Genomic DNA, 60,480 nt, shown 5'->3' with positions numbered 1-60,480 from the left:
TTTACTCAGCCATGGTTCTGACTGTTAGTTCACAGTTTAAGATTATTGTATCATATGAAACATGTTAAAAAGGCCCAAAACTTTAATTCTCCAGTTATTTGAAAGTATTAAGGAGGACCTCCTTAATACTTTCAAATAACTGGAGAATTAAAATGTAGTTAATAGCAGAGTATAAAAGTATGAAATGTAAACACGCAAGTAAATATTTAGGACTGGATTAAAAAGATAAAAAATGAATCAAGCTGGAGGAAGATAAACAGCTAAATGGATTTTTATGAAATTTTTGAAAAGATTGTTCTTGGAAATATTTATTGATCATTCATTTCTTAAAAAATTATAAAAACCTTTGTAAAGGGAATCCCATTATAAATGTTACTTTTTGGTAACACTTTAAAATCCCTTCTTAGCATTTCTAAACATTTAATACATGTTTTATAACACAGTTTAACATAAGTATATAACGATAATTGTCAAGATAAGCCTCTATAAATAAATGAATCGACAACTCTACCTCCTTATGTGGACAGCCTGCTGTACAAACAGATAATGCTCGACAGTGTAGTAAATATCTGTCTTTATAAAATAAGTTGACAAATGTTTACATTGTGAAACACTGTTCTGTCAAGGCTCTTACAACTGTGCACAACTATTAACTATCAAGACTACTAAATGTTAGAAGATTACTAACTAAAAAGGTGGAGTTAAAGTAAATTCATAATATAAACTTTGTTTTACAATTTTTCTTCATGAATATTTTCCTATTTATCTTTTTTGGACATTATATGGTACATGACAAATAAGTGGACACAGCTTGTTGTTTGTTCACACGTATATTCTAACTACATTGTATGTATATTCATATGTGTGTGTGTGTGTGTGTGCGTGCCTGTCCCTGTGCATGTACGTGTGCATGTGCAGTCTTGATGACTCCCACCTCACGCTCGCTGCTTTAAAAGTCCATTTGGACTCCTGCCTACAATCACCTTCTCGTCATCGCTGTGGTAACGGAGCCAGGCCTAATTAGTATGCATTATCAATTAACAAACTTAATAGCCGGCAGATTGATTAGATCCTCAGTTATAGGGGCAGAACTCAGGCGAAACATGAAATGAAAAATAATCATACACACAGGCTTTCCTGCTCGCTCTCGTTCACCAGCACACAACACCCCCCCCCCCCCCCCCCCACACACACACACACAATCCCACACACACACACTCTCACCAGCAGCAGTAGCAGCTCACTAACCTTCTCCTCCTCCTCACTTGTGTAATTACTGTATGCATATGGCGGTGAGTGGATTGGGAATGAGGCAGTGTGAGGTTTTAAATAAACCTTCAGCTTATAATGAGTCAGGCCGCCATGGCTAGTTTAGCTCTGATTGTGCTCCAGTCTAATGAATGACAAACCTCCACAACTCATGTATGCATGTACACACACACACACAGACACACACACACACACACACACACAAGTACGGAAACTGTTCAACTGTGCCTCAGTACAATAAAGACACGTGCAATGTGTGGAGAAATGTACAGGGTGCATCTTTCACTCCCACGCACACAGACATAAACGCACAAACGGACACACACACACCGACACACACTGAGAATGTAATCAGGCGTTAGCTTTACCCTCCTATCAGTCTAATGGAGGTTAATGAATGATTAGGTCTAATAATTTTAGAGTGGAGCTCTGGCTTAGCAGCACGGTGCATCAAACGCTAAACAGAGGAAGATCAACAACAGAGTCAGAGCGTCAGCAACAAGAAACAATCAGCGGTGTTGTGACGGTGACATGAATGCAAAGGAGCAAATGTCGAGAAATGTGAGGAAAACAACATCATTGAATTAAATGATCATGTCGTCTTGTAGAGTTTCAGTTTTAGGTCTTGGTTGCTGCTTGTGCTGTCCGTGGTGCTGAAACTATTCAGTTCAAAGCTGGAGCTATACACTGATAATACTCTGCAGGTAAAATAAGAAACATGATAGTTAACATATTCACACTATGTCTGTCTACACTACATGTTCAGAGAAACAAATGTTTCGAAATAAAAAAAAGGGAAATATAAAATATTAATTCATTTTCTTTGTTTGGGTAAAATACAACGAAACTTAAATTTACCCTGAATCACATCCTGATGTTTTCAAATTTTGGATGTGTACATTTAAAGAAGGAGTCAAATTTAAAAAAACAAAAAGATAAACAACCTTAAATAAACCTTAATTAACCTAAAAATAAATTCTACTTCTACGTTACTGAAACTGGATCTGGTCAGTCGAGCTGCAGGCTTCAAATTGTCATATACTGTTAACGGGAAACTGACTAATTTTCACAGGTCTATAAAAGCGATATACCATCAGGTAGAATCCTGGTAAAACAAGTGGTATTTTAAAAGAGCAATAACTCAATTTGTTTTGCAATATTGATGCTTTGCTGAGTGTTTACTCTCGGCACTTGGAGACGATAGTGAGGCAAGATTCAATCTGTCATTTAAATAAATGCACTTCCTTCCTAAGCCCAGACTACTGAACGCAGGTCTATAGCACAGACCCTATATAGAACCAGTGACCTACCACATCAGTGAAAGGCCAATTCATGGGCATTAAAATGCAAACGCGCGCATATTTCACAGTGTTAAATTTTATGAAGCATTTAAAGCACCATCCCTCCAGTAGTAAATCCTAATGGTCTTATTTCCTATTCATACCATTCGTACTCGCCACCTCCAGGCAGTGACATTAAAAATGTTTGCATCGCCACCAACTTAGAGGTTGGAATTAAACCGAGTTTGGCAGCAGAGATGTATACACATTTACGCATAATCCCACATGCACAGACACACAACACGCACACACACACACCGTGTGACTTTAGTGCAGATGTGCGTCTGGTTGCCTCTGCTGCATTGTGGCCCAGTTTGCAGCCATCTCCCTCTGATGTATAACTCGTTGTCCAGGCCTTAATGTTGATTTATTATCCATCCATAAATTAGAAAAATATGTTTGAGAATTCCGCGGCGCAGCCAGGCTCTGCGGACCGTCTGGGGATTGGCTGACGTGTCAGAGGCGCATATTGGCTCGCCAGGCAGCCTTTTGTTTCCCTGCACCAGCAGGCATTTAATGAGTGCTGATGGCTTAAGGTAAATGTGTTAGGACAGACAGCAACAACAGCCACAAAAACAGCCTGCTACATGGGAGAGATGTAGAGCAAGTCAACAACAGAAACGCACTCCTTTGCTTTTAAAAGGCTTCTGTACGTGTTCAACATCAACACCATTCTCATTATAAATCAACTGACCCTTTGAATTAGGAGTCAGATAAAGTTTCATAAGCAGTTCAGCCTTGTGAAGTTCACACTGTTTTAACACAACCTTAAAGACTGTGTGGAAAGCTTCAGCACTTCAGTAAAATGCCCGTCTAGAGACAAGTCATCACATTAGCTCCAGTTTCAGCTGCATTCAGGCCTATTTCTCTCTTATCCTGCTATTATCGAATAAGGTTGATTATTACTGGCGATGATTCTCCAGCTGCTCCTGGCTGACTTGTGTACCGACATACATACTAATTTCTAATAAAGCCTCAGACATCTCTGGGGGTAATGTGTTGCAGCACAAACCAGACTGTGCCACGGTTCCATCAGAAATGTTTCTTTTTGTGCGGTTCGTATTAATCCCAGAAGCAATCACGGGTCAAGGTTTAATTCTGTGACATAAAAAGCTGCCATGGTTTTTACGCCGGCGCTTCATTCCCTATTTATCCAGAACAGCCTCCGGCTCCATGAGACACACTGTGTACGGTGCATAATCAACACACTGAGACAGAAACATCATTGTCATCTTGTCTTGAGCTGACACTGTCACTTCATTGTCATGGCAGTTATGGTCTGCTGTGCTGATGTCCTGCTCTACTGTTTGTGTTACAGATGTTGCAGTAATCAGAGCAGCAGCGTGTGAAGGACTCCGCCTGCAACCCCGACCGACATCACGCCTGCAAAAGGTCAATGTGGAAATGCTGGGTGATGGTGATGCTGATGGCTGGGAGCCGATGAGACGTGGTTCCACTGAGATAAACCATTTTCCTCACGTCGATACCTTCGACCATCAGCGGATCTGAAAACTCTTTAGATGCTCACGTTTCTCCCTGAAAACCTTTAACAGACTAAAAACTGTTGACGGTTGCTGACAAATTGATTCAACTTGTTAAAAAAAACAAATATGTTTAAATATTTATTAATATTTAGAACTATCCTTGATGTTAAGTGTATTTTCTTGATGTCTGGTCCAATTAGTTTGTTAATTGCACCAACAATAATAGTGACAGTAAGGCACTTGTGTGCTCAGTGTTTGTTCATAGTCCATATTAATACATATTTTAATCATCTTGTTTGAATTCTGAACCAATTACAGCGCTTGTCACAACATTAGCGGGCCAGTTTACTCTCAAAATGGCTTTACCCATTAGCTGGGAGTTTGAGTGCCTTTTCTCATCTGGAAAACATTGAATCTCTCCCAGAGAAATCCATATCAGTCAAGACTGAATTGCTGTTTTGATGCCAGCCTGGAGCCGAGGAAACAACTGGTGTAGTTTCGAAAGGGGGGGGGGGGGGGGGGGGGGGGTAAATGGTGCCCGTGAGGCACACTTATAGTCCGTCAGCTGGGCTAGCTATGTTTCAGTCTGAGCATTTATCCCGCGCCATAATGGGGTGCTGAGTTGCCGGTGGCGGCCATTGTTTAATGATCTCCTTCGGCTCTGGGAGTAAACTACTGCGGTAATCAGAAGGGTAAACTCAGCTATATTTCAATTTGGAGAGTCGCTCTTCCGTTCAGAGAGGCCGCTCGGAGACAATAAATAATAGGACTATTTAGCCTATCCCACTGGCTGCCTCTCTGACACCTACCCAAACACACACACACACACACACACACACACAAGACCGCCTATAACAATTCATGTCCCTTCCATAAATCAGCCCCACTAAAAGCTGGTGATTAGCGACATCATTTAGCCCCTAAAACCCAAACAGCGACAACTGTTTCCTTCCCCGTTTTAGGGAGAAGATGGAGAGATGCACAGATGGTGAATTGGTTGGAGGGGAATGAACTGTAGCTGGATGACTGGACTTGTGAACGTAGAGTAAATTCAATGCAGGTTTCAGTTCAGGAGTCGAGATTATTTGGGTTATTTATCGCGACCGCTGACGCTTCTGACCTTATAGATTATGACACGGTCACTGAGGAGGTGGCGGCGTCCTCTGTGAGGCACTTTTGTTGTTTCTAAGGTCAACAACAGATGTAGGATGTGTTATGTTAATGTTTTTATGAATATGAACTATAAAAAATTTAATAAATGATCTGCTTTAATGAAGAAAGGATTGGATTTTATAACAGAAATAGATTAAATGTATAATTTTTTTAGCAAAACTAGAGTACATAACTAGGGAAAATTATGCAAATGTCATGTTGTGGGTAACTTCCGAACTTTTTACTTTTCCACAGATGTTATCATCTTACCCCTCAGTTCATCAAGGTGCAAATTGACAATATTCAATTGCACAGCAGCCAACTTTGCTCACCCTCTGAAACATCTACCAGACCCACGGGTGACAAACAAGCAGTTGACACGAATTATCGTTTTGTTACGCGCTCTCGTTTTCCATCCAAATCCTGGTCATCGTATCGTTTACGCTTCCTGCTGTGCCTTCAATTCCACCAGGCACAATTCCATAGTTATATTCCCGCAGTTATTTTCTTATCAGGAGCTCAGTTAGCCCATATGAGGATTTTTGATTTTGGTTTGACACAAGCGCAGAGTAAAACACTCCTGTGGTTTATTTGCTTTGGAGGATGTCATGTTGAGAAGCAGAGGACTAAGCTCAAACTCAAAAATAAAATAAAAATGTCGATGGCACGACACTGTGTTTTATGACTGCAATATACTTTGCATTGTAGCTGGGCAGAGTTGTCATCGTCTTTACTCCAAACAAAAGGAGAGTTTACATCTTAACTTTCTTTTTATTTCTTGTAAGGTTTGTAAATTGCACTCAAATAAAAAAGGACCTTGCAACACCTTCTGCTTTTACTGCTGGCGTCGTATTTTCATTGATTAACAACGAGGAAAGAAGAGTAATGATCACAATAAACTGGCAAACAAATAAAAGTTGGATTTGTGACAACAATAAGTTCTTTAAGATAGACTATTCAACGTGCAGCTTGCATTAAGCATCACATTTATTTAATTACACACATTAAATTCTAATTCATCAAAGCACAAGATGCAGTTGGTTACTAAGCTGGAGAGAAATAAAAATATTTTCCAGACAATACTAACCTCACTCTTTTTTCTTTTTTTTTTAATCACTCTGATTTACAAGTGCCAATAAAACCAAACACATTAAGCTTCCTAACCTAACAATTTCCTCTCCCTCCATCCTGTGATACTGTTCTGCTGGTTCTCAGTGCGGAGGATCAGACGTGTGTCTGATGATGGCTTCCTAAAGAGCTTCAATTAATGGCCTGTCACTTATCATTAGAGCGGCTGAAAGGCGGGACGCCAGGGAGCACGATGCAAACAAAGGCCCGTTTTAGAATGTCAATTCTCAAAGCATCCATCGACTGTGTGCTAGCGGCCGTCCTCCGAGCCCCTTGTCCCCGCTGGCCCCGGGGCCCTGCTGTCTCTCGTGGGGGATTAAGGGGGGATCTGCAGAAATTAGCTGTTTGGATGACAAGCAGAGGCCAAAGGACGAGCGGGTGTTAATGTCCCCTTTTACAGGAACAAAAGCAGTGGGGATTTTAAATAACACGTCTTCTCTGCCGCCTGCGGCCACTCCAGTCGCGGGGGGTGTGTGTGGTAGGTTACGCAGCAGTGCTAATTGACTGAAGCCGTGCAGTGGCAGGAGGAATCAGCGTGTCTGATAGCCTACACCACGTTGCATCTGAGGCTCGCAAATGGTTAGAAGTAAAAGCTGTAGTGTTCACTTGAATTGTGGGATGTGTAAAAATGTGATTTACCACCCGGGAGCCAATTTAAAACAAATGTTGCCTTATACATTGTCACGATGAAAATAATTTCACTCAACAATTTCTAAAAAACCTGTGAGTTGGATTTAAAAAATGTTCCCATTAGGGGCTAAAGGTGCAGGATGTCAACATTCAACTGAGACTCATACGATTCTTAATGCGGCCCAACTATCTTTGGTCTGGCAGTGGCCGGGTTGTTTACTCTTCATTACAGTTTCAGACAGAGGCAGGGAGATCCTCAAAGAGAACATCCACAACAACATCCTCTTGACTGGGGCTCTGCAGAGCTGCTTTTGTCCATTACGCTTGGCCTCCTCATTGACAGCCAATAAATCATTCATTTAGAGGCAAAGCAGGGAGAGAATCAAACAGCCATTTCAGAGCCTGAGGCCTTTCAGTGTAGTGGCTGCAGCAGGCCACAGATCTAATGTAGAGTGGCTCGGCGGCCGGCGGGTGGAAGGGCTCTTAAGAGACAGGGGCGCATTGTTTGGAGAGACGGGAAACGCTGCTCTCATTAGACCTGGAGCTGAAAACCAACCTGAAAGACCTGCTTCAATTTACCTGCCCTGTGCTTGGAATAAATCACCCCAGTGTGTGTGTGTGTGTGTGTGTCTGATGCACACATAAACACACATGTACATCTGCTAACGATCACACACACACACACACACACACACTCCTAAGCAGACACTTACAAAGAGCTTTATGCATGTCTTTCAGAGCACACCTCTCTAGGTTCAGAGTTGTTTTAGCGCAGCGCTTGTTAAAGGTAAAACCTTTTACCTCTCTGCCTCCGAAGACCCTTTTATCAAGGTGCTTTCTCATTCAAATCCCAATTAAGCCTGTCCCGACTCCCGGTTCTTTATGTATTTATACTTCCTGGAGATGCGAGTACGTCCTTGCACAAAGCAGCAATGAGTAGTTCATGCACGAACAAAACTACTGTCAGGAGCATCCGGCTGCTCTAACAAGGGCCGCTTCTGATGTGTGTGTAAGAATACAAAGATGTAGCCGTTATTATAGTTCCATGGAATATTGCCAGAAAGATTCAAGTTAAGATTTAGCCTTTGGCTTGTCTCCATGCTGAATTTCACGAGAGCCAAAAACTCACTCAGCACAGCCAAAGTAAAGAGAATCCAATACTTTACACCAGGTAGTCAGGCACAGCAGGTAACACTCTGTGACAAATCCCAGCACACACTGAAAAGAAAGGGAATACATTTCACAGTCTCTGATATTAAGTCCAGTAAAAGAGGAATTGACAGAGCATGAGAGCGGCCTGGTGGAAGATGAGGGAGGGAAGGGAAGCAGAAGGGCAGAGGAATAACGGGAGAGGAGACAAGCTGGACAAGTGGGAGTAGAGGAGGACACCCCAGAAGAAATGTGGTGGCATAGATGTCAGTCCATTTAAATACTGATGAGGCCCTCTGTCCCTGCTCGTCTCTGGAAAGGACATGCTTGTTCGGAGCCAAACAAAAGAACCTGCAGGCTGCTCCACTACGCCTGCCACAACACACACACACACACACACACCAGGGTGTGTGTGTGTGTGTGTGTGTGTTTGTGTGTGTGTGTCTGGGGAATTCTCACATTCCCGTTCAGTCAGGATGTGTAGGTACCACAGAGAGGTGATAAATCTCCTCTTCCTCGTCAGGGAGTGCTGGCACTGCATTCGCACGCACGCACACAAACACACAACAACACGCACACACACAGACACACAGACTCTTACTCGTACTTTCATCTTAGTGACGACACTCATTAGCATAATGCATTCTCTATCCCCTCCTTCTCCATCAAACTAAATGCAAAACCCTAACCCTAACCCAAAAAGTTTTAACCCCCAAACACTCCATTGTAAAAGTGAGGACCGGTCAAAATGTAATGTAACTCTGTAGGTCTATGCTTAAAATGGTCCTCACAAGGTTCAGGTACACAGACACACACACTCCCGACAACAAACTAACAAAACCTGGACTTTTGCTCCATTTAGATCTTAGACTTCACTCTCTCTTCATCTCCTTCTTCCGATCGCTCTCGTCCAATCACTCTTTCGGCCTGCTGTGTCTCCCCCAGCACTCGGGATTGAGGTGTCACACCGGAGCAGATGGATTACACACAGACACCGAGTCACACGTACAACTCAGAAACGAGGCGAAATGGAAACAGACTTATTGAATACCTGCTTGAAAAAACTGTGCGGTGTCCACGAGGACTACACTCGGTTTTCAACACGGATCGATTCCCTGCATGTTATTTGTTTAGATGTGAACGGCGCGCATGTGTTTGGAGTAACTACCGAGTCTTTGTCTCTCCGGCTGCTGACAGGAAACAGCAGGCGCCGGAGGATGAACCTGAAAGGAGCAGCCTCTGCTATAAAACAGCAAATAAGTGCGACGGAGATGAGTGTCTCACAAAAACACATAAGTCTGTTTGATACATGAACACAGAGTCCTGTCAGACAATAAAGTGCCCATGCCACAGACACTCAAATGGACAAGGTGGAAATATATTTGTTTGGTTTTCACTATGCGACTACATATCCGATTGTTATTGCAGCCGGAAACAAAACTTTTGCACTAAATTGGCTTTAAAAAGACGTCATAAAACTGTCCCTCCGTCTTTCATCGCCTCTCCTCCTCGTCGTCTTCCTCTCCCGTCTCCTCTTTGTGACTTTAGCTCTAAAGCAGAGGAGAGTGTCAGTGAGTGTTCTGTTTGATTCAGTGCTATCTAACCTTGCTTTATGAAAGCATTAAATTGATGGTTCCAGACCAGCCCAGAGAAAATGCACATAAAACTGAGACTAACTGAGAGATAATAGTCCTCGTAAATTGGCCTAAGAGCTCTATAACTCACAACGTCCTCAACTTCTTCTGTCTTACCCAGCACGAGCTGCCGCCTCCAAAACACTGATGGCCCGGGGGCACGAGTGTAAAAGCAAACAAAAGGGAAAACACGACAAAAAGACTGAAACCTGCCAACCCTCCCACTCCTCACCTCTTGATCAGTGTTTAGAAACACAAAACAACACGTTATTTACATACAGGAGACACATATTGTGCAAGACTGTCAATTTGAGAACAAACTAAAATGTGTATTCAACTCAAACTTTCCAAGGAATTGTTGGAAATCCAAATAACATTTAGCTTTCTGTTGGAAAGTGATACGAGGAGCTCCATACCAGTCTATCAGAAAATATGAACGGCAGCCAGTTAGCTTGGTTCAGCATAAAGACAGGTAACCAGCGGAAACACCAGCCAAGAAATACTCAAACAAAACGCACTTGTGTAACTGTTACATGAATAATTCTTCAAAGGCCCGTTCAGAATCTTGAACCTGTTTTTTTGACGCCCTAACAACTGGCTATCGGCCAAAAACTGGTTTGTCTCTGGCACCTAAACTCCACAAGAAAAATCTGCTTACATCAGGGGGCTGGGGCGGGAATATTGTGACCAACAAGGCCAACAAAAACATTGTGACCAATCTTTATCAAAAAACAAGATCTTGTGTCGTTTGCAGTCGGAAGCAGCAGTGGTCCGTGGAGGAGAAGCGTGGAATAGATATCAAACAGACTTAAAGATGCTTAAAAAGGAAAAGAGCGACCACAGACAGGATAAAGCAGCAATGGAAAATGATAGATATGTAAAGTGACTTAAATAGTGATGTATTGGATGTGGCTCTATTGTGGAAAAGTAGACTAAAAGGTCTAAAGTTGATTGAACTAAAAACCAGCTTCAGCACTAGCACCAGGTTCACCTTAGACAGGGCCAGGCCAGATGTTTGAACCTGTATAAGCATCTGGATCCTGCAGATGTTAATGTAGGCATGACAGTGGCATGGATCCTTTTAACTCACTGTCTGCTGGGAAATTAATACAGCCTCTATTTCCTAATATGTGAAATTATGACAAGTATAAACATATTACTGTCATTGCCCAGTAGCTTTTCATCAGATATGGGTTTTTTCTTATATTCTTTTGATAGAACCTTCTCTGTTGGATCATTATAATTCATCAATAATCTACATATCCAATAATAGATATTTATATCTGCACATTTATGACAGTTTGAGCTTTGTTGTTGATTAACGTGATAAACAGAACAATTTAAGTCTATGTGCAGCAGCTGCTGTCAGCTGGATGAGTGATGAGGCTTGTGAGGGCAGCGTTAACTGAGTGTGTGTGTGTGTGTGTGTGTGTGTGTGTGTGTGTGTGTGTGTGTGTGTGTGTGTGCGTGTGTGGTTAGTGAGAAAAGATAAAGACATTTTCCCCTCCAACACTCAAAACCTTCAAGGTCTGCTCAGCTCCCATAAACCAACTCTGCCTCTGGACGCTGGGCCTCCTGTGTCTTAAATCTATCTGTTCCTCCACCTCCCACGCTCTGCCTCATTCTGCCTTTACAGAACAGCACAAATCACACAAGCCGTGAGAGAGGAAGCAGGATTCCTCCCAGAGAAAAGAAGAAATGGAGCAGGACAAACAGTGCCAGTGAATATGCAGACTCCAGGTATGGTGCACAGGGAGAGCACGAAATCTGTGACTCCATCATATATGTGTGTGCAGGTTGCACAGGCTGGTAATGGATGGCCGGCGGGCGGCCGCTGACGTGTTATTCTTTTATAAAACATTGCCTCCGCGTACCAGAGCGCAGGGGAGAGCGTGTCGTGCTTGTGATGAATGACCAGAGGGTAACATCTTCACTCCTGACCCCTAACACAGGAGAGCATGCTCATACATAGACACAGACACATAAACACAAACACACACAAACACACACACACACACACAGACGTAAATAAACGCAAACGTGCACTCGTGCGCATTGAAGTTAGTAAACAGATTTTTTTTCCCTCCACAGTGGAAGCACACAAAACAGAGTGATTCCACTCAGCAGATGGTGATCCAGATGCAGGCTGGTGACCTTTCGTGTGCCTTTGCTCGGAGTGTGTGTTGAATACAGAAAGATGCTCGGTCTTTATATTCCTTTCAGACCTTTCACTCGCATCAGATTCATTTCTTTATTATTTTTTTATTCGAGCACAGATCCATCATTAAAAAGACTTTTCCTTACTTCCTCCTCATTAATCACACAGGCTGACTAACAAGGCCTGTCGTCTTCAAAAGGTATCTTCAGCTATGTCGCCGCACAAAGCATGAAAGACCAACATCAAACGCAGCTCCTATTATCACTGAGAGCCAGAGCTGCTGGACGATGTTGAGGAGCTGGAGAGGTGAGTAACAAGCAGTGACCTTCTGCTTTTAAATGCGCCACGCCGACAATATAATAAGAACGCTCAAACATCACACAACACGGCTACAAGGGAGGAAGTGCTGTGGCAGGAAGAGGAAAGAGAAAGAGAGACAGAAAAAGAGATGGGAAGAGAAGGAGGTATGATAGGGAGGAAAGCGAGACAGAGGGGATGAGGTGGGAGACAATGAGACAAGGAGACAGAGACGGAGAGGGTGAAGGCGGTGGAGGTATGGTGAGGCGGCTGGGGAAGGGGGAACATGCAGCCAGTCTATTATCAGGGGTCTATAGAGAAGCATTTAGGGACAAATAGGACACCACCCCCCCTGTCACCCCACACCATTCAGCCCCTGTCAGGCCAGACCATTCAGCCAAACCCCAAGGGGGAAGTGGCAGAGGGGGGACAGAGGGGAGGAAGCAGCATTGGGGTGGTGGTGCGCGGGGGAGGGGGGGGGGGGCGAAGATGGAGTACCCCGGTACCACCCCTCCATGATGCTGTATCCTAGCAACGGCACTCAGGGTGTGACCTGAAGTCATATGGCTCCATTCAGTTTCACACATCTTGAACACACACACACACACACTCAGACACACACGCGCATCCAGGGGCCAGAACAGGCTCTCATGTCCAATAATTAGCACGGATCATGCCCCCACCCCCCCCCCCCCCGCCCCCCCCACCCCCAAACCTGGCTACACCAGCAACTCCACAGGGAGCAAACTTAATTACCATCAACAGACAGAGGGGAGTTTATCTTTAAACACTTAAGATGATCCACTTTGCACACACACACACAGACACACACACACACACACCGAGGCCATGCCATCCCGTACAAAGACCCTCTATTTCAGCAAGCTGTCAATCACATGCTAATTAAAGCGGCGTATTGACGGCACTCTTCTCTCCCCTGATTTTCATATGGAATTAGTAGTTAATGAATTGTGTGCAGATTAATTACAACATAATGATATTTAATTGTTAGCAACTAATTGTTGTGGCACTCTTCTGCAGTTGCTGTGAACTTTGTTTGGTTTTAGTTCAGGAAGGGAACAGGTGGCAGCAGAGCACTTCACTGAGCACCGTTCAAACTTCAAACGTCTCAGGGAGAAGAGCCTTTTAATCAAAGTCACATTTTCTGCTTTCCTGTGAAAGATGAGCGTGTGATATTTCAACATAAGTGATATTAAAGACAGAGGGTTGGAAGGCCTGATGTGGGTGAGAGACGGATTGGATTAGATATCATTTAAACTCACTTTTGAAATCATATGTGTGTGTGTGGTTCTGTGGTTTATCGCTGCTGTCAACTTTGTACTGACACACACACACACACACACACACACACACACTAATAACTTCAGAGGACACTACATTGACTTACATGGATTTCCTGCATAAATTAATAGGAGACTCACTTTTGGTCCCCATAAGGAAGATGAGTCCCTAAAATGTGAGTGTGTAAACACATTAAAGTCCTCACAGCATAATAATTACCTGGACCACACACACACACAGTTTGGTTAGCCCTCTTTCAGGGGGATACATCTTGTTCTAATAGATTTGTATACAGAGTCTATTATTTATCCAAAGATTATCTCTGTTGCCTAAAGCTAGGGATGTTCAATATTTACTCTGACCTTGGGACACACACACACACACACAGTTATTCTTACAGCACATTCGATTTGGCTTGAAATTGGTGAGCGATAATAAACAGGGATGCAATAATTGTCCCAAAGTCACTTTGTTCTTTTTCAACCCCGAGGAACCTTGCAAGCCAATCCTGGGGCCTACTGAATAAGATTGTCTACGGAGTCTTTATGACTACTCATTAAAACACACTTTTATCATTTGTTATAATATAGTACACTCCTCTCCAAATGACATCATTAAACATAATTCAATCTTTACCTCTTCTTCATTTGCGCTGGTTTTCCTGATTTATCCCCACTTTTATTTCAATTTCTCTGCAGTGCAGCTGCAAACTGCTGCACTGCCCCTTTGTGGACGGCCGCGGTGCTGCACGGTTGACAACACAAGATAATGGAGGAAAAAGGGGGGGGGGAGAAAGAGAGACAAATATCACTTGGGAAACTTAACTCAAATTGATCCAGAAGATCACTGAAATACGAGAGAGATGGGAGCATCAGGTTGGTACAAATGTGCCCAACCACAGACATCAGGCACACACACACACACACACACACACTCAGATGCATTGTTCTGAGTGTGTGTATATATAAACACACACACACACACACACACAAACCCACAGAGAGACACATTGGGCACGCATAGGGCAATTTAGTAAATGTCATCAAGTCTGCAGAAAGAGAGGGAAATCGGCCTGCCTCCCATCTTTGTATCGGGAACACAGGTGAGATTGATGAGTAGCGTCTGTTTATGATATCGGTTATTCAAGATGAAAGATGAGGGTTTGTAGAGGGGTTCCTCCCATTCACTGTCATTGATTTACACACACACACGTGCAAACACACACACACGCATGAGAACATACCCACAGTCCAGTGTCCTTGCTTTGTCAATAGTCAAGGTTATTTCATATGCACTGGAACATTTGACTAATAAGCTGAGATTGAACGCAGCAAATAAAATTAACTTTTGGTTATGAGGGACAGGGCGAAGACGGACTCCTTAAAGAGCGTATAGTTTCACCGGACAAGTGAGTGAGTGTTGAGTGAACATCCATCAGTGAAGAACGCACATAAAAGTGGGTTTAAAAGTAATAAAAGACGGCGAGGGGGAAGTTGTGAAAGAAGGAAAACGAAGCACTCAAGCTGGAGCCTATTCTGCGCCGGTGAAACCTCGCTCTCATCCACGGAGGAACAGGGCCACTGCGGCAAGCCGGCAATGTGTCGCCTGCGCTTGTGTCAAAAGCCTGTTTTTCTCCCTCGTCCAATTAGGGCGACTACGGCACAAAAGCCGGCTAATTTTGTCAAGTTCCTGTAAATGGCATGATGGATGCTGACGTTTGGTTCGGTGAGAGGAAGGGAGGGGGGGGGGGGGGCGGGTTTCATAGTTGCCCAGCATGGCCTCCTGCTTCATTAAAGCACCTTCCAGGGAAACGCATACAAACAGACACAGAGAGAGAGAGAGAGAGAGAGAGAGAGAGAGAGAGAGAGAGAGAGAGAGAGATGCACAAACACTTCCCATTCAGGATGAATTAAAAACCTACAACACACTACTTTTCAGGAGAGAGAGCATTCATTATGTAGCCCTAATGTAATGGCATAAAGCACGGGAGCAACAGCCTATCAAGTGCAGCGATTTGGCTTTTTTCACTTGCGCTGTTTCGTTTGCTATAGGGTAATTTGTAGCACTCAGCAGGGCAGGGCAAAGTGAATCAAGATTAATTTACATGCGGGCGAACACTTAGGCAAGGCAGAGCGGTAAGCAAATGCACCGCGTCTCTGTGGCTGAGAGGAGGAGAAAGGCAGCAAGGCAGAAGAGGGTGGGGGGGGGGGGCAGTGTCGGGTAATTAAGGAGCGTCAAACGTGATTGCTGGAGGCAGTTAAAAGGCCACAACATGCCGACTGCGGTTGCTCTCAGAATGCAGCCCTTCGCGGTTTAGCCGAGCCGCATTGACGGAAGCTCGGGTTCTAATGGGAACAACGGCCTCACATCCGAGCAGCCACTTCAGATCCAGTCTTCATTAATTGTACTTTAGTGTGTCTCTCCTCGGCGCATGTTATTCCAATACACAAGTTTGTCTTCATCTATAGGTAGGAGAGTGCCACACTTGGGAACCGCAGCCTAGTCTCGGAGTCGGGGAAGCTCCCTATGAACCTGAAAGTAGAGTTTATTCAATTGAAACGCTTTGATTTGAATAAAAAAACGTCGCCGCATATCACGGTGACACAAAGACAAAGAGTCCCCGAAGATGTGAGGCTGAAGTGACAAGGCTAATGTGGACAAACCGCCGCAAAAGGTCCACATACAAATGCAACTACAAGAGCTTGGAGGAGAGGTGGAGTGAAAACGCTAAATAAGCTGTTTGAGCTGGACACACATTTCAGACCAGCGATGGAAGCTAAATCCTTGCCCCACTGAACAGACTTAACACATCAGAGAAAGAGATCACTGGGATGGGATAAAAAAAAAAGAAAAAAAGAAAAGAGAGAATAGCTGGTACACTTTCTCCCCCTTCTATCGCTCACTGGTAATGGACCCTGGACCAGGCCTGTGGCAGGGGACTCTGATCAAGCATGCTGCCATCCTGGAGACACACGCACACACACTGCACGTGCACACACACACACAGTCATTCTTTCGAATCTGAATAAACACAAACACACACCGGTTGGATTGCGGAGTGCAGCTTGGGGATTTGGGCCGAGCGTCTGGCATATTTGGCCATCTCAGATCTCCTGTCAGGCCGTGAATGCAGGATGACAGCGAGAGAGAGCCCACAGCGTCTGGAGACCTGTCTCCATCTATGCATCTCTCACATAAACAAATTCTCCCATCGCTGTATTCAGACTAGGCTCTCTGCTCTATTACACACAACACACAGCTGCCACAAGCACTCAGACACCCAATCAACAACCACAGAGAGAAAAGGAAAGAGAGAGGGAAGGGGAAAAGGAAGAGCAGAAGGAGAAGAAAGAGGAAAAGCAAAGTGTGTGTGTGTGTGTGTGTGTGTGTTTGGGGAGGTGGGGGGGCTCGGTGGAGGTGAGATGGAGGAGAGGAGAAAGCGAGACAGGAGCAGCGCCGGGGGAGATGCTGAGATGTGAATGTTGAGAGCAGGGCCAGTGCTCCGGAACTGTGCTCAGCGTTCTGTCTGGCCAAGCAGGAACCTCCTCAAGGCAGGAGCGACTACGGCCGGCGAGGATGAAAGAGAAATGGGCTCCAGTGGGATCAGGATCAGAGGCGGGAGGGTCGCAAACACACTGAACGCATGAAATCCTGGGACCACCTGCTTTCTCCATGAAATAGGATGAGCAGGAGAAAGCTGAGGCCAAATGTTGAGAGAGTGATCCCAGTGCTTTGGGGGATCTGAGAGTCCAGTCGTCACTGTCAGCTTTGTCCCCTCATGGTGTTTGATTACTGATCCCAATAACTTCTGGGTTTTATTAAGTTTACATGTTTTTTGTGAGAAGTCAAAAGGGACAATTCGGGGTTACAATGAAATTCTGTTTATAATTCATGTTAGCATGGTTTTTATTATTTTCTGCTGGACACTTTGGTTTCTTTGGGCATATTAGTAAAAAAAGGTGAAATGGATAATTCCAGGTCAAAAGGGAATACAAATTTTACAATATCAATAATACAGAGCTCAGCTTTAATCTGTGAATTTATCTAGCTCTCGTTGCAAAGCAGATAAACTATATGTCAGACAAACCGAGCCATGATACCTCTGCCAAGGAGTTTATGTTTCATCTGCATTTTTGTATGTAATTTGTAGGATTACGCAAAAACTGAACCAATTTCTATGACACTTGGAGGAAGGATGCAGAATGGGTTAGGGAAAAATCCATTAAATTTCAGTGTGGATCCCGGGATTTTATGTTCACTTGCCTTCTAGAGAATAATACACATATCTTGATGAGGTCATATTTAGGAAACTGATATTTATGAATGTGTGTAATTAGATGCAGATCCAAGTAAAAATGAGGATCTGGTAAATAGAAATGGTTTCATATAATGGGACTGTTGTTGTTTTGTTGTTTCATATTTATTTATTGTTAGAAATTAACCCTTTTTATTATTATTGAAGTGAATTTAACCGTTAATGAAGAAAAAGGGAAATCACTCACATTACTGGTGTTGACAAGTAAATCAATTGATGATAAAAATAGTTACATAACAGTTTATAGGTGTATATATAATCTATATCACCAAAAATTACAAATTTGCATTAGTGTGCTTTACTATCTGTTTAAAATACTGTTGTTTTCTCCTATATACACACTCAATATCAGTTCATCTCCTGGTTTTTAAATATTGTTCAACTTGGTAATTTTCTATCATTCTGTGTTTAAACTTCACTGTTAACTTGACGAAGGCTTTTCTGTGCATTCTGTGCCAGGTGTGTTTCTCATGTGAGACTGTGGGAATCTGTAAAGATCGTAAGACTAGGAGAAGATAGGTCGCAGGTGGTGGAGCACAACCCCTGAGCAAAAAATGTAAATGGGCTTCACTGAAGTGTTTGGCCGGATTGATCTGCCACATTACAAAGCATCCCTCCTCCTTCCTCCGCATCCCTATTGTCTGCCCCCACCTCTTCTGATCAGGTTATCGATCCTCGGACCAGTCAATCGTTTGCTACCCTGTGATCTGGGCCGGGCCAATTACTTCAGTGAGTAATAGTGATTAGTTTGTGTCCAGATCAATCCATGCTGATACAGGTAGAGAGGCTGTGGACGGGGCAGGGGAACCACTGACTATACACAATTACAGCACATTTGTGAAACAACAACGTCGATGCAGGCCCTGTGCTTGGTATCCAGATTACAATTGTTTCATCACACCATCAAACCTCCACCGAGTAAATATCTGTGGACTCGCAGGTAATTTCAAAGCCTTCAGTGGGTAGCAGTGATTGTGAAAAGTAAAAAGAATATCAGGAATCTTCTTCAAAGAAAATGTACAGCAGCATGGCATCAATCTTTTATCACACACACACACACACACACACACACACACACACACACACACACACACACACACACACACACACACACACACACACACACACACACACACACACACACACACACACACACACACACACACACACACAGAGTTAGTGCTTGAATCTCAGCCAGTGGCATTGGGTTGACATTGTGCAGGTCATTAAAGGAAAACTAGTACTAATGTCGAAGGCAAATCTATTTATGCTGATAGTATTCATGGGCAATCTTTCTATAACATTGATCAACACAGTTTGTCTAATAGGAAAATAATAAACAATTACTCCTGCAGACGAGAAAGGGTAATTGATTTTCTTCTGTAAATTACCACCACCATCAGCCCTGCGTACACAGAAAGGTGATCATCTGCATAAAATCAATGGGATATGATCCTATCTGTATGATAATCATGGACTGTAGCCGAGGAGCCTTCATCAGCTCCAGGGAGAGGAAGGGAACGTGCAGGGTGAAACAAAAGAGACGGCAAGTGAGCGGTGAGACTCCGGACAGATGTTAAGACAGCTGTCCTCCTGGTGAATCAAGACTTCTGCATGTCACCGCTGGTGGACACATCTTCACAGTTAAAGCTGCTTAGCTCTAGAATCACATGCAATAGATTGTACATGACATCTATGCTGACGCTGAGTGTGATCATCATTGTGCCCCAATTTCCACTGATTTCTTTCCAGACTGCAGTCGCACTGAAGATGAGGAATATGAAGCTGTGCAGTATGAATAATGTGGGAACTGTGCAAACTCCTAAAATAGCAGAGGCTCTGATTAATCTCTGATGGGTGCTCACACCACCCCCGGTGTTCCCTGCCAGACACTGACTTACTGTGATAGGTAAGCCCACCACCGGACAGCTGTATGTATGACTGGGTGCAGGCCTCCAAATCAATACCACCACCGATATTAATATGACCACATACATCAACAAGGAACGAATGGAATGGATACGACTGACGCTAGTACTGTAGATACTTAAGTCACAATGAGACTAAGACAACAATCTTACATGTGTTGTACTCTTCATAGTCTCAGAAGAATAAATCATCGGGCATGTGTTAAAAATCGTAAAGTGACAGATGCTTATGTTCCTGACAAGCCACTGGTTTGTGGGAATCATAGCCACTGGTTTGTGTGATTCATGACTGCTCTCTGGTGTGAGGCCGACAACAGTGAATTGATACACGCTCATAATTTCCTACCACATATCAACAAACCATGGGTAATGTTGAAAAACAGTGAAAAAAAAGATTCTGTGATCCTTTTTTTGTAATTCGCTTATAAACGAACGAACAAACAACAAAGACAGGAGTGAAAACAGAACAACCTGGGTTGAGGTACAATTACAGCAATTTATACCTTTTAGATTTTTGGTCCAGAAATGTATTGTTTGGGTGCTTTGTGTGAACTCTTCTGAAATCACTGTACAAAGAGTAAAATATCTTTTAATCATTACCGCATTATCTCTCTCAACATAGCCAAGTAGTTCTGGTTACAGGTAAATTCACCCACATCTTTATCACACAGGTTACTAATGTAGCAACACTTTTTCTGAAAGAAATTATACTTAATTTCCTCATATGTAAATGACTGGACAGACTTGGAATCTACTGCTTTTCGGGCACATTTGATTGTCTGTTCCTTCTCCTCCCTTTGTCTTGGGTTGAGCAACTATATATATGCATTATATACTGTTTTACATAGACACCCTGTAAACAACTTCGACCTGTAGTTCTAGCAAAGTTGGCGATTGAAATATATAAAAATCATTGACTGTTATGAGTCTTCTAGCATTTCTGTTGCTGTAGAAGTGCATTTGATTTATAAATTATTAATTTAACAACTAAAAACTAAAAGACACAGTGAACCTGGTTGGTCATCCAGCCTTAACAACAATGCTGAAACAATTTGAAGAAAGTCCGAAACACCAGTAACAATACGGTAAGTGGAACACCGAGCTTTTAGTGAGATAACGTCACCTCCACGTCTCTATGAACCACATTCTGTCTTCTTCCTGTGTGTTTGGAAGCCATACGCACACTCTACCGTATAACATATACTATATAATGAATCTATTTTAAGAGGTGACAGCACTCAAACCCTTTTCATTCTATGTTCACCGGGGGGAAAAATGTGGTGCACAATTTTGTTCAGCCCTAAAACCCAAACAGAGGCCTTTCCAGTAATAAAGGCTTTGGGCTTTAAAAGCTGAGAGAATGAGGAGTTGCAGACAAAAAGCCAGGAGGCTTTTAGTATATTAGCTTCTCAAATCAAATCACCATGAAGGGAAGACAGAACCAGCATTTAACACAGTGAGGAGCCCTGAACACAGATGAATAAAGTGAATGCTCTGTTTGAATCTGTCCTCCTTTCATAGATTTTAATGGCCTATGGTAAAGGGAAGTGCGTTAACACTTGATAACTACATTAGCCTGGGAGTACAAAGAGGGTTTAGCACATTTACCATTTCCATTTCCATTACTGCTATAAATTGCACAGAATGAAATCAAAACCTCCGCCACACTCTGCCCTTAGACTGTTATCAAATTATATAGATTTATTAAAACTACTTAATTTGAGACACTAAGTGCAATTAAGATGCCCAGAAGGATTTGTATTGCTGCTATGCGCAGCCAACATATCACCACACACTGAAGTCAAGTTTGTAGGTTTGAATGTAGTGGCTGTACAGCAGAATTATAGTTGTTGAAGAGGTAGCTTTGTCCAGATTGATGTCCTGGGTCCGTCATGACCGGCTGGAAGGCTGAGATCACTCAATACTAATCAACAGGCTGGACACGAGCTGGTCTTTATCACTTTGTCCCCTTTATATGACTCCCAACCTTGGCTGCGCAACCAGTTGCCTGATTTCTCATTTTGTTGCACTGCGACTGACAGTGAGCGGCACTGATTGAGGGGATCCATTAGGGATCAGCCTGAGGAAAGCCTGTTTGATGGATGAGACCAGCAGTCACCTTCAGAGCTTGCTAACAACACCTGTATCCTCTCTGTCACACACACACACACACACTTTTGCTGACATATAACAATTCACACATATTGCAGCGTGTGTAGACAGTTAAAAAAAAAAATCAGCAAAGTCTTATTAACATTGACGGCCCAGTCCATTATGCAGCCAAAATTGTGAACTAGTTAAAATACACTTTTAAAATGAAGGGGCTGATTTTGAGCAAAATCTCTTTAGTCAAAGCTTGATTTCTATTTTAAAGATACTTAAATTGTTTGATATTGTTATGATTCACAGCATGAAATCTCCTGCACACCCTCTTACTTGCAGTGATATATTTACCTGTGATGTTTCAGTGCTAGACGTTCATCTGGCAAAAGGTTTCTGACAAAGAGAAGCCATCTGTGAGGCTGTTGGCTTCAGATCAATCACATGACCCACACACAGACACAACATCATGGAACTTACATTAAACCTCAAGGAACTATATCAGTCTCCTATGTCATACATGGAGCACACATACTGTGTAGAGAAATCCTCATAAATTTACCACAAATAGCTAATATGACACATTCATCTCATACATTTACACTGCAAGTACACAGCATGTCATAATGAACACAGCTTTACAACACCACCAGTTTTAAGTCATCAAGGCATATATCATATATCATATATCATCCAAAAATAATCCAGATAATCTGCACAAAGCATACTTACAAAAAAACAGTGGGCACAGAGAAAGTCAAGGTGACAGAAAACTGCATTTGAAAGCTCCCAGCTGAAGAAGTGCTGAGTTAAATGTATCCAGAGACAAATAACACATACTGTGGATGGTCATATACACATCCAACAATGACATTTAAATAATACCTAAAAATCTATCAAACAACATCCAAATAAAATGACTATAGCAATCCCATATTTATAATTCGCTAGATCCTGGTTTTTTATTTGGATTGGCACAAAATGACACAGGAACAAATTTAGGTCCCCTCAACATGTCAGATTTTTTGCATCAACACCCACAAATTATTCTCTGTCAAATTAATGGAATCGTGAAAAACCTGATCTCGCAATGATAGAGAAAAAAAATGTATCCTGGATGCACTCCCTTATCCAGATCTGCACCAAACGTTGATGTGTTCTTTCCTGACAAATGTTGCCTCCATGTTTTGTGGTAATCAACCAGTAGTTTTTGCGTAATCCCACTAACTAACGCAACAAACACAGACAAAAGGTAATACTGTAAATCTTAAACCAGCATTCTTGGATGCAAGCTACTTGCAACTTTTCACACAACCATTTTAATGTGATCCACTGCAGGTGTCCTCCATCATGTCTGTTGGTGATGTGGTGAGGGAGTTTCCTTCCAGCACCAGATAGAAACAGGCCAGTGTTGTGTGTGAGGAAACCATTTCTATTTTCATTTTAAAAAGGGGATTTTTGCACAAAGGACATTGAGTCCACAAGCAGTGGACTGATCTTGTGATGGTGGGGAATCCCACCAGGCAGTGAAAGCAACACAGGGCATCAAGGAGTATGGGGAGTGTCACCTGGTAAAATACTGGTACATAGTGTTTTGAGTTGTTCAACATCTTTCATGTTTCCAGGACTAAACTAACACAATGTTCATTTGGTAACAACTCAGTAATTTACAGTACAGTGACTGCAGGTAGATTTACTGTATGTGTGTTTGTGAGTCCACGTGTGTTGATGTGAATCGGTGTCGAGCAGGCTAATTTCACTCAGCAGCATTATCTCATTAGGGCCCATCAGCAGTTGACATTTAAATACAGAGCTGCTAAAAGCCTCTGTGCTTATTTAACATTAACATTATCATCCATCACGTCCTCCAAGGGAGCAGGGCAGGCACGGGCCTCGGTCCTGTTAGCTCCTTTTCTCTCCCCACTCCAAGCTCTTCAAGCCTCGGGGTAATTTTGGTTTCTTAAAATCACCAATTATTGCATTTAAATCCGAATAATGTGGTTAATAGCTCTGGTGTGGGACAAAAAAAAGGGAGCGCACGGTCGTATCACACGTACAGTCGATGAGCGTGGTAGGAAATAAGGAAAGGGAACGCTGTTGTGATTGAAGGTAAGGCAGGAAGGTGAAATGGAAGATGAGAGACGGAGGGAGAGAGGAAGAACGGGAGAGAGGGTGAAAGAGAGGGAGGGAGGTCAGCGGAGCAGCGTTGGAGAGGGAAGGTAGAGCCTGATGGGCACCAAATGAACAAATTATGACGGGCTCCATTTTGCAGGATGGGGTCACCCTCCCCGCTCCGCCCCAACCGCCCCGCTCCTCCACTCCTCCCTCTCTCCTCTTCTCTCTCTCTGACAGTTCAATTTCCCCCGCTCGCCTCCCTGCTCCTGCCTGCTAATTGTGAGTGAAGCCTTATCATTGGGCCCCCCATCCGCCCTCGGCCCGAGGTATCGCGGCGTCTGAGAGAGGAGACCGGAATGTCAAAATGTTATCCGAGACAGCAAACAGCCAGAGAGACGGGGGTCACACACAATAAGGCCGGACGTTCATCTGAATGCACGGTGAACGGGCGAGCCACCGCTCACAGGGTGCACACGGTAAAAGACCAAGAAGGGCTGCAGTTCGATTCTGGACAGAAAAGATGGTCAATGAAATCAGAGTTTTAATCTTACTTTCTTTATCTTCTGTTAATGTGTGAAAGATTTGTTCTCCACATGCTTTATCTCATGTTTAGCCTCTTGTTGATGATCTGATTCACTGGTTCCAGCGTCGGATAACCCGAGAACCAGGTGTCAAACAGAATCATTTGAAAACACCTCCGTAACTCAAGGGGCAATAAAACTGATCCAATGGATTTTGTTCTAAAACATATTGGATTTAGAAACGGAGAAATCAAACTCGCACATACACGGCAGGAGCGAATTCTAACAGCTGGATTGTTTCATGTAAAAATACCAGGTTGGTGGATGTACTGGTTTCTTATTGGGTATAAAAAAACCACACTCCTCTACACCAATCTTGCTGAGATCACTTGACTCTGGCGTGCAAAGTGGAGCGGAGGTATGTTATTTACCGACTGGTGGAGGCCAGGTGTAAATGACACCTGAGGATAAAGCTCATCTCACACCAGCGCTCACCTCACTGTCTCTACTTTGTCATTTGAAATTGAGGCGTTGCCGAGGAGCATTTGCTCACGGTTTCCTTTTTAGCCGCGCTGTTCCTCCTGTTCACACGAGACAGAGACAGATAGACAAACAAGCTCAGAGATATGAGGCAATCTCCACACCGAGGGGGAGCAGCTGGCTGCTGGATAGGTTGGGGTTTAAAGTGCTTTAGTGGTCGCCTGATAAGCCTGATCTAAGGTCAGAATAATCTGAATGCAGGAGGAACTATCATGGGCGACACAGGACAGAATCACTGACCCCAGACGTCCCCCATCACAAGGAGCTAGATGGAGGGTAAGAACAGGATAGAGGGGAGAAGACACAGAGCCAGAAGGGGGGAGAGAGAGAGAGAGGGAGCGCTCATCTATATTCCAACACTGGTAATGAGGGTTAATTCATTGGTTAAGGATTAACAAGGTGCAAGAGTTTGATAGGCAAGCAGTTGCCTTCTCAAATATAAGTTTAAATCACTTCCATTAGCGGTGATGTAATTTCAGCTCCAGAGCCCCGCCTAGTGGGAAAGTAATTACGCCGTGACTTCAGGGACTCTTCTTAAAGTAAAACTCTGAACCTGTGACGCAGAGACTTGAACGAGAGGTGGTCCATTTTCATCATGTCTCCGCTAAAGACAACAACAAGTCATACAACACCTGACATTTTGCAATCAAGTCAGTGTTGAAGTCATTAAACCCCAACACATTTTCATCGAGCCATATTAAATATGTGTGACCATACATATCATAACGGCATCTTCTCTGGGATAATAAAGATAGTGCTTCTATTCTGTGTGATCTACATTTCTATGAGCACATCAGCTTCCCAGGGATAACTCATAAACATCTGTCCCTCAAACAGGCCTTGTTTTCTTTCATCAAGATCCATGAATTGTTCCCTGTGAAATAAGTGAAAACGTTAAAAAAGAAAAAAAGAGCCCCGTCTTGAAATGTCTAAGAAAGAGAAAAGAAATCCTTGATTTCCACAAAAAACTTAACGGGTTATTTCCTGATGCATTCACCATCCTTCCACTGAGTTATGTGGAAACCTGTCCAGTAGTTTGTGTGTAATGCTGCTAAGTATCAACAAGAAAAAGCTGATTAAAACATGAAACTTCCTGGCAGAGTTAAATATGCTATGAACTAAACTTAACTTTAAAAGTATTTAAAAAAAAACTATCTTTTCACAACAACCCCAGCAACGTCAGTTTTTCTGTTACATACAAGGTGGATTTTCAGTCTCAAAAGTCAGGATCATCTCAGAAAGATGAGATGAAAAGAACATAAACAAAAAAAGCTTCAAACAAAAACAAAGCAAATCTATGATATTGAAACCAGTAGAGTTCAGCAGCAGTCGACTTTTCCACCAACTGGCAAATTTAAGAATTTGATCAATACATTCATTCAATAACTGGGCTTGATCTCTGTCTGAGAAATAAGAAGCACCTGACCTCCAAGGCAAGCCCACACTAACTAATGACAGCCTGAACTAAGCTAATATTTCATCATCAGCTGGCTGGTGTTGGAATGATCTTGATGCTATTAGCGGACTAATGGCTAAATACTGTGGCTCTGCTAAACAGGAGGCAGCCACGGACACACTTGGCATCCATTGTCCCGTTTGGCGTGGACATCAATGAGTATGTGAAATAAAGACATGAGAGTGATGGGTACACCGGTGACCCCTACATATATACATTCACATATACAGACACATACATACAGACACACACAAGCACGGACGTGGTGACCCCTACACGGTTGATGAGACGGGAGCTGATATGCGAGTCAGACAGAGCCACATTTGTAAAAAGCGATAGCCAATTACGGCAGCCCGGCTCTGGGATAATAGCCTGCCTGTCAGGGTCTGTGTGCAGTATATGCGAGCGCATGTATGTGTGCGTGTCTGTGCCTGAGCACGTAGTACCCAAGAGTGAATACGGGGTTCCTATTCTCATCTATTTGCTCTATATCTCCATTCCTTAGATATTAATTTCGGAGCAGTGCTGCAGCACGGGGCCCAGGTCGTTAGCGTGATTCATCTGGGCTTCATCCAAAACGGGCATGTAAAAGACAGAAAGTGGAAGCCATGTCCACCACAATGGGAGGCATATTTCTGTAAGGTTTCAGCAGCAGGGAATAATGGGGAGGTTTTTGAATCCATAATTTTCTCCATATCTGCTTTATGTTACAAATGATGTGAAATACTGAGGGAACCGGAATATAAAGGTGGAAGATAAAGACGTATTCTGGAGCATCAGAAAGAAAGAAAGGGAAAGAATAAATTACATTATGGTTTTTATTTATTATCCCTTTCCCTGTATATAATGCAAGGCACTCCAGCAATGCAAAGTCATGTATGATTGTATGTGCCAAGCCAAACAGGCCGCCCTCTGTCATAGAGACATTGGGAATGAGCCGCGGCGGAGATGGAGCGAAGGGGGCAACAACAGGGACACTGGTTTGAAAGCTCAAACATCAGCGCCTGTCCTGTACTTTCCACAGACACATGATCTCCTCAAGGACTCGGCCCCGTCAGCCACAGTGGCCAGCCACCTGAAACAGAGGAATGATAGACTATCAGAGGAAGGGAAACTGTTCAAGGGAGTTGTGTGGATTTAGTGGTCTAGTGCTGACACATGGCTTTGAGCATGGTAGAAAAGCACTTTAACTCTTCAGTGCTTTCATTGCGTGTACACACCCCATAAAACACTGGTAGCACAGCTCGTACATACAGTAACGCACACATGATGCATACGTAAGGCTCCGTCAGAAGCAGTTGGGTTAAACGGAGAAACTAAAATCTTCTCCAATTTTTACCTCAGCCAGGGAGGTTGTGTTTTCACCTGTCTGCTTGATGATTTGTTAGTGAGATTACACAAACACCACAGAGAGAATTTCAAGGAAACTTGGTAGAAGGCTACTGCATGGGTCAAAGAGGAACTCATTACATTTTGATGCGGATCCAAACAAGCTGGCGAACACAGGAATTTTCTTTCAGGTTTTCTTGCATTAAAACATTTAAATCGCAGTTTTGCCAGAGAATAATTCATGGATCTAAATTCAGCCGTATTTAGGTCACTGATATCTATGAGTGTATGAGATTTGATACAGCTTGAATGAATATAAAGGTACCTGTATTGAATGTCATTCAGTGGCTGATCAAGGGGCCCTTATTCGCAGAGAGGGGCCAATTATATGCCAAACATCCATGCATAATCCCTGATTCAGTAAAATGCACTTTTAAATGACACATTATTGAATATATTTTGAAAGGTGTTCCGTGTTCGAGCCCAATGTAGTTCACAAACACTTGATTTTTTGGAAAAGTCTCATCTTGTAAGAATCCCTGATGTGGATTTGACTTAACAGAAGAAACTCAATGTTAAGATTATGGAAACATCCTCGGAACGATTACAAAACTGTTGGAAATGTGCAGAGTTCAGACTAAGGGCAGTAAAGCTCAGTCACTTGAGTAGATTTTAACGTCTGCAGAAAGGTTCAAGCATTCATTAATCCCCATGTGATGAGGCTATAAAGGACAAGTTTTATCCTTTTACAAGTGTCTTTTTTCCTCTGCGAGCAGCAACCTGATTCTGCCTAGTTATCTGTATTCGTCACATTTCAGCCGTCAACGAATTGCCAATGGGTTGGACACACACAGACTAAGATTCATGTTGCACCCAGCAAGGCCCCTGTATTCATAAATGCATCGTCCCTGCAGTTGCCATCTGATAATTTCCATAACAATCAAATCACAGAGAAAGTAGAAAAAAACAAAATAACTTTAACGCACCATGGCAAAAATGCTATGGCACTGTTTTTTATAGCATTATCTGATTGAATCTAAAGCAGTTCTCCATAAAAAATTGATTAACTGAAAATAAATAATTTTTCAAGGGCTGGCAGCGTACAATTGCATATGAATTTTAAATCCATTCTGAAGCTGTAAATATTCTTTGTGCTTGTTTATATTTATTTGTACTGTGACACCGTGGTGACGATATGGGGGTTTATAAAAGTTTTGACAGTATTTTTCATCAGCGAGCTTCTACTCGTTTATTTTTATACATAATTCATATGTACTTAAAGAAATCCCAGATTGGGGCTTTAATGCAGAAAACAAACAGTGAAGTTATAGCGTATCCTATGCGATATTCCCCTCTCTACTATTCATCTCCATAATAGAGATGCAAGCTCCGTAATGCTCACTGGGAGCCAAGCATGAGATTGAGGATTTCTCACACACCATGCATTATTCATATTCCAGAGCAACAGAGTGTGTAAGATGAGAATTACACAGCATGAAGAGAACAGGGGAGAGGGGATTGAGGGGAGAGGAGAGGGGAGAGACGAGGGAGGAAAGGGGGGAACAAAGGTGAGAGACGGTGTGGAAGAGAAAGAGATAAAGGAGGAGAAAAGAGAGCAAGACAGTGGACACTGTCAGATCTCCATTTCCCATCCCTTTCAGGTTAACCCCGGGATTGTTTTTGGAGTTTGTGAAAAGCGGGGCGCAGGAAATGAATATGGAAGCGGGAGCCCTGATAGCTTGACCAGATTGGCTCACAATTTGCATTTGTTAAATGTGCGTCTTGTGAGTTGGGTTTGTATTCCGAGCACAGACTGAATAGTGAGCAGGACATTTCAGGGTTCTGTTACGATTCGTGTCGAGGCTTCGTTCTTCATAATGAAAAACAGTGGGAAGTGAGTCAGGGTTGGAATTGATTTGTTTAACAATGGAAATGAAACAAAGTAGGAGGCATGGACCAAAATAGAAGGCGTGCTATCTTAAATGAAAACTGGGGACCAAGAAATTGCGAGAATGTGGCTGATGCAATTTGACAAATGACTTGTACAGAATGATATAGAGCATTTTTCATCAGAATAATTGGTAGATGGATAAAAAAAAATGATTTTGTGTCCATTACGATGCAAAAATATTCCGGCGCCAACGTACAGTACGAGGCCGGCCGATAGAATCTTGGTTCACTTCATTTAGAGCTTGAAAAGTTCTTGAAAAAGAATTGATCAATGTAGAAGCGACCAAATCTAATGGTAATTATTAAACAAAACAAAGATATGGAATATAAACTCATGGCAATAACAGTGTTTTTATTCCTCTGACGATTCCATTTACTTGTTCTTAGGGCCTTTCTCAGCAGAAGACTAATGGAATTAGTTTGTGAAGTTAATTGAATATATTTTTATATAATAAAAATATTATTAAATACACATGCAACCATGTGTGTGTGTGCGAGGGTGTGTGTATGGGCATGTGTTGTCAGACGCAGCCTTAATGGCAAGAAAGTGATGGTTACTGGCTTTTTAACTTCCCAGTGATGAAAAGCCAGTATTAATTTAGGCTACAGATTTCATTTGTTCCGAACAGGAAAAACAATATAAATCACTTTTAGAGTGATTAGAGAGAGGGTTGGATTAATCCAGGCCTGATTAGGGCATTATGCTGGCTTGTTATGGACACACAGGGTGACTGACGGTAATTACTGTCTGTAATAGGAGAGCACACACTCAGTCAAGGCATGAGCCACGGCGCGCTGTGTGTGGATTTATGTGTGCGCAGGTATCTACTGTTATGTGTGAGGACGGTTTGATGGAAACTGGGTTTGATAATGTTTGCTTTTCACCAATTACACGTTGAAATATGTGGACTGCGCGCAATCAGGAGGACGAGCAGGGACGCAGCCTTGTGTGAGAGACCGACGCGGGCATTGAGAGCAGCGTGCCGGGGGAGAGGTGAAAGAGTCATGGCTTTGTTTATGATTATTGATATCCTTAGACAAACATATTCGGCCGGGTAATAAAAACAGATGGCAGCAGGTACGGCAAGTATTACCCTGTGGAAAATTAGAGGGGTGCTAAATCAGCAAATCGAACCTCAATGTGCACATCACACAAACACACACACACACACACACCTATAAGTCTGATCCATACACACACAATACAGGCCGCACCACTGTCTCCTGCTAAATGGAAGGATATTCTGATTGATCTCAATTTCACATCATTTCAATTCAAAGACAAGTTAAATGCAACTTGGAGGGTAACCAGTTTTATTCCTTACAAGCTGCATTAATGCCACGGTTGTCTTGGCAGCATTAGAAAGCATCGAGCACATTCAGCAAAGGCTCCGCGTGTCCGCATTGTCTTTATTATGTGGAGTTTCCTGCAGGTGCAAAGCTAAATATCTTTTACAGTTCGGGAGCGGACATAAGGCAGTCAATGAGATGTGTCCCATTAAAAGCATGGAAAATAAGTAGGCATATTTAGCACAACGCTGCCCATCGCTCCTCCAACTGCACTCCCATCCTCCATGCTCCTTTTCCTTCTCTTCCCCCTCACGTCCCTCTGGCTTTCTTTATGGCAGCAATTGTTCCCTTTCAACACATCATTGGTTGAAGGAGAACTTTAACACGCCGTTGACTCAGCAAGCGCCCCCCCCTACCACCCCCCTCCCCTCACTCCCATCGGTCCCTTTGGGCTGTAAAACAACAGTCTGGAAGCTTATTTTATGAGTGCACGCCTCTGCTCTTTGCATCTTTATGTCAAACATTTGGAACAAATGGCATCCATTGGCTGGAACAACACAGATAAATCTAGTCAATTCACAAGCAAGGGGAAAAGCTGCAGGCCACTGAGAAAGTGGCCCACTTGATGGCTGACAGGAGGAGTGCTTGCATTATTCAATTAATACCTGAAAGGGGGACATTTTATGCAGCATTTACTAAAGCATCCACCAGTCAATGTGCGCTTGGGCCACACAAATACATAAACACACATACACACTCCCACACAAACACAGGGGCTTGTGTTTGCATCCTGGGAAAAGACTGGACTCCCCTTCCATTTTGCCAAATCAAATATACAGTGAGAGCAAGCTAAAAGGCACTTTCAATCAGCCGCTCTGGGTCTGTCTGTCAATCTGGGAACAACAACAATCTAGCCTACTTGGAGTGGTCTAGTCAACATCCATTCCACAATAAATTCAATCAGTGATGCTTTGTGTGTGTGTGTGTGTGTGTGTTTGCGCGAGTTGTGTGCACGTCTGAGTGCACGTGTCCGTGAGAGAGGCAGAGCGAAAGACGTAGACTCTTTGTGACAGCTTTGTTTTAAAACAACAAAAGATTTTAAAAGTGGCACCTGAATGTTTGGAGGATGTTGAATATTCACGGAAAAAATCACATTCACACACACATGCTAGTCCAGATATAAAGAAAATGCTAAAGTGAATACATTTTTACTTGGAGCACAACCTGAGTCTTCTTTCAAAGTGATAATAGGAATCTCTACTTCACCAAATAATCTTGGAGCCAAGTAGCAGAGTTAACAGGCCTGAGCTAATGACATCGATGTGGAGGGATGTTCACTGGAGTGATTGTCTGACTGTTTGAGACCCGAAGGCAGCGCGAGCAGCATCATCATCATGGTCCCGCACTCTCATTATTTGGCCACAAATGGAAATGCAAATCGCTCGCTTTGCTGCGGACGCTTCAAATTTATTAAACTAAAAGGTTTAATTTCCATTTTTCTCTGCATCAGCTTTATTTATAAATGTCGTGCCCTATGAAGACCCTGTTATTTTCTCCCTCTCCTGCAGGCTCTTAACAAATCTGCTCATTAATATGGAAATGGAGAATCAATCGCTTTTCCGGCGACTGAGGGCTGTTTCCCCCCGCGGTGTGTAATGTGCTCTGACTGGTCATCAGCACAAACAAATTCACATGCATAAACACACCGCCCATAGAAAGCCATAATATTCCTACTTACCTATATACAGTATCTATTTATATCTCCATCAGCACATTAACATAAAAATAATGTGTGCTGCTTTGTATTTCACTATGCGCTGGTAATGCTGGTCGTAATATTGCCAGAATGGCACCAGATGTTGCAGCATTAATAACCCATAATATCAAGTCCTGCTTATCCAACCTTTCAGAGCCCTAAAATAACACTCATAGACCTTAATGAGATCTAATTATGCACAAGGTTCTTATTCAGGGCAATATGATAATTGCATCTGCAGCTTTTAACACTTGGTTGTCATGTTGGCCAGTAAATTGCTTCTCTGCTCCCTCTCCTTCTGTCTGTCCGTCTGTCTGTCTTTCTGCCCCGCTCTCTCGTTCTCTATCCACTCTCCGTCTCTCTTTTCCGTCTTTCTATACAGTCAACAGCGGGAAGTGAACTATCACACCTATCCACTCTTGTCTGCAACCTAATGAACATTACTAAATGGCCATGACCAGCTGGTTAAGAGACTAATGCAGCAGCTATTAGCCAAAGCGGTTGTTTCCACACAGAGTCAACTGAGGGAAGCAGCAGTGAAGAGTCAGGAGAGAGCGGACAAGGGCAGACAGGTCCTCGCTTTCACACCATTAACACACACATACACACATATATACAGTACATACATACACGCACACACAAACTGCACAGCCTGGAACAGCATGTTTATCTTTCACATTCTGCAGCAAACAAACCATGTGACGTATTCTTAACCCACAGTGCATTAGGGCTTATTAGGGCCTCAAGGTGTGTGAGTGTCTTATTAGGAAAATTCAGTTTCACTCAAGGTCTCAGCACTGCGGTTGCAGACCACTGGCCATTGATTATTCATAGAGTCTGTGATTGGGTCCATTAATACAAGATTAGGGAGGGAACCGATGCTCTTTTTGTGCATGTGTGTATGCGTGTGTGATGGAGAATGTTTATATGGAGAGGAGTGAGTTGAATTGCAATGAATTCACGGTTTGGTTTTGCTCATCAATGTGGCACAGTATATAGGTACAGTATATAAAGCAAAATGCATAAAGTATCTGTGTGTGAGGAGGCAGATTTACTTATGAGCAGAGGCAGAAGAGTTCAGGTTAATAGTATCAGGTGTTAGGCTACGACAAAACCAAAGCAGCCCAGTGCCTTTGTTTAAATATGAGCAAAAGGATTGGAACAATAAAAGAGAATATCTTAAGCGCCATCATTTGGCACATACTGTAAGATTTCCACCTAATAGCATTTGTTCTTCAATTGAAACTTAATCTGGGTAAATGGTGCTTAAATGTTTAAATCACATTTACAGGCTGTCAACTGATGTGATGTTCTTCACATGGTCACCCTTCGTTTGAATGAAAATAAATTGACGGCAAATGAGAAAGGATTCTGCAAAACGGGTTGAGGAGACCTATTGGACCGTAGCTCCCCCAAGTGGCCACTTTTGGTAACTAAGAGACGCTTTAAGTGGGAATGTGGAAAAGCACACTCACCAAACGAGCTCTGATACTTCTCATAAGTGAGATGATTTACAGTAAATTGTCTTGGATTTCCGCTGAGAAAGAGGTCACTGTTTAGTTTAGTTTATTTGAGGTTCCCCATTAGAAGCACATGGGTATACCTCTAGTCTTCAAGGGGTCCTGGACATAAAAATACAATACAGACACGAAATTAAGAATAGGCAATCAGGGGTTTGCCTCTCCAGCTCTATTTTCACAGGCATTAACAATCATCGTTAACGTAATCATAATTATGACAAAGAGGAGATTGCTGTGGTATTTTTCCGACAAGAGCTCAAATGCTGTGTGGTATACATTCAGAAAAGAACTGGAAAAAATTCAGAACAGGAGTTTTTTTTATTTTAATTGTGTTTCTGGGTGATAAAATATAATTTTATAGAAATAAATAGTATCCACATGCTGACAGGAAATTGCATATTAATTTTTTTTTAAATAACCAGGTTTACAAGCCTGGAATACAAACACTGGGAGTTTATTTTTGGTTGATTTGCATAACAGCATTTCACAATTTGTAACAGTAAAAGTAGAATATTAAACTCAAACAGAAAAGACGAGACCAGGCAGTAGTGTGTTGCGTCTCTGGCTGAATAATGAAGCTGCCATGTACTGTTGTGTGCACTGTATTGATGGAAATAGAGAGGCAAGATTTCTACATAAACACAGAAGTAGGAGGAATCTGAAGGACAACAAAATGACAAGAATACACAAGTAAATGTGAAGATAAAATAAAGAATAAACATAGAATTACAGAATTCCTCCTTGTGATAAAACCATTTGTTTCATGTTTTAAATTAATACTTTATGTATTGATTTCTACTTATATCATTTATTGTCCTTTAAAGCCCCCCAACATAAATAAGATTTACATGATTGGCTAATTGCTATCACTGGAATGTTATCAGTGTATTGATGATTGAATGATATAAATAAATAAATGGTAGAAATGTAGAAATACAAAAAAATATATGATTAGAGAAATAAAAAAACCAATGCAGAAAATTAAGAAAGCGAAAATGTGATTATTTCTCAAATTCATCGAGGCACAGACTTTTATTCATGCTTTTGTCTACAGCCATCTTGATTACTGTTACTCATTATTTGCAGGACCTGCCCCATAAATCCATCGACTGTCCCTGACTTGCTCAGAATGTGGCAGCCAGAGCTCAAAAGTATGAACACAATATCCCAAATCTGACCTTATTGAGCTGGCTACGTGTCACGCTCAGAATGGATTAACATTTTAATGCTAGTTTTTAAATATCTTAGCGGCATTACCCCCTCTTAAATCACTGACCTTCTAATCCTGTAGATACCTGCTCCTAATCTCAGATCTGCAGTTCATCTGTTGCTCTTGGTTCCCAGGGTGAGGAGGTGACACTGGTGGAGCGCCATCTGTAAGGGCTCCAGGACTATGGAATAACCCACATTTTTATCTAGATTTCTTATGTCTTTGTGTATGTAATCTTTCCGTTTCTGTGTTTGAGAAGCACTTTCTAACCTTCTTTTTGAAAAGTCCCGTTATATTATTATAGAATAACCTTTTTGACCATCAAACTATGTCTGTTTTGTGTGTATTTGTTTATTTGTTTGTGCTTATGTTATTGTTGTCCTCCATAAGAGATGGAAACTTGACCCCCCCAGCCTCCTATTATCTGAACCTATGCTGAGTGATTATTTCTAATCATCACATGTTCTCTGTTATCGATGAATTACAGGTAATAACATCATCCGTGGTCGTGTACCTGTGGTGACGTCATGCTGTCCGCGGTGCTGAAGCGGTGACGTCACGGGCGCCGCTCGTCACGCATCCTCTCCTCTTCTGCCATTTTTGTCCCCGCTACTGGCTAACTTGCTAACCGAGGGGGTCTCCATCAGCCGGAGGCGGGGGAAGACTGCGAGGCAGCAGAGAGAGGCAGTCACCGTACAGACCCGAACCTTCCCCGCAGAACCGGGGGGCCTCTTCCGCTCAGTGAACTGCTTCCAGAGAGGCGACAGCCATGTCCGATTTTGACAGCAACCCGTTCGCGGACCCGGACTTCAGCAACCCCTTCCAGGTAGCTAGCCTAGCCTAGCTTACCGGCTTGGAAACCCATTGAGGCCGGTTAGCATCCCGGCTAACTGTCTTGGCTAGTAGCTCGATAGCTAGCTAGCGGCTTGGTAAACACTCTCCACGTTATGTGTCTCGTTACTCACACACTATGACTGTCGGGGTCGTGACGGAAGCTACGACTGACTCCCTAACACACGGGGGGCGCTTTGTTTCTCACGTTGTGTTAACGCATATTGACCTAAAGACACCTGTTGTTAGCTAGCTAGCTGCTAGCATCAGACAGGTACATTGTGTGTTTGTACATGTCGCTGGGACGCAGGAGGTTTACACGTCTCATTGTTGAAGAGGTGTTGCAGCATTGGTTTGGTTTCCTTCGCGGGGATTCGTCCCACTGTGCTGGGACACGTAGCACAGCACACTGAAGCCTCCCTGCTCATCGTAGCTTAGCCATTCCCTTCCACGTTCACAGCTGGGTTGGCTAAGATCATGTCTGTTTGTGCCACTGCATTCGGTCCCTGTGTTCCACACGATGCACACAGGTGTGTGTGTTCTCCTTTGTGAGCTGTCTTACCGTCCACCTCTTGCTGCCATCACAGTGGCAGACATCAGCACAACTGTTCACAGGTGAATCAGCTGTTGAGTTCCTCCCCCTCAATTTAAAGGGTGTGCTCAAAGGTGGGTGGGGTTAAAATGCAAGAGGTTGGGTTATTCATGTCACGTGGTTGCTCGCCTCCAGCTCAAAACAGTATAAACAGTATAACACACACACACACACATCCAGAAAAAAATCTATCTTTTCATAAGTTTGTGCTGGAACAATAGAACATCACAAAGCTTCCCTTAAAGGATTTACGAGCCAGTGATGTTTTGAGCACAAGGCTGTTCCTCAGATTTCCTCACACTTCCGGCCCAAGTAGTTAGAATCAGATTCTTCTGGTCAAAGTCAAGACCACTTCCAATAGAATATAGTAAATATATAAGTATAAGTATATTGTAATGCATTGCATGCTCGCCCTGCTCCCTGTTCACACTGTTAACAAATCAATGATAACTGATCAGAACTTGACCCAGTGATTGTGGATAGCTGTGGTTCTTCGTATAAGCTATTGGTCAGGAAAAAAAACAATCAGCTAAAAAAATAAGCTTTTGATTTGGTAGTTGTAGCCTTCTTGACCTCCCTGAACCCTTCTCTGTCCTGTAGGATCCCTCTGTGACACAAGTGACCCGGTCTGCCCCTCCTGGTGGTCTGGAGGAATATAACCCCTTCACAGACGGCAGAACGGTCAGCTTGCATGTGTTTGTGTGCTTCTGAGACAATTACCTCATTTTTCTTTTTCCACAACCCTCTTTCTCTCTTCCTCCACCTCTCAGTCACAGAGGATTTACAGTTTTTATTCAGTGTCTGTCTTTTGATTGGGTAAATATTAAGATATCAGGTCTTTGCTGGTTTACAGGCAGCCCCTGGAAATGCCCCCAAATCAACTCCTGCCCCAGCCCAGAACACACAACCTGCCATCATGAAGCCCACAGAAGAGCCACCAGCTTATTCACAGCAACAGACTCAGGTACTACACACAGAACATGCTCATATATATATGCAAATTAATCTGTTTTACTTTTAAATGTTACTGGTCCAGTCTAGTTTAACTTCACATGCTCTCAGCATTTTGATTCACTACATTGTAACACTATACAGACTCTGTCTTTGCGTCTGGTTCACCTTTCTTCCACCTTTCCTTTATATAATCATCTGTTCTCTGATGGCCCAGCCAAGGCGTAATGAGGTACTGTCTGTCATCTGGTGTCTCCTGCACCCCTTCATGTCCCCGTCTTGAATAGTGCGAATCCATTTGAAGCCTTTTCCCCACCTGTAGCTTTCCCTTTGCAGTAGAATTTTAGAGCCAGTTCCTTACTAACTGAAGAAGACAAGTGAGTTGACAGCAGGAGCTGATTGCGTTTCCAACCCTAACCCCCTCTTTTCCTTCTCAAACTAACACGCCCAAGCTTACCTGAGTGGAAAATATCTTTCATTACTCACCTTATTGGATATCATAACTCCTGTCAGATGCTGCGCAGTGAATTTCAAGTGCCTTTCTGTGTCTTTGTTAGGACCAAGCACGTGTTCAGGCTGAGTTGTTGAGAAGGCAGGAGGAGTTAGAGAAGAAAGCAGCGGAGCTTGATCGTCGCGAGAAAGAGTTGCAGTCTCACGGAGCCGCGGGAGGTCAGTCAGTCAGACCTTCAATCAGCCACTTCATTCACCCACTCACCTCACATTAACCTTCTGAGAATGAGTGGTCATTACAGATTAATCCGAGACCAATGACCGTGTGGACAAGTCTCAAGAAGTACATGTGTGACACAGTATTCAGTTTGTGATGTAAGTGAAATAAGTGTTGATATTTTGCAGATACACAGTATGTGGACTGGGGTCCTTATCTCTCATTTTATTATGTGGGTTAAGTAAACTTAAACATGTTAGTATCCAGCAGGGAAAGTGGTACGATGAGGTCTGATAACGTGTGATACAGTGTTTAAAATATAGTTGAACTTTATGCCTTGTGGCCTTATGTCAGGAATAATCTAAAAACAGGGAAAAAACAATCAGGAAAGGAATGCTATCATCGGTTTTAAGACAAATTTAGAGTAGGTTGTTTTCCATTCAAAGTTCCTAATTAGTGTCATCCAAATATCCGAGGCATTTCCATTTCTATCCAGGTTATTTGCAATAAAATAAAAAGTCCTATTTTTCTGTTCACTCACACCTGACCACCTTTTCTTTTTATGATTTTACTAAACGCAAGAATGTTTCATTCAATTGTTTCAACACTTGCACACACACTTCATATTAGTATGCGTCATACTATATTAACCAAGATGTTAACTTCTGACACTATTACTCAAAACACATCATCCAAACACTGTTTCCTTTCTCTTCACAGGGCGTAAGAACAACTGGCCTCCACTGCCAGAGAAGTTCCCCGTCGGCCCATGTTTCTACCATGATATTGCTGTGGACATTCCTGTAGAGTTCCAGAAGACAGTCAAGATCATGTACAACCTTTGGATCTGTAAGTGGATCATTATGGAGACTCCTTCTCCTCACTCTCAGGTTGCTTCTCAAACTGAAGTACAAGACGTCGGTGTAGAAGCACTTCATCTGAGGGAGCAGAGAAAATTTGCAGAAAAGCAGGAGCTACTTGAGTAAAAGAGGTTGAATCTGAATGGGAAATGAAGAAATAACACTCTCAGAATGAAAGACCACAACTATGAATAAAGACAGGAAAGAAGCTCTCTATATCATCTGTCACATCCATAAATGAACAGTTTTACCCAGTGAATATAATCATTACACACATCTGAACATTGGTTGGCAACTTAAACTCATGTATTGCAAGTGTATTACCATGAAACACATTTGTCTGCTCTTTTATCAAATGATGAGAAGAAAAACTGATTTGTGTTCATTTCTATAACTATAATTCACTTTAATCTTTTACTCTAATGACACTAAAGATGTTCATGTTGTTCCAGTCCATGCAGGCACGCTCTTTGTGAACATGTTCGGCTGCCTGGCCTGGTTCTGTGTGGATGCTTCCCGTGGTATCGATTTTGGCCTGGCGATGCTCTGGTTCCTGCTGTTCACCCCCTGTTCTTTCGTCTGCTGGTACAGACCGCTCTACGGGGCTTTCAGGTAAGCAGCTGGACAGTTACACTGCCTTGTGCAACAGTGGAAAGAAACACACACACACACACGACTCTGTAGAAAAACATGTGCCTGGCATCACCAAACACAAACAGGTCTGGATCCCTGCAGTTCCTTTCTGTTTTACATGGGTTTGTCATATCAACAAATGCAGCGTATTCAGTGGTTCTTTTCTTCTTTTACAGTAAATCGACTGTCTAGTTTGTTATTTAAGATAACTTCACGATAGCAGATCCATTTTAGTTAAATGGTTGTGATTGGTCCTAACAGTTTCAGGACTGATGGAATTAGTCTGAACAGAAGAGGGGGCCAGACCCATAAGAAACATGAGTGAACATAAGCTCACTGGTTGGTCAGGATTTCAGGCTTGCTCGTCTAGGTATGAAGTTAGTAAAGAAGAGTTGGCAGTTGTCTTTAAAAAGGCAGTTAGTCCTTGACCTAGTAAAAGTCATTATCCTCCTCTCAATCTCTCACTCCACACCAACCAACACCAGATAATTAGTTTCTGTACGGGAAGATAGTGTAATGTAAAGTCATGGATAAAGACTTTCACAGCTGAGGAAAGTAGAGGGGAACTGATGTTTATTAGTACCACAGTCGAAGAAATGTCTTATTGTCTCTCACTAATCTTGTTTTCTATCTCCACCACAGGAGTGACAGCTCGTTCCGCTTCTTTGTCTTCTTCTTCGTCTACATCTGTCAGTTTGGAGTTCACGTCCTGCAAACTATCGGCATCACCGGCTGGGGAACATGGTCAGTATTTGGTCGGGGGCTTTTCCTCCTTCTGTATTTCTGTTGAGTGTGTGGTGAAGTTACTTTACATTTGTTTTGTTATGTTATTTTTTCTTCCAGTGGCTGGATTACAGCTTTAACTGGTCTGAACGCCAGCATCCCAGTGGGCATCATCATGTTGCTGATCGCAGCTCTGTTCACTGCACTGTCCGTGGGCTCGCTCATCATGTTTAAAAAGGTAACAGGATCACAGATCACTCCAACGTCACAGCAGACCTGGTTAATTCACTCAATCACAAATGTGAGAAACTGAAAGGCAGAGGTAAAAATGATGAAAGTGTTTTATGAGACAACGCTGATAGCGATAAAGGATTTCCAATACCCATATATCAGCCAACATATGTGTATTCTTTTTTAAATTAGCATTTTTTCACTCTGATTTGGATATCAAACCCTTGTCACAATTGAGGCTTGATATTTTAAAGTTTAATCATAAACTCCATTATAAGTAGCTGTAAATGAAAAGAATACAATCAAATATATAGACCTTACATGAAGAAAATAGAATAAAAAATTGTAAAATATATCTTTTCTGCATTGGTTATTGGTTTTCCATTGTAAACACAAATATCGATATATCTATGAAAGGCTCTTATCAACCAATTTTGTCGGGCAGCTAGTACATTCTTTTCTTTTAATGATGCATATTATTTGTATGCCATCAATAACTATTTACAATACATTGTCTGAACATTTTAAAGTCAGAGTTTGTTCTCTGACCAATGTGCTTGATTCCAGTTAATTTCTCCTCCACTCTTTCCAGGTGCACGCTCTCTATCGGACCACCGGGGCCAGTTTTGAGAAGGCTCAGCAGGAGTTTGCGACTGGAGTCATGACCAACAAGACGGTTCAGACGGCAGCCGCCAATGCTGCCGCTAACGCTGCAACCAACGCCGCTCGTGGGGCCTTTAAACCTCATCCATAAACTGACACACACACACACACACACACACACACACACACACATGCTTACACACAGTGACAAGGTGGAGATGCACAGCTCTGGCCCTTCTGGTTCTCAGATCAAATTGATTTTTAATTTATGAATGTTGCAATGCTACTGTTGCCCTGCACACGTTGCTAAAGAAAAGTGTAACGTAAATAACAGACAAGTGTCCAGAGCTGTTCATCCTCCTCAGTGAAAAGTCCTCTACATCGGCCCGGTCTGCTTTTCAGGCTGCTCACATCCCTTTGAAATATCCTCGTACTGACTCGAGGTGTGTTCTGAGTGTGTGGGATTCCATCTCACTCTCTCATCTCACTCTCTCATCTCACTCCTCTTCCTGCTCCTCTGTCCTCCTCTGTCTGCTGATGATAGTGCATCCAGACATGACAGTTCCAGCATTCCTTATTTTTGTCATGGTGACGACGTCTAAACAGCTTCCTGTCTGGTTATTGATTAATACAGCAGAGAGTCATGAAAAGTGATAATCGGCTCATGGTGTTTTGCACATTATACAGTGTTTCTTGGTCAGATACTGAAAGTTCAGTATATGTTGGTTTGGCTGCAGCTGCGTGTGAATGTTTACTTCACTTGAAAGGAGAAAATTGGGGCTTTTCATGATCACTCCGGTGCTTGAACATGAAGGTATGAAATTTGAATTTTACCTTGTTCTGTATCAGTGCTTCATCCCTCAGACAGTACCATTCTCGTTATGGTAGAACCTAAATCTTATAAATAGGAGTCTGACAGCATGGAAACGACGTGCATGTCAAGCACCTTGAAGGTAGAAGTCGCTCCCTCCGCTATTGGCTGGATCAGGGGAACGTCTACTTGTGTTTTTTACCCATCAGTTCCTGTGAGAAGCGAGCTGCAGAGTTATGTCCCAGTGGCTGTTTGACTGATTGACGACGTTGGGATCTATTAGTGGAGACGCACTGAACACCAAGGTCAGTGGAGGTCACCAGTTCTCACCACAAACCTTCAGTCCGGTGCTCTCGTGTATTAAAAGGGGGGAGAACGCCTGAGGAATATTTGCGTTTCCTTTTACGTGTGCGTGGCATTAATCGTGTGGCCCCCCCCCCCCAGTTGTTTCTCCAGACCTTCACACTAACGGCGCTATGAGTCTGGAGAGCTGCTCGGGTCGTGTACTCCTGTTGAAAAGGACGCACAATAACATTCATAGTGATAACTGAGAGAAGGGACCTGGCTTGTCCCACTGAACACGGCCTGGACAGTGATGAAGCTATTCTCTTCCTTTTCCTGAGATTATCCTAAATACACAAACCAGTAAAAACACTGATACTGCTGATATGTACACTAACAGTCTGTTTGCATTTCTACAGACAAAGCCAGTCTGCTGATTTTCCCATCAGTACTGGCCTCAGAAGTTTCTCAGCCATTAAGAACATTAAGGAAAGAGAGAACTGGACGTGACACAGTGATATCACTAAGATATGTTAATTTATATACAATAATAACAGTGTTATTCAGCACTAAGTTGTAGAGACGACTCATTGAAGTGAAGTATGGTTGCGGGTTACACACGTGTATCTCTCATCGTTGTGGTGAGTGTGAGACGTACATGACTGATGACCGGTGACTGGTGCTGCTGTTACCACATTGCAAATGTGCAGCTTAAGATCAATAACTGGTCGTGACAAAGCAAGAAAACGTCTTGGCAGCATTTTGTGTTCGAAATATCTTTGTTTTAAACTCATTGCACATTTCTTGTTTCGCATTACAGACAAAACATGTTCTTATTTATGGTGTAATTTAAGTTGTTCGCATTTCAGTCGTGTTTGGTTAGATTTTACATAATGTATTATGTTTGTGTGTGTTTTTTTTTTGTATCACCGTAATATAAGCTAGATAGTGTTTAACAACCTTGCAACTTTATCCTGAAGGAGTTGTGCTCGTGTGGATGAGGATGTGTGTATGACTGGTTTGACAGAAAGAAGAAATCTCCCTCAAGTGTTATCGTAATTCCTGAAAAGCTGTGAGAGATCCACCAAATGTCCATTTAGATTTGTTTTTAAATCTCTGTTTGTGACGTGTTCCCTTGCAATGTTTTACTTTTGAGGTATTAACACAACTTATCTTTGATACACACATGATTTCCATGTATCTATAGTTTCAAGCGGTTGTTAAATGAAGCCATTGCCTATGTGGGTGAGTAGTTGATGTGTTTGGCGAGCTGGTCCGCAGTACAGAACGTGTTTGAAGTTTGCTGACACATTATTTCACTGAATCAGAGAAGAAACTCATTCGAAAGGGACACTTGTATATTTTGTAAAGTTGAAAATTTGATCCCCATTTTCAGTCACATGTAAAAAGAAAATGTAATGCACTCTCGTCTGGCCTTTGTCGCATGTGAAATAGTTTGAGTTTTGTATATTTATGGTATTAACATGAAATAAAATTTCAAAGAAACGTTTGTGAATTTATTTTCAGAAAAAACTAAAATCAAGACTTATCATTTCAACAACCAAAAGATAAAACAATATCAATAATATTTGCTATAAAATTTTCACAAATAGCAATATATCAAAGGTTGAATACATATTGATATATTGATAATGCATTGTACAGAGTTAGAACAGAAAAATGATCAACCTCAGATTTGTTAACTGTTTCACTTTGTATCAGACTTTATCTGCTCAAAAAGAAAACGTTTAATTTACAGTGTTTTTCACTGATATTAACATTTTTATCTTGATATAATTTCTACCTATATCACCCAGCCGTATGTTCGCTGGTGCTACCTTTGTTCTAAAATAGATTTAAACAGTTTTAAGAGGATTGATGAATTAAAACTCAGGTGTATTTAAAGAAATTGCTGAAATTTACTTGTGTAAACACCTGTGTTTCCCAACCAAACTTCGATCTTTTAGAGTTTGTTCAGAATAACTAAGCAGTTGTAGTAGAAACTTAGAAAAAGTGCTTGAAGAGTATGAGGTTAACATCCGATTTCACCACTTTAAAGAAACTTAACCGGGGTTCGCTGTGTTCTTGCTTCGCCTCAGTAGTTTTTGTATAAATCCTTCTAAGAGAAACACAGGAAACACAGAAATGAAAACACAACCTCCTCGGTGGAGGTAAAGAAGACACACTCACAACACGGATGTACAGGAGGAGGCCTGGTTTATTTGAGTACAGACTGTGTCTCTAATCACACACATCAACCTCTTGAGCATGCAGCGTCACACAACGTTCCACAGATGCCGTCACTCTTTTGTTAATGTAACAAAAACAGCAGACAATCATTATAACACAAACCATGTCGTGATTTCAGCCAAACACACTACAGTTCAATTATTGCACATCTCTTCTACAATGGAGAAAAAGCACAGCATCCTATGAATCCTATTAGATCTACAGCGACTTGTGTAGCAATGTGAAATGAGCTCGGGGGTTAAGTGCAAAGCACGACATCAGGTGCTAATAGGGAACAGGAATGCTCTGAATCTCCCAACTAAGGAGGTCTGCTCTGAAAAGAGTCTGAGGCAGATTCTCCCATGAGCCACTGGGAGTTTTTCGCCTTCATCCATATCAAAGGCTTTTTGAATTTTCTCCCACTGCTTCGTGTCTCGGATCTCTTTCCAGAAGCAGATATTGTCTTGCATGGTTCTCTTCACGTCAGGTAGCTCGTGATAAGCTGTGGTGCAGTCGGCTTTATCTCGCTGAGAGCAACCCCCCCCCCCCCCCCCCCCACGCCTGTGAAAGCTCACCACAGTGAAACATATGGAAAGTCTCCGCACACACTCGGCCAGTTATTAAGATAGAGCCACGAAAAATCCATTTAAGCGAAGGAACGTCTTTTGAAGTCAGCAAATCCCTTAAATCTCACTGTCCTGCTGAGCCGCAGAATCAGAGCATTTGGACGTTTGGAAACCTCAACAGTTAACGCCTATCACACACACACACACGCACAAAGACACACACACACACAGACACACATTGCTGGGGTTTTACTTTCGTGGGCACATCTGCTAGTATTCAGTGGTTTGTTGAGGTTTGCAGGTGAACCGTGTAAATGAACATTTTAATGACATTGACAATCCTACACACTGCTTCACTGGCAGCAGTGTCGAACCTGTCCACAACAACACACGCGTATCTCCTGCTATCCTAGTACAGTGGTTTGTTTACGGCAAGAATTATTACAAAAATAAACAGTAACTTGGTCAAAAATAACCCCCCAAAAAGATGACGTTTCTTGGCCTCAGGGGGGCTTCAGCAAGTGAGTACACCACCTAATGTTTAAAAAAGCTGTTAAAAGGCCTTTATCTTTTCGACAATCAGCTGATTCGTGAAGAAAATCACGATGTCCCTGAAGGCTCAGAGCAGGCATATCAGACTCTTCCCCTCCTCGATCTCCTCCTGGACCTTATCGCTGGAGGTGGCGACCTCAGCCTGCGCCGACAGAACAGAGCACAGGAAGGTCGCCAGCGTTCCTCCTATCGCCGCGTAGAACGCCCAGCCGAGCGAGCACAGGGACGGCCTGAAGGGCGAGGCCTCGGGGCCACAGTAGCCGATGACCTTCTCTGAACCCCAGCCGGCAGGGTACAGCATGAGGCCCACCATCAGCAGCAGGCCTGGAGGGGAGAGGAGAGGAGAAGAGAGGAGGGTTTAGTCACGGCCGTGTACACACTGCGACTGAAAGTACAAACAGATCATGGTGCAGCCGGTGGTGACTCAGCTCTGGAGAATATTTCGTTTTTTCAGGCAACAAGCGTTTGATTTGTGATGAGAGGAGCTTGAGGCCCGGTGTGAACGGCCCCTACAGTGATGTAACATAATGACAGATGACCCAGTCCAGCCCAACACACCTGTGGGAGCTTATTGTTGAGAGAAACATGCAGAGAGACGCCCCAATTAGGGAACATGTAATGGAACGCCCGTCGACGTGGCCAACTTGTAAACTCAGATCCTTCACCTCGTAAAACCTGCACGAAAGTTCCCTCGAGGTTCTGTGGCAAAACTCAAAAAAAAAACAGCGATGTGCCTGCTTAGACGAGTAAACACAATAGACCATATGCCAATGTAGATACAACACTGTTGAAACAAGACTCGACAACATATGAGATTTAGTTCTTGAGTTTGTCAGTCGCAGAACATGCAGTTTAGAGGATGATAATAAAAAAGAACATGCATCTAATCTAGGGAATTGTTGCATATATTTATATATATAGAAAAATGTTGTACCTTGTCTGCTCGTAAAGCTAAGGTTGGTTATCCTGGAGAATTTGGCGAAAAGCAGGCAACAACCGGGAAAAATCCAACTCCTCCCATTGGCCCCCTCGTCAAAGCTACCCCCCCCCCCCCCCCTAAACACATGACCATTGATTGCCTGACAACTTTTACTGTTGACCGTTGCGCCACCGAATCATTTCATTCAGAGTTAAGTGCTGGCAGATACCGGATCTTTTCTTTCTTATGCTGGGAAATAACACGGACAACCTTTGTAACATCTCTCTTTCTCTCTTTTCCTTCAACGTTTGCTCTCTGTTTACACAGTTCAATTAGGGCAAAATGCCATAAAAACTCAAATTATAGACATTACAACTTGAGTGGCATAGATTTCAAAGTTTGTGTAGAAGGTCTCACACTGATGCAAATATCTCACCTGCGATAGCCTGGAGCAGCCCACAGATGTTGAATATGCTCTTCTTCAGGATGCTCTGGAAACACAAGCTGAAGATGGAGATACAGGCCACGATGCCCAGCACCAACGTCCCAGCGGCCAGAAACAACATGGCCGCCTTCCAGAAGCCACTGGCCACTTCCCCGAACGTCCCGGCGTACGGCCCACAGCTCACCCCCACCCCCCGCGCCCCGACCTGCAGGCAGCGGCTGTAGAGGCCGAGCGACGGCCGGTACTCCCCGGGATCCACCCCCGCACCACTCACTCCGGAGTCCGAGCGGGGGAATCCCAGCAGCCAATCAGGACTCATGAAGGCGATGAGCTCAGCAAAGGCCACCACAATGCTGAGCAGTGTCCAGAGCATGGAGCGGCACGTTACAATGACATGGCACATGACGCTTGCCCCTCTTGGAACGGTAACAACCAGTGATTGAGAAAAGAAAAGTTTAAAGTCTGTTACAGCTCCTCAGAAGTGACGGAAATTCCTTTCCTTCTGCGGAGAGAGGTCCAGTAGGTTCCCTGTTCAGATCCAGATGGGCTGCTGATCTTATCCTCTCCCAGCAGATGTTTTCCCTCCTCCAGTGATTCTTTCTTCTTCGCTGTGTCCCTCTCCCTCTGAGACGCGAGGTTCAGCCCTGGTCATCCCAAACAGCTACAACGCACCGAAGCAGCTCCCCTCAGCCATGGCTTCATCTGAAGAGGAGACCTGTAGAGACACATGATGAGGGTCAGAGACACAAAGAGACTCTTCACATGAGAACTGTGAGTAACTACTGTGCATGATGGGGGGGGGGGGACCCCTCTCATTTCCCATCAGCTATGAATCATCCAGCCCCCTTGGGTTTGGTGGACACCCCTCTGAACGGCCACTTTTCCAACTATAACAAACTCATCCTCCACCAAGATTCTTCCCACAACGTGCTACTTAAAATTCACTAATAGCTGTGAGTGCTCCATGAGCCACACTTCCAGATGTCTGTTGTTCCAACAGTCCCAGTGACTCACACACACACACACACGACTACTGGAGATGCCAAAGTTTATACTGTCGTCATTTTCCTGGTGATTACTAGGTCTTTGTGCGTTTGATTTTATCTGTAAAATGACAGGAGCCGTGTGTGTTTTGCTGCTGAGCAGCTGTCAACACAGATCAGCGCAGAGCTCTGTTACAGCACGCCACATTTGACAGTAACACACAGCCCTGCATGCCAGATCCTGACGGCTGTGGCAAGCACACACACGACATGGGGCCGAGCGGCGTCATCCAGTTCACCATTTCACTGTTGAGATAACACTCTGAATACGGGAGATAAATGACAGGGAGTGGTTACTGGCTGTACTGGGACAATCTTTCTTGTTGTTTTTGACGCTGCAGTAAAATATTTCAAATAGCCTTTGTTCGTTATTCAACAGAATTCAAAACTTGATTACAAATTCGTAACAGATGACACATTCGGAGCTCCTCCCAATCAAGTGTGTGTGTGTGTCAGTGTTCAAGTGTGTTTGTGTTCGAGGAAAGTGTGTATACATCCCAATCAAAGTGAGGGTGATACTGTTGCTATGTTGTGATTTAGTTGCGGGGACAACTTTGGCCTGGACACAGCCGCGAGGGACGAGGTGTCTCTCAGGACGTCAGCTCTTCTAACTCCTCTCTGATGGTATCTAGCTGTGCAGATAGTGATGGTTTTATTTGCCCAGGTTCCAATATATTGATTATTGCATTAGCAATTCAGTGGCAAATCAAATATCTGTAACAGCTGAATGAATATGAATACCAGAGACAAGCCTTATATATATTTAATATGTCTTTTTAAAAACCAATGCATGTCCTGATTCTTAAGAACTAGGTTCTACTTTCTACTGAAACTTTTTAAAGCGAGTTTGTTTTTTCATCAAGATTATACAAAAACGACTTAATGGATCAATAGGAAACTTAGTGGAAGGATGAAGTATGGGTAAAGGAAGAGATGATTCCATTTTGGTGCAGATTCAGATCACGGGTTTGGTTCCAGTAATGTTGTTCATCCTATTTATTCATTGCAATATATGTATTGAACTGGTGTGTGTATTTTGATGCAGCTTGTTTGAATTGAAGGGGCCTGTTGGGCCTTGAGGAGGACAGAGTTGTGTGAGTGCTTGTTTTTAGAAAGACATACAGCAGTCAAATTATTTAAATATAACTTTTAACTTTTGTTATTCACCTCCTTTGTTCTCAGTAGTGAGCAGGTATCCCAACATTTGATGTGAGTGAGAACTACGTTTTTTTAGTTTTTTGTATTTTGGGTGAAGCGACTTTCTCCGTTTTAAATAAGTTTTTATCACTTCACTTTATCACTTCAATTAAAAAAAAGGCGTATTATTACAAAAGCAATACAACTGATAAGTGTGGGCTGTTCTATTAAATTATCAACCTAATTCTTGGTGCATGTGTCACTTCGGTGGTGATGAAAAGTTCACTCTTGTTGCCCTCAGGGGAATGAGTGTGGTATTAGGTTGCACATAACCTCTCCGCTAGGAAGGTAGATCATCCCGCCACATCTGTAAGGAATGAACACTGATGCTGAACATGGTCAGATATGATCTGGAGTCAGTTAAAAGGCAAAAAAAAGCTTCAGACATTTCCCAGGCGACAAAACAAGTATTATCTCATTCAGCTGAAAGTGGACGACTGATTCCTCCGACGTTAGGGTCGACTGGAAACCAGCAGAACTGGGTCATGATAATAAAGTCGAGAGGCGTGACAGCATCTGAGGAGCAGGTATGCGATTTGCAACACTTGGAATGCGGGTGTGATTTAGTTCAGCGGGATCCTAGATGTCCTTCAGGTCACGGTTGTGTTTTCATTCTGTTCTGTGGCAGTTTTTTTCCCCCCTCTGGTAAAGAGAAATGTGCGTGTTTGTGCACAGATTTGCTTTGTCTCCAGTTTGACAGCGATGTCTATCTGGAACCTCCACGTTCCTCTCATTCCCTCCACTGCAGAATTTCAGGGGCACATGCATGCCTGACATTTTGCTTTCGTCTCATTCTACATATTTTGCATCCTAATTAGAGATTACACAAACCCTCAGCCACAACACACAGTCTGCATATAATTACCCACCTTGATGAAACACTGAGAGAGGTGTGCTTCAGCAGATCTGAGTGCAGTCACAGCATGAAGGAGCTGCAGCATTATGACTATTAATTATCAGCCAAAAACAAGAAGGAAGTGGCCGCAACAAACGGGAAGTGAGCAGGAAGCATCAGTGTCTGTCTAACAGCTTCAGAGGCACAGTCAAGCAATAAGAGGACGATCTACCCGATGTCTCACTTCAATGTAAACCTTCATCCCTCACTCAGGTTTACACACAATGCACCAAAGCAATGTTTGCAGAAACATGTTGTCATCTGATAATCTACGTCCAGCGGTTTTAGTTGTAGGGAGAAGGCAGAGAACTAAATAATCAGGTGCTTGAAGTGTGTTTATGTGTTTGGAGACAGTTTGGGGAGTTTCCCTTTTCTATTATAGTCCTTGAGTTTGTTCCCGACCATGGCCGTACTTATTGTTATCACAGTTTTCCATTCTGCTAGAGTTGAACTCGCTAAGCCGGATTCTTGTTTTAGCATTATGTAAAGCTACCATTAGAAAAGAGTTTTTAGAAATGTAGGTTTTTAAATGGGTGTGCAACCTGAATCAATCATCTTTTGAGCCTGCACACATCATGTCTGCACCATAGACAGCCACCCAGACTACAGCTTGAGTCTCTCTGAGCTGGAGTATTTTTTAGTGGAGTCTTGTGCTTGCAGCTGATTATAGTTCGTCCAGGCCCGGGCACCGTGCTGCTGTCTGTTAAGACTACAATGCCCACAAATTAGCAGCTCTGCCTCTTGAAACGACCGGGATGGAGCCTAAACATGCAGCCGGCAGGCACCATGTGTGATCTGCCCCCTGCACTTACAGGAAATCTGCTCACTTATACCTCATCGTGGTTCTCTGTAGTCTCACTGAAAGGCTGCGCTCGGAGAGAGATGGAAACTGGAGGAGGCTTCAGAGGGGGAAAGAGAATTAGTAGAGTACTCAGAGGAAGTATCTAGTAGAGAAAGAATTTTCTTGACCAAAAATGTTAAAAAGGTTGGGTTGTTGAGTTGTTCCTGAAACACTTTTCATCTTAAGAGAAACACTTTTTGGGTCCTGATAGATATAAATGAATAAAGTTGTCTTAAAATGAAAAGAACTGGTGTCTATGGCCCCCTCATTCTGAGCTAACCAGTCTGTCCCTCACCGACCAACCTGCACTGCGCACCCCGCTCGAGCTCATTTTGTGTATTTGTCTTCACAAGATGGGGCAGAGATGATACTTAGAAGTTAGAGAGAGCTTCAAATAAAAGTCGGCTTCTAGCAATTGTCAGGCAATGCACCCTTATGTGCTCTTGGGGTGTAGCTTTGACTACAGGGTTAATGGGAGGAGGTGGGATGTATCAGTTGCATTTGTAAAAAGTGTAGCCTGCTCTTGCTAGCTTTTCCAGGATTACCAACCAAGGCTTTAAGTACCGAGAATGAAAGAGTTACCGGTTTCACAATATAACGTGGTCAGACGTAGCGTTTAATCCCATTCCCTCTGCCCATGGACATCAACATTTAGATAAATCGTTTGGTGACGTAATGATCATCATATGTTTCACTAATCAAGTGGTCATTTGTTTGTGTGTGTGGTTGCATGGATGGATGTCCTGCCTGTGTGTGTGTGTGTGTGTGTGTTTTGAAGTTTCATTGAGCGGGCATAAAGGTCACTACATCCTGACACTGATGAATTCTTTCCGCTTGTTTGCTGGTTGTTCTGGGAATGTGCTTGAACAGCATTTTCCTGGCAGGGTCAAGATTTTCTCTTTGTTCGTGTGAGAGCTGAGCGAAGAGTATTTTACACTTCACGGCACATCAGACGCTCCGGGGTTATGACTTATTCATGAACCGACGATCAGGACGCCGTGGGTGAGAGGATCCCGGCCTCCCAGTTGCTTTTGATAGATATGCATCTTCAGATCTCTGTTACCGCAGCTCTCCGTGCGCCTCTGGATTCCCCGTCTTAGATATGTATCGTCACCAAAACTGACAGATCCTGGAGTCATGTGCTTCTTTCATGCGACGCTGAGTTTGACGGATGATATTGTTGATTCGCCACAGGATGAAAGCTGATCAGCGGTAATGTGGTTCTCATCGGGACCTGCTCGTTCCCACACTGCTCGGCCGTCCTGACAGAAACCGAGCTTGCCACGTGGGATTGTACGCACGTATTGACGGCCTGAAGCCAACTTACATAGTTTTCAAATCCTTAAATCTGTGAGCCAACATGAACAACCTCCGCTGCTATAGGACAAACTTACAACAAAAGCTAAAACACAGGCCGTGAACAAACGATGAAAATGTTGGCTGTGAAAACCTGTTGGTCAAGCAGCCTGTGATAATGTCAATAAGGTTTTCATCTAAGGCTACATCCACACTACTAAGATTTCATATGAAAACAGACCAGCTCTGCTTTAGATACATTTTTTGAGTTCTTGAGCTGCTGAAATGAAGAAGTTTGGAAACCCTGACGCAGACAAACTCTTGGTGATTGGTTCCTCTCGTTCATGACGTAGCCTTCGTTGATTCTCTATCACATGAAACCCTTCCAGAAGAGATTAGCCTTGGATACCGGAGTAGAGCTCAACATGGATAATCAATTACAAGCATTTCTGACCCTAACGTCTTTGCCAACAGCTGTTGTGCAGTTCAATTCTACATTTTACAACGATACAAGTGCTTACATGCGTAGGAGAGATGCTATTATATCAAGCAATCTGTCACAATTCCCACGTCCCGAGGCTGTTTCAGCCCAACATTGCCCGTGCATGCCTTCCTTCATGTGCTCCGTCAGTTGGCCGTTAGTTGGAGCAGAGCGCTGAGTAGTAAATCTGGAGTAATTGGTCTGAGATATCAGCAGCGGTGCTGGTAGCATGCCAAGGTGCTGAGGTAATGAGCGCTGGCCACTGTAGCCTGGTCTGCAGGAGGACAGTGAATGAGGACTGAAGGAGGGTGGTGGACAGATCTGAAGCACAGTTGATCCAGATTGTTCTACGAATGGGAGGTTAGGAGTTAAGAGTTTCCAAGAAAAAATTCCATTCATGGACATGATGCTGGCAATGCTCTGGTTTCTTTATAATAGGTGTGAGCTAGTCCCAGTTCAGAAAAGGGGTATTTGAGCTGAAGGATCACCCACACAGATCAGATGACCCCCTCCCAGCTGATGTGGGGTGGGAGACTCCATTAGCTCACAGATCCTGAACCAGAAACCTCAAACCAAGGCAATCTGTTCCCCAAGCTGCTGCGCCTGGTCTGGTCTGGTCTGGTCATGCTTCTGAACCAGCTGGGAGGAAGACCATCAAACCAAAACCACAGAAGAGGCACCATTTCAAGGGCTACAGAGCCAGTCCCTAGTATGAATCCAGTCAGAGCTGGGCAGGACCCAACGTATCCCTCCCTCATAAAAGAATGCAAGCAGCTGAGCTCTAGGTGAAGTGAGAGAAAATGAAGCAATGTAGCTTTTATACTGAACGTACATCACTGGCACACTCGATTTCCCAATCGATCTCCTGTAAACTCTGCAGGAGTCTTCAGTGGTTCATCGAGGATGTGTCAGGACACGGCAGAGGAGATGATGTAAGAGCAGCAGGCAAGCTTTAACATCAGCCCAGGCAGAGACACCCATGCCCTGCAGGGTCGACTCAGACAGCTTCATCACAGCTCATTCATTTTCACCCAGCAGGCAGATTTGAGAAGGTGTGAAAACTAAACCACATTAACCATTAGAGGCTGAGAAACGGTCACGCCTCCCCCCCACCAAAAAAAATGCACAACACACTAAAGAGTTATACGTTATGTCTCCCGGTGATTGTCCGATTCCCACCTCCACCTCCTGTAGGGAGGCAAAGATCCACCTGTTTTCACAACATGAAAAGCAGAGACAAAGAGGCGATACAGTGAAACGAGTGCAAAACACCGAGAACAAGTATGAGTTCCGTTTCTCTGGTTTACGTAAAGCTTTTCTCAGCCCTGACAAACATTACGAAACAACCTTCACCTTCACCAACTTTTCTTTTTGGTAAACATCACCATGTAAGTCGCTGCTCTCTCGCTCTCCGTAAACAGCGAAGGAAAGAACTGCAAAGAGGAGGAAACGTTTCCCATGGCCGAGCATTCGCCACACTTAATCACACTCATAGCTGCAGCCAGTGAGTGATGGCCGCCTTGAAACGCATGTTTAGGGCTCCAGGGTTAGTTTGGATTCATTTTACAGACCCAGATTAAACACGAGCAAACTATCCACGCTGTAAAACGCCATTAAAATGTTATCCCCCCAACTGTGCATGAAGAGTGGAGACATGGCAGCGGTCCTAGCTTTCAAACACAAGCGGGGGGGCCTGAGGTTTCAGTGACAATAAGAGGCCCCCCCCAACTCCAACATGTAAAACAACAAGTCAATAGTGAAAAGCCCCTCCGACGGCATGCTGAAACAATAATGACTACTTAACTGATGCACAAAAACAAATACACACTCATAAAGTGTGGAAGGTGCCAGCCTGGGCTCACCCATCCAGGGTGTAATTGCATAAAAAACGCATGACTTCCCCAGAGGAAAGTATAAGCCAGGCTCATTTGTGTGTGTGTGAGTGTGAGGGTGTGTGAGTGTGTGAGTGTGTGTGAGTGTGTGTGTGCCAAAGAAGGCTGAATAAAATCATCCCTCTTCATCTTGTGCGACTCAACTCAACAAAGGCTGCACAAAGACATGCCGACACCGGGCCCCCTCCCTCACTGTTGGGGCTCTCAGACCTGCCACCGTTGGCCCAGAATGCACTTCTTCTCCTCTCTCTCTCTCTCTCAAAGGCAGGCCGCTGTGGCCCCCTAACCTATTCAATGTGTGCAGCACCCCCACCGGCCCCTCACTCCCCACACTGACTTTGTTGTGGCCCCACGGTTTCTGACGCACAAAGCCCCGCAGTGACCCTCACATTTCACCCACACAATGACAGGCATGACATGGCCTCCGCTCCCTCCTCACTTCTTCTGCTCTCACTTTTTGTTCCTGAAAAAGATGATGGACGCACACTAAAACTTTTTACTTCGGTTTTTCATAACAACGTGTAGTTGCGTTTATTTCACCTTATATATTACACTCGCTTTATGATTTGTTAAGGTTTATTCTCATTTCCACGAATCTCATAAGCACAAGAGGCACAAAACTATGAAGGTGATTGATTAGATTTTTAATTGAAGATCAATTCACTTGGATAGATTTCTCGACTCTACCTGTGAAAACTATAATAGCACTCAGAGTCATCAAGTTCCATGATTCATTCTCTGGGAAATCAAGGAAAATGTTGCTAAACGCTCAATCTCAAAATGTGAATCAAGAAAGTTAAGAAAAGTTTGTCATGGTTCGATCCACCCACGAAAACACTTTTATAAAATAACTCTCATGACACCACAGAGTGATCTCAGAGACTAAAAATGGAAAGCCTGCCCTGAATCACAAACTGGGCGCATGGAGTTTGAAAGACGTCGGTATTTACCAAACACAGACGATCTAATGAAAGACACGACCGAGTCACATTACAGGGATTGTAGGATCCAGCTGTTCCGCCATCTCCAGCACTTCAGATGTCTGTGAATTCAAAAATGTTCCCACGAGGACACAAAAGACAATACATCTGGATTGAAAAATATGGAACGCAGCCATTTGGGTCGAGAACTCATCTCCAAACATCTGGTAGGCAACAATGTACACATGGAAAGGAGCATTAGTGGAATAACTCCATCACTGAACACAACCATAGCATCACCATCTCCGTGGTTCTGTATATTACTGGGTATCTCCTATGTGGTTTTCCGCTGAACCTCCTCCTGACTCTTCCTGATTGGTTGTTTTCACCACGAGGCACAACTTGTTTCTGTCAGTCCGGTGAAAACATCTCCTCTCCCTGCACCATCCCATCGCCTGGTCCAACGACATGTGACGAGTTTGCACTTGTCTTCCGCAGATTGTCAAAGCTCGTTCTGAGAAAAGAAGGCAGGCGAGGGCGAACACACTGAAGCCTGATTACACCATAAAGTTGATTAGTGATAAACGTTCTGGAGGGCACCTCTTTGTTCGGGCTGATGGGGAAAAGAAAAGAGCAGGGGTGGTGGGGGGGGGGTCCCTCCTCCAGCTCATTGTTGTACTGTAGTTTGTCCTTGAACTCAGTTTGAATAAACACTGGACATGTTCCTGATTTTGTTTAGCTTATGATGCAGCACCACTTCCCCTCTCTCGGGGTGTGTGGGTGTGTGTGTGTGTGTGTGTGTGAGGCAGGGAGCTCCATGGGTGGCTCCCACACACAGATGGACCTCCTCCCTGCTTTTCAAGGACACGGGGTTGTGGTGGGGAAAGAGGGAAGAGGTGCGGAGAGCAAAACGCTGCTGTGTGGACACGTGAGGAAGACACTCTGAGGAATAAAAACCAAGTGGTGATTAAAGAGTCGCTTCTAGAGGAGGACGTTCCTCGGGTGCGGACCCCTGGGAGTCTACGGCACACTGCTGGGGGTCCAGGACATGTTTTCAGATTCATCTATTAAAAAAATCATGAGATGACATAATGAAAATACTTTGAATAACTTTTAAATATCTTTCTAGGAGATTCCTCTCGTGTTATTGTCTCACAAAACTGAGTAGAAGCTTAAAGGAGAGGCTGTGTCATATCATTCTGAGTAGGGGGTCCCCGGAATATGCTCTATGTTGCAGCTGAGAGGAAAGAGCCTCCGCTGTAACAGACACGGTGCTGTGATGTCAAACTGCTGCCAGATGTTGCCAGCTGCAAATACAGACGCAAATATGTCTTCTCCCAACCCGCAGCGTTTAAATAGCATCGCCAGCCAGAGAGAAAGACGTCAGCTGACACTTAGAAGAGAGACTCAACCCAAGATCTGCAGTTTGTGACTCGTTCAGTCAGCGCGAGTCACATCTGCAGCCACAAAGAAAACTGCACGAGAACCAGAGTCTAGAACAGCTTCTACAAGTTTCCTCCTCGTCTCCCCTGCTACTCACGTTCAGTCGGTGGGAGCAGGCTCGTGCAGGAGCGAGGGAAGAGGAATCTGCTCCTTTGTTTTTGAAACGCTGCGTCTCTTCCCGGGGGTGAGTCCTGCTCTCTCTCCTACCGCTCAGTCAGTGAGGCTGCTTCCTCTCTGCAGGACGGGACACACACACACACATGCTCACACACAAACACGCTTACACACACACTTACACGAAAGCCATCCCACTCGCTAACTGACGTCGTCCTTTCTCCTCTCCTCCCCACACCCTCCTCCCTCCCCCTTTTCCCCTCCCCCTACCCTCATAGAGAGAGAGAAGAGAGAGAGAGAGAGAGAGAGAGAGAGAGAGAGAGAGAGAGAGAGAGAGAGAGAGAGAGAGAGAGAGAAGAGAAGAAAAGTTGCAGAGATGATGTGACAGATGATGATGATGATGAGGAGGAGGAGGATGAGGAGGAGGAGGATGAGGAGGAGTTGTTCCTGGTTTCAGTGCAATGTTTTCTTTTTCTGTGAAACACACGTCTGAGTAATATCCATTTTCCTGAATATTATTTAAGATCGCCCCCAAACCAAATCAATGAATCCTCTCATGTGTCTTGGGGATAAGTTATTCTGGTACATTTATTTTTACACTAAACTTCACAGCACGAACCAGGTGCTGTACTATAAATACAAAAGAGAATTACAATATGCATTTGGATATACACTGAAATTAAAGAATTAATTATATCTAAATGTTGATTCATTTCATTTTATTTATCTTAGGTGAAATGTATTGATTAGTCAGTATGGAGGTAGTTTCTATTTGTTTTTTTTTACGTTTGAAGAAGTGGTCACCAATTACTTCAATTGTATTGAATTTGGCTGCAACACTGTTTACCCCTGAAACTCCAACAGTGTTTTGTGGACTCAAACACTTCACCAGACCCTCCATCGGCAAAGTGGTGAGTAAATAATGATTCATTTTCACTTTTGGTTGCACTATCCCTTTTAACACTAATGCCTGATCTCACAATTAAAGTTTTAAGTGAAACATATCTATGCATCTATTCAGAACTGCCTTTTTGGGGAATTCTTCCTCTAATTATCCGTTACAAAATGTATTGGAAATCGGTTCAGTAGTCAGATTAAACAAATAGGATCAAATGTTTATTAATGAACTTTTAGATGTGATAAGAAGTGAATTTCTTAAGTCCCCAGTTTCACTTTCTGTATTTCATGAATACTCTGATACCAGTTCCAGTTTCATATTTACAGATATGAAAGTGGAATTTTTTTTCTTACCTGACTCTCAAAATCCATATGTAGAGGGAAGTTGACTTAACTTACAAACAGCACTGACCTGTGTTTTAAAGCTTGAACCAGTGATGAACCTTAATGTTGTTATCATGTTACTTGTTTTGTACAGTAACTTAGGTTCGGCCTCTACGTGATGCCACTTTTACAAGTTGATAAAAGAACAGAGAGTAATCAGGCGGTGATATTAGTAGATTCTCATTGTGCAATGAAGCTGTGATGTTGAGAAAACACACACATATTACTATGAGAACTAAAGCAGCATCTACCATCACCACCCACACATATTTCCTCACTGTTTGAATATTTTGTCTCCTTGATTCATTTCAGCACAGATCATCACTTCCTGCAGCTTGTTCTTCCAGTAAATGGACGTCTTCAGATTATTTTCTCACACACTCTTATGTTACACACATGATCCCTGAGGACAGAATAGCATAAATATTTTTACAATAAACTCAAATATGCCTGCAGTAAATAACAGATGGTAAAGTTAACCCGGTACATATTTGCTGAGACTTTTACAGATGAAGTGTGACCATCGGTAAGAACCAACGTGTGTGAGCCATATTTTGCTGTGTTTGTGACCGTGAAGTTTGACCTTCACCACATCAGTATTTAATGAATCCCCACTGCTCCTGTTATTTTATACAAGCCATTTAGAAAACCTTTAAAAAAAAAAAAAAAATCAAATCCTCTTCCCAGCCTGTTAACACCAGCTCTCGTTTCCTCCCTGGGATGTGAAGTGGGAGTTCGATAAGTGCAGCCGCCCTCTTGACATTCCTGACGCGGCCTCAGACTTCAGATTCCACCGTTGGTCTCCTCGCTCACACGGTGCCTCGCGTCTCCACTGCGGCCGGGCCACTGTGTCATTTGGTGGGCCGGGCCTGCAGGACTCCCTCTCCCCACACCAGATCTGTCTGTGTGTGTTGTGCTGGCTGAGAACACTGTGGGAGGCAGAACTAGTCTGTAAATAGATAAGTGTGGTCCCGGTGGCGAGCCGGTTTCAGAGGGAGGAAGATGTTCTTGGCTGGAGGGCAATTCCATGGGAAACGCGGACCAGACTGAGGAGACACTGGGAGAGAGATGATTGGTTGGGCTGGTTAGCGGTTGTGGGGAGGAAGTTACGAATTTATGCCGTGATGCCATCGCTTCTACGTGTGTACACATGTGTGTGTGAAAACAAGGGCTGGTCTAATTGTGTTAATTGCACCCGGGCCTTAAATATAGATCTGCAGTGCATAATACTAAAGCTACCAATAAACAAATCATGTTTGAATCTGAAAACACAGATGTGGGATAGAGAGGCCTTTGTGTGAACGAGGCCTGTGTTGCATGGACGAACAAAGTTGTAACCAGTCAGAGCACTTAGTTTGAATAGTTGTGGGTTTATGAGGAAGTTATCAGGTGATGTCACGTTATGTGTTCATATAAATTTAAATAAATGCTAATAGATTTTTCAGAAAATAAGTTAATGACAAACCGTCAATTCTTGTGTCACACATACAAACTAGAAGGACGCTCAGAGAGAACACATTCCTCACCATCTCGATTGGTGATGCTGGTGCGTATTTGGATTATCTGGACATTTTCAGTTGTTTTTCTCACAATTCTCTGTAGTTGTGAG

General features: G+C 43.3%; 2 protein-coding genes and 1 long non-coding RNA gene across 5 annotated transcripts; 1 reads left to right on the top strand and 2 right to left on the bottom strand.

Annotated features, from left to right (window-relative positions):
• Positions 1-27,322: 27,322 nt before the first annotated feature.
• LOC128438019 (uncharacterized) lies at positions 27,323-37,061 on the bottom strand. Its single transcript, XR_008338280.1, has 2 exons — positions 36,967-37,061; positions 27,323-27,593 (listed from the first exon to the last, which is right to left on the bottom strand). It is a non-coding gene; the product is annotated as an uncharacterized LOC128438019 (long non-coding RNA).
• LOC128438017 (secretory carrier-associated membrane protein 1) lies at positions 36,155-43,269 on the top strand. The gene is made up of 9 exons (XM_053420352.1): positions 36,155-36,399; positions 37,597-37,677; positions 37,850-37,960; positions 38,505-38,616; positions 39,335-39,463; positions 39,927-40,086; positions 40,750-40,851; positions 40,951-41,068; positions 41,654-43,269. Exons 1-9 carry the CDS (start codon positions 36,343-36,345, stop codon positions 41,813-41,815), a joined length of 1,032 nt encoding a protein of 343 aa, XP_053276327.1. The 5' UTR covers positions 36,155-36,342; the 3' UTR covers positions 41,816-43,269.
• Positions 43,270-44,957: 1,688 nt separating this feature from the next.
• Positions 44,958-57,797, bottom strand: LOC128438018 (LHFPL tetraspan subfamily member 2a protein). Of its 3 annotated transcripts, XM_053420356.1 has the most exons (4): positions 57,574-57,796; positions 47,460-48,183; positions 46,663-46,814; positions 46,351-46,428 (listed from the first exon to the last, which is right to left on the bottom strand). In XM_053420356.1, exons 2-4 carry the CDS (start codon positions 47,869-47,871, stop codon positions 46,417-46,419), a joined length of 576 nt encoding a protein of 191 aa, XP_053276331.1. In that variant the 5' UTR covers positions 47,872-48,183; positions 57,574-57,796; the 3' UTR covers positions 46,351-46,416. The 3 variants fall into 3 exon arrangements, with proteins under 3 accessions (XP_053276329.1, XP_053276331.1, XP_053276328.1); XM_053420354.1 differs by lacking the exon at positions 46,663-46,814 and having other exon boundaries at positions 44,958-46,428; XM_053420353.1 differs by lacking the exon at positions 46,351-46,428 and having other exon boundaries at positions 46,452-46,814; positions 57,574-57,797.
• Between the last annotated feature and the right edge of the window lie 2,683 nt (positions 57,798-60,480).

This window comes from Pleuronectes platessa, chromosome 4, assembly GCF_947347685.1.
Source record: "Pleuronectes platessa chromosome 4, fPlePla1.1, whole genome shotgun sequence".
NCBI lineage: Eukaryota > Metazoa > Chordata > Actinopteri > Pleuronectiformes > Pleuronectidae > Pleuronectes > Pleuronectes platessa.
The sequence above is the reverse complement of the archived record's forward strand: the minus strand, read 5'-3'. Positions and strand labels throughout refer to the sequence as shown.

Excerpts from the sequence above, each read along its gene's own strand:
- LOC128438017 (XM_053420352.1), top strand. The coding sequence starts at position 36,343 with ATGTCCGATTTTGACAGCAACCCGTTCGCGGACCCGGACTTCAGCAAC. Across the intron at positions 39,464-39,926 it reads CATGTACAACCTTTGGATCT|TCCATGCAGGCACGCTCTTT; the intron begins GTAAGTGGATCA and ends ATGTTGTTCCAG. Across the intron at positions 41,069-41,653 it reads CGCTCATCATGTTTAAAAAG|GTGCACGCTCTCTATCGGAC; the intron begins GTAACAGGATCA and ends CACTCTTTCCAG.
- LOC128438018 (XM_053420353.1), bottom strand. The coding sequence starts at position 47,871 with ATGTGCCATGTCATTGTAACGTGCCGCTCCATGCTCTGGACACTGCTC. Across the intron at positions 46,815-47,459 it reads GCTGCTCCAGGCTATCGCAG|TTTTGCCACAGAACCTCGAG; the intron begins GTGAGATATTTG and ends TTTTTTTTTGAG.